The sequence below is a fragment of the Bos javanicus genome, chromosome 29 (assembly GCF_032452875.1).
Source record: "Bos javanicus breed banteng chromosome 29, ARS-OSU_banteng_1.0, whole genome shotgun sequence".
NCBI classification, from domain to species: Eukaryota; Metazoa; Chordata; class Mammalia; order Artiodactyla; family Bovidae; genus Bos; species Bos javanicus.
The window spans coordinates 28,200,034-28,272,122 of NC_083896.1; the positions used below are offsets into that span (position 1 = coordinate 28,200,034).

Below are 72,089 nucleotides of genomic sequence, written 5' to 3' on the forward strand. Positions count from 1 at the left end.
TAAAAGTTCTGTTACCATAAACATCAGTAAGAATAGCCATTGAATGGCTAAATCACAGGCTGAGCAAAAATAACAGTAATCTATATGTCTGAACAAGAACCCATATCTGGAATATGCTTTCTTGAAGTTCAAATTAGTAAGGAAATGACTAACAAACTATTTTTATGTGGGCAAAAGACTTGAACAGGCACTTAACAAAGATGATATCTAAATTCTAAAGAATGTATTAAGAAGTGCTCAACACAATTACCTATTGGAGAAATGACAAAAGAAGGCTCAAGTAAAGTGGTTAAGATGAAAAGAATGAAAATAGCAAATGCTCAGAAGAAAGAGGAACATCCTTACCTGGAAACCACTGGGGGTGCAAATCAGTTTAAATATTTTGGAAGACAGTTTATTAGTACTTAAGAAGCATAAAGTATGCCCATCCTGTGACCCAGTAACCTGAACCAAGCTATAGAACCAAGATAAATTAGAGTAAATTTCAAAGAAACTACGTGCTCAAGGATGTTCATAGCAGTTGTATTAATAATATGCAGAGACTGAAAATATGCTAAATGTCCATTAAGAGTATAACTGAAAAAGAAATTGCTCTATATAAGTACAATGGAATACTAAACAGCAGTAACCAAGAACAAAAAATACCTACACGTACATTATAGATGAATTTCACACTATACTTTGTATTGTGAGAAAACCAGAATTTTTTAAAAAAAGTAAATGCAGTATTGACATTTATATGATGTTCAAGAACAAGTAAATGTAATGATAAAGGTAAGAATAGTAGATATTTCCAGAAAGAGAATGGATAGTAATATTCACTAGGAAGGGGCAGGCCAGAATATTCTTAAGTGATAAAAATCTCTATTCTATCTTGGTATAGGTAGGCTGGATGGCATCACTGACTCGATGGACGTTAGTCTGAGTGAACTCTGGGAGTTGGTGATGGACAGGGAGGCCTGGCGTGCTGCGATTCATGGGGTCGCAAAGAGTCGGACACGACTGAGTGACTGAGCTGAGCTGAACTGAACTGATAGGTAGTGGTTACATAGCCTTATATATGTGAAAAAATTGAGCATGTAAAATTTGTGCACTTTGCAGTATATAACTTACACTTTAAAAGGAGGTGGGTTATTTTCTTACTTAACAATATTGTACTAATTCTCCATCACCCCCACTGCACCATCAATGCATAAATATCCTGAATTCAGCTGTCAAAGGGCAAAACTAAAGGTGCGTTTATCCAAATTTTCACTTTTTTCTAATGGAAGAGAATTTTTATAAGAAAAGTTAAAATGCCAGAATATCTTGCAAACAGGTCACATACCTAGTAATGTGCTCAGAACAAAGCAAATATTCTTCTGCATCTTTATTTAAAGCTGGAACTCCATTTGCCCAATGCTATGAATATATTAATATGACCTGTCTTAAGACCACCATCTGTTTCCCTTTTGCCCTACTATTAATAGATCATAGCTATATGCAATGCCTCAAAATACAATGGCCTCTACCTTCTTAATAACTGGTTGTTTAGTTTGTTGCATGAGTGCACGCGTGCTCAGTCGTGTCTGACTCTTTGTGACCCCATCTACTGCAGCCAACCAGGCTCTTCTGCCTATCAGATTTTCCAGGCAAGAATACTGGAGTGGGTTGCCATTTCCTCCTCCAGGTTTGTTCGTTGTTACTGCTCTAATGACTCACTTCCACCCAAAGCTATTACTCATTTGCATCACTCAGACCCTTGAAGTGAGGCTCCAAGTTCTGTCATATTAGTCGGGAAATAATGAGTGAAGCTTATAGCCAACATTTTTAACTCTCTTAAATCTGTATATCCCTCCATTAGAAGGTCTAATAAGTTGATATGTTATAGAACTCTGTATACCACTTGATTCTATATGGAACTTTCTTTCCTATCCCAAAATATTAAAACATTTTTTATTATTTTGTCAAGACAAAATCGCCACATTTTTCACTTCCAACATTCTTACAAAAATGATTTTCCAAAAATTAACCATTGAAAAGTTGCATGACATCACTGTAAATAAAATTGCTGCTGCTACTAAGTTGCTTCAGTTGTGTCCGACTCTGTGCGACCCCATAGACGGCAGCCCACCAGGCTCCCCCATCCCTGGGATTCTCAAGGCAAGAACACTGGAGTGGGTTGCCATTTCTTCTCCAACACATTTCTTCTCCAACACATGAAAGTGAAAAGTGAAAGGGAAGTCGCTCAGTCGTGTCCAACTCCTAGCGACCGCATGGACTGCAGCCCACCAGGGCCCTCCGTCCATGGGATTTTCCAGGCAAGAGTACTGGAGTGGGCATTGTCTTCTCCAGTAAATAGAATTAGGTTTCTTTAAATGCAAAAATAAAAATCTTTGAAACACAAATCTGCCAGAGAAAAGATGGATCAACAAAGCACGACTAAAGGAAAGCAGAGCAAAGTACATTCAAACTGAAGGGCCTAGATTCCAATCCCAGCTCTAGCACTAGGTACATGAATGTCCATGGGCCACCTCAAAATATTTACATGAGTCTCAGGTGTGTAATGTATTATTTGAGGGGCTGGATTAAATCATTCTTTAGACCTGTTAAAGAGTAACCCTCTATGACTGTGGAAACTGTTTTCATAAAACAAAGACTGATTGAAATAGATAGGCTAGAATAAGGAGTAGAGAAATACAATGCTTATAGGAAAGTTAAAATTTTTCTCTAAATATAGAAGAGAAAGCACCAGCTGACATTTGTTTTCTTCACTGAAAAACAATTTTTTTTTAACTGATAAGCAAAGCTTTAGAGTTCCTTTGTCATTTTCAAGAGAAGATTTTTATGCTCAAGGTTTTCTTCAGGGCAACTTTAACATCCTTATTCCTCAGGCTATAGATTAATGGGTTGAGCATGGGCACCACAGCAGTATAGAATACAGAGGATACTTTCCCCTGATCAAGGGGTAAAATAGAAGGTGGTTTGAGGTACATAAAAGCTCCTGACCCAAAGAAAAGAGAAACCACAATTATATGGGAGCTGCATGTACTAAAGGCTTTTGATCGGCCCTCAGTGGAGCTGATATGGAGAATGCTAGAAAGAATAAAACCATAAGAGATAAAAATGGTCACAATGGGCACCCCAATGCCAATGGTCACAACAATAAAGACTACCAGCAAATTTACATAAGAGCTGTTACAGGAGAGCTCAAGGAGGGGAATGATGTCACACATATAGTGATTGACAAGGTTGTCACCACAGAAGGTCATAAACATTATGTTTCCCATATGAGCCACAGCTCCAAACACTCCCATCCCATAGACTCCCAACAAAAAGAGTAAACACACCTGAGGAGACATGGTGACTGTGTAAACCAGTGGCTTACAGATGGCGACATAGCGGTCGTATGCCATCGCTGACAGGATGTAGGATTCAGAAAAGACAAAGAAACAGAAGAAAAAAAACTGAGTTATACACCCTGCATAGGAAATGATGTTCTTCTCTGAGACAAAACCCATCAGCATTTTAGGGGTGAGGGTAGTGGAGTAACTAAAATCTATGAAGGACAAGTTGAAGAGGAAAAAGTACATGGGAATATGAAGGTGAGAATTCAGTCCAATCAGAGTTATCAAACCCAGGTTCCCCACTACAGTGACCACATAGAAACTTAGAAACAGGAAGAAGAGGGGGATCTTGAGTTGTGCCTGGTCTGTTAAGCCTGTGAGGATGAACTCTATCACAGAGGAGGTGTTATCTGCAGCCATTCTCCTCTAGGAGAATCTGTGAGGGAAAAAGAAAGAGTCACTAAACAAAACACAGGCAACATATTTTGAAAGTTACTGGAAGTTATGGAGGTGAGATGGAGAAGAAAAGAAAAGGAACACTTACTGAGCTCTGACTGGGAGCTTTCAAACTGTGGTGCTGAAGAAGACTCTTGAGAGTCCCTTGGACAGTAAGGAGATCAAGCCAGTCAATCCTAAAGAAAATCAACCTTGCACAGTCATTGGAAGGACTGATGTTGAAGCTGAAGCTCTAATAGTTTGGCCACCTGGTGCGAAGAGCCGACTCATTGGAAAAACACCATGATGCTGGTAAAGATTGAAGGCAGGAAGAGAAAAGGATGACAGAAGATGAGATGGTTGGATGGCATCACTGATTCAATGGAAATGAGTTTGAGCAAACTCCAGGAGATAGTGAAGTACAGGGAAGCCTGGCATGCTGCAGTTCATGGGGTCGCAAAGAGTTGGACATGACAATGACTCAAAAACAACATCTGTGAGATAGGCATGGTTCTACATGCTGTGTGGCATTATCAGTTCAGTTCAGTTGCTCCGTCATGTCCAACTCTTTGCAACCCCATGGACTGCAGCCTGCCAGGCTTCCCTGTCCATCACCAACTCCCGGAGCTTGATCAAACTCATGTCCATCAAGTCAGTGATTCCATTCAACCATCTCATCCTCTGTCATGTGTGGCATTATGGTTATCCCCATACGACAGATGAAGACACTGGGCTTAAGTGATTTGCACAAGTCCCAGTATTCCTAAGTTGTGACAAAAGGTGAACTCAGGTGGTTTGGCTCAGAGTGTGAGCTTGAAACCTCTCTGCGACAGGACAGACCAGGTCAGGCAGGCACTTACCCTCCTTCTGCTTGGAGTCACAGTGCTGTGTTCTGCTGGCTCTCATCCACCTCTTTCTTGGAAACTCAAATGCCCTGTGAAAAGAAGGTGAAAACTCTGGGCTCAGATGCTTCTGCTTCTCCACTTTAATGATCAAAACCTCTAGTTTATCTTGCTTCTCTTGCTGAATAGAAGGACATGGTCTCTGACTGTGGCTTTGCCCCAAGCCTCCTGTCCAGCCTCCAAGGATGAAGCAGCATCCTTTCCTTATACCCATGGATAACAGCAGACTGAATACTTTTATTCTGGATCAGATATCTCTGTTGACTTCATTACAAGAGACTCCCTCGGGATCACAGCTCCAGAGACCACCTTCCCAGGGGAAGAATAAATGTTTACTTACATCTCTGGCAGTGCTTGACAAGGCTTTTAATGACCTTTTATTCAAGTTACATCCTTTTAAACACAATTAAGAGCAAAGCCAGGTGGCACTGGTGATCAAGAACCCACCTGCCAATGTTGGAAACATAAGAAATGCAGGTTCAATCCCTGGGTCGAGAAGATCCCCTGGAGGAGGAAATAGCAACCCACTCCAGTATTCTTGCCTGGAGAATTCCATGAACAGAGGAGCCTGGCAGGCTACAGTCCATGAGCTTGCACAGAGTCAGAAACAACTGAAGCGACCTAGCATGCAAGAACAAAGCAGTGTGGAAAAATAATTCTTGCTACCTGGTATTGAACACTTACCATGTACCAGACACTATCTGACCCAGAACCCTGCAACAGATACCAAGCATCTAAAGCAATGCTCAAATAATTTTAACTTGTTTATTCCTCACAACAACTTTATATATGAGACCTATTAATATCTACTTTAAACGTGAGGAGATCACACTGCTAGAAGGCTCCAGAATCTTGAGTCAAAACCAAGCCTGTCCAATTCCAGATTTCTTATTATTAACCACTGGGATACACTACCTCCCTGTAAGTGACAACAAAACCTCTGAAGCAGCATTTTTACTTTCTAGGATCTCATAAGATTCTTTACAGATAAAAACAAGTACTTACATAATTTCAGTGGGGAATGTAAAAAGTGTTAGAGCCAAGAAGGGTAAAATTAGGTGTTTTGGACTTCAGAGAAGGATATTCTTATTTCAGTCACCTCTAAAATATAGGAAGAATTATTTGCCTGTCTCCACACTTAAACCTAAAGACACTTTCTCTGATTTCTCTCCACTACTTAATCATGCAGTTTAAGCTTGATTATTAAAAGCAAATATTTGTGAAATAACTAATAGCAACTTTTGTCAAGACCTGAAAGCAGAGAACAGCCTTTGCAGCCAATCTGTCAGATAAAGGGGAGTTGAAAGACATTGAACAAAACCAGCATTCATTCAGCAAGTACTTACTCTGTGTGTGTATATATATGTGTGTATGTATATATATATATATATATATATATGTGTGTGTGTGTGTGTGTGTGTATACTGTCTCTGAAGCCCTCTAAGACCTGGCGATTCTTCAGTGAAAAAGCAAAAACAAAAAAGGATTCCTGCCCTCTTGGAGCTTTCATTCAAATTGCAGAAGATAAAAAAGACACGAAAGAAAGAGGTAAAAAGTAACATGAGAATTGTGATGAAGAAAAGGAAAGTAAGGGAATGGAATAGAAAAGAAAAAAGCTACAGATTTCAACATTATATGGATAAATCTGATATTTGAGTGATAACTTGAAAGACACCTAAAAAACTTCTCTTGATAAGAACAGTTACTCTAACAAAACATGACATGTTCATGGTTTAATGTAGCACCTTTTCAACCAAGGCATCATGCTTATGACCTGAACTTTAAATGCAGTATTTTAACCCAGATTGCTGGCTGTGAGGGAGAAAATCCTGATCATAGTAACAGGAGAGAGGGGCTAGAGACCTTGCTGCAGTTTCAGACAATGACAATCACACAATGTAGGTTTTTAACTAAAACTAATATAAAGCCTAATAACATTTTGTGTACCAATTTGCATTCCATATGCTTTGCCAGGGACTTTTAAATATTAAAAATGGTAGATTTTCTATCCAAAAAAATAAATTTCTACTGGGGAAGTTTGCAGATAAGTTATATTTGGGGTCCAAGTTAAAGGCTAGAATCCTCTTAGGGAAGTTATGAAATCAAAACATAAAAGCAGAAGTCTACTTTTCTCCAAGCAAGTCCAACTAAAACCACTGTGAGTATTGATATATGTGCACATATATCAGTGAAGACTTGTTGAGACAGCAGTGATGGGGTCTTGTCCATCTTATTTATACTGAGAATTGTCCACAGCCCAGAGTGACTCAAAAGAACTCCACTCCCTATTCTCAATCCCAATTCACTTGTTTAAGAAATAGAGAAAATAATCCATTATCAAGAAGTAAAAATAAGCACCATAAATAAATTCTTCTTAACACTCAAGGGCAAAGATGACTTTAAGGGTTCATTAAATGTTCACTTTCCTCTAGGAATTTTAGAGAGTTCTTTCAGGCCTGATGCAATACTGGGAAAAATTCTTCTGAGGTTTTTGTAACTTCAGAGACAGTTTCCATGGGAATTTTATTTTAAATGCATCAAAGTTTTATTTCAAGTGAATCAGGACTTCTCTAAAGTCATTTTCACCATTCACTTGCGCCAGTACAAGCAGAGAGAAATATAGAAATAAATATTCTTGATTAAGTTACTTTTGTCACAGAACTCCTTTCCACAACTTGAATCTTTGTATAATACATTACTTGTAAATCTGCTGCTAACACTAAAATATTATATAAGACATGGATTAGAACATATTCACTCAGAGAATGTCTGTACAATACATACATTCATTAATCCTCAAATGTAAAGAAATATTGTGAAAGTTGTTCACTTAGAGAAACTGGAATATTATTTAAAAGATACAAATTAGTAAAACTTAGAAAAGAAGAAACAGAAATCTGAATAGTATTAAATCTATTAAAGAATTTAATTTGTTATGAAAATCCTTCCTACAAAGGAAATTCCAGACTTTGATACTGGATTCTTCCAAACATTTAAGGACAATGTATAGATTAACAGTTATACAGAAAAAGTAAATTGGAATGCAAGAGCTCAATTTATTTAAATTCATTTTCATTTCTCCTTCCTCCCCTTGGATGCACAGAAACAGTCATTAATTCTCACATTAATTCTCACACATTCACTTCAGTTCAGTTTAGTTGCTCAGTTGTGTCCAGCTCTTTGTGGCCCCATGAACCACAGTGTGCCAGGCCTCCCTGTCCATCACCAACTCCTGGAGTCCACCCAAACCCACGTCCATCAAGTCGGTGACGCCATCCAACCATCTCATCCTCTGTCATCCCCTTCTCCTCCTACCCTCAATCTTTCCCAGCATCAGGGTCTTTTCCAATGAGTCAGCTCTTCACATCAGGTGGCCAAAGTATTGGAGTTTCAGCTTCAACATCAGTCCTTCCAATGAACACCCAGGACTGATCTCCTTTAGGAGGGACTGGTTGAATCTCCTTGCAGTCCAAGGGACTCTCAAGAGTCTTCTCCAACACCACACTTCAAAAGCATCAGTTCTGTGCTCAGCTTTCTTCACAGTCCAACTCTCACATCCATACATGACCACTGGAAAAACCAGAGCCTTGACTAGATGGGCCTTTGCTGGCAAAGTAATGTCTCTGCTTTTTAATGTGCTATCTAGGTTGGTCATAGCTTTCCTTCTAAGGAGTAAGCATCTTTTAATTTCATGGCTGCAGTCACCATCTGTAGTGATTTTGGAGTCCAGAAAAATAAAGTCAGCCAATGTTTCCACTGTTTCCCCATCTATTCTCAAAAAAGAGACAGAGAGTTTCTCTCTCTTTTTTTCTTTTATTTTTTTGGCTTCTGTGAATTCATGAATTGAAGAAATATTTACTCAGCCTTTGACTATTCTGTCCTTAAATATTTCTGCTTGGAACAATTCACCATTCCTCTGTGATCAGAGTATCCTAATTTGTATTTTGACCCCTTTCTCGCAAACTCTGTTTCTCCATTGCCATTTTTTTTCTTATTTACCATTTCTTTTTGAAGATTTTTGCCAACATTTTATCATCTAGTCTAAAATCTAGCTCCTTATCCTCTCCACTACTTATTTCTCCATTTCTACTCTCCTGCTCATGGTTCCCAGGTTCAAATTTTTAGTCAATTTTAATTTGTGCTTCTTTCTTCTCTTTCCTTCTCTTCCAAACCATAGAGATACTAAATCCCATTCTTCCATGATCTTATCTCTTAACACAATTTTTGCAGTGATCTGTTCTTAGTTTCTAAAATTTAATTACACAGTAGTCAGAGAATAGACTCTGTATACTTTCAGTTCTTCCAAACTTGTAAGCTAGTTTAATGCCCCAGCATATGGTTGATCTAAGTGAGTGGTCCATTGACACTTGAAAAAAATTCTGTATTCTGTTGTTGCGTAGAATGTTGCATAAATGTCATTTTGTTCCTGTCATTTGATAGTTATTCATGTCTTCTTGTCTATAATGATTTTCTCTCTATTTGCTTTATCAATTACTGAAATGGGAGTGTTGAACCTCCCACTTTAACTGTGACTTTTTCTGTATCTCCTTTCCATTCTGTCAGCATTTGCTTTATGTATTTGAAGGTCTGTTATTGCTGCTGCTGCTGCTGCTGCTAAGTTGCATCAGCCGTGTCCGACTCTGTGCGACCCCAGAGACAGCAGCCCACCAGGCTCCCCCGTCCCTGGGATTCTCCAGGCAAGAACACTGGAGTGGGTTGCCATTTCCTTCTCCAATGCATGAAAGTGAAAAGTGAAAGAGAAGTCTCTCAGTCGTGTCTGACTCTTAGCAACCCCATGGACTGCAGCCCACCAGGCTCCTCCGCCCGTGGGATTTTCCAGGCAAGAGTACTGGAGTGGGGTGCCATTGGTCTGTTATTAGGTGGTGTTAAACGTGTTCTGTATAATACACTTAGAATTATGTGTTTTTATTGCTTTATACTTGAAATACTGTGAAATATACTCATGATATTTGTTGATATCTCAAGTTCTAAAGTATACTATGTCAGAAATGTATAGCTATTTCAGATTTCTTATCATTAATTCTTACACAGCATATCTTTGTCCATCCTCTGCTTTAAGAAAATATCTCATTTTCATTTGAAATGTGATTTAAACTGCATATAATGGAATTTTAAATTTTTCTTTATCCAGTGTAACTTTTCCTATCTTCTAATTGGCAGGTTTAGACTATTTATATTCAGTGTATTTATTGAATTAAACCCACAGTCTTGCTGTTTGTTTTCTTCTCATCCCATCTGATCTTTGTTCCTTTTCTCCCATCTTTTCCTGCCTTATTCAAATTATTTGAGTGTGCAAAAATTATTTGTATTTGGTACTCACTCAGTCATGTCCAACTCTGCAGCACCTATGGGCTGTAGCCTGCCAGGCTCCTCTAGCCATAGGACTCTCCAGGCAAGAATACCAAAGGATGTTGTCATTTCCTCCTCCAGGGGATCTTCCTGACCCATGGATTGAACCTGAGTCTCCTGCATTGGCAAGTGGGTCCTATACCACTGTGCTGCCTGGAAAGCCCTGAGAACTTTCTAGTATTCTCCTGTATCTCCTCCGTTGGCTTATTAACTGTATCACATTTTAATAGTGGTTTCCAATAATGATGACAATATGTAACTTTACTTTATTAAAATCTATCTTGAAATAAAAGCTTCAGTTCAGTCGCTCAGTCCTGTCCGACTCTTTGCGACCCCATGAATCGCAGCACACCAGGTCTCCCTGTCCATCACCAACTCCCAGGAATTTACTCAGACTCACGTCCATCGAGTCAGTGATGCCATCCAGCCATCTCATCCTCTGTCGTCCCCTTCTCCTCCTGCCCCCAATCCCTCCCAGCATCAGAGTCTTTTCCAATGAGTCAACTCTTCTCATGATGTGGCCAAAGTACTGGAGACTCTGTAAATATTAAAAACCTTTAAAAAGTATACTTTCATTTTCCTTTCCATCCTTTTGTGATCACTGTCATATTTTTTATTTCATCATATGTAATGAAGACCATAGCACATTGTTCTCATTTTTTGCTTTAAACAGTGAATTATTTTTTAAAATAATTTTTAATGAAGTAAACATTAAAAAAAATTATGTATTTATTTGGCTTTTCCAGGTCTTAATTGCAGCACATGGGATCTATTTGCAGCATGATAGACCTAGTTCCTTGTCCAGGGATCAAACCCAGGCCCCCTGCTTTGGGAGCTTAGAGTCTTAGCTATTGGGGCACCAGGGAAGTCCCAAAGCATCATATTTTATATTTGAGTTCCTTGTGGTGATATGAACATGCACATCTCAGATCTACTACTTCAGGAAGTGTGAATGGCTGATCAGCCTCGTCTCTGCACTCTGAAATCGATCATCACTACACTAGTACTAAGGCCATGTTCCCACAGGCTGCTCCCAGCTAAAATGACTGAAAAGAACAGGGATTTTTTTTTTTTTTAAGCAGGCATGTTCTTGCTAGATATGGGATTCCTCCCATGGGATTTGGCTCAAGAATTCTCTGTGCCTTACCATCAGCCTCACCAGTCTAATATCTCCCCCAGCTTCCTCTAGCTCCTGCCTTATTTGCCCTGACAGATGTTACACATTTAACCTTGTCTTGGCATCTTGCTTCACAAAGGACCTGGACTAATGCAGGAGGTAACAAGTTTGTTCCAATCAAAAATACAGTGAGATAAGGGCTAGATACAGACAACTCACTGTCAGGTGGGTGAAGAGATCACTATCCTGGTTCATGGACAATGCCTAGCAGACAGTGACTGCTCAGTGACTAAAGATTTCACTGTGGCTGCTAAGGAATATGCCCCTGTAGAGGGACATACTGTTATAGGAGAAAATGTATAAAATAATGCAGGCTATCAATTCATCTTCAAGTTCTTTTTAATGTGTATTAAGAATGATGACTTTACTCTTACTTGAATTCTTATTTAGCATATACCAAGCATAGGACTTATATTTTAAGTGGTCAGTATTAAGAACTGCATTTTCTTTTTTTTAATGAGAAGGAATTTTCTATTTTATTATCCATTAATCTCTTTCTAAAACTTTTATTGAACTGTAGTTGATTTACAATGTTGTATTTCATTTCTGCTACACAGGAAAGTGACTTAGTTAAATATTTCAGTTCAGTTCAGTAGCTCAGTTGTGTCTGACTCTTTGGGACCCTATGGATTACAACACACCAGGCCTGCCTGTCCATCACCAACTCCCGGAGTTTACTCAAACTCATGTTCATTGAGTCGGTGATGGCATCTAACCATCTCATCCTCTGTTGTTCCCTTCGGCCTTCAATCTTTCCCAGCATCAGGGTCTTTTCAAATGAGTCAGCTCTTTGCATCAGGAGGCCAAAGTGTTGGAGTTTCAGCTTCAACATCAATCGTTCCAATGAATATTCAGGACTGATCTCCTTTAGGATGGACAGGTTGGACCTCCTTGCAGTCCAAGGGACTCTCAAGAGTCTTCTCCAACACCACAGTTTATTTTTTTTATAAACTTATTTATTTTAATTGGAGGCTAATTGCTTTACAATATTGTATTGGTTTTGTCATACATTGACATGAATCTGCCACAGGTGTACATGTGTTCCCCATCCTGAACCCCCTTCCCACCTCCCTCCCCATCCCATCCCTCTGGGTCATCCCAGTGCACCAGCCCCAAGCATCCTGTATCATGCATCAAACCTGGACTGGTGATACATTTCACATATGGTAATATACAGGTTTCAATGCCATTCTCCCAAATCATCCTACCCTCACCCTCTCCCACAGAGTCCAAAAGACTGTTCTATACATCTGTGTCTCTTTTGCTGTCTCACATACAGGGTTATCATTACCATCTTTCTAAATTCCATATGTATGCATTAGTATACTGTATTGGTGTTTTTCTTTCTGGCTTTCTTCACTCTGTATAATAGGCTCCAGTTTCATCCACCTCATTAGAACTGATTCAAATGTATTCTTTTTAATGGCTGAGTAATACTCCATTCAGAGAAGGCAATGGCACCCCACTCCAGTACTCTTGCCTGGAAAATCCCACGGGCAGAGGAGCCTGGTAGGCTGCAGTCCATGTGGTCGCGAAGAGTCGTACATGACTGAGCGACTTCACTTTCACTTTTCACTTTCCTGCATTGGAGAAGGAAATGGCAACCCACTCCAGTGTTCTTGCCTGGAGAATTCCAGGGATTGGGGAGCCTGGTGGCTGCCGTCTATGGGGTCACACAGAGTCGGACACGACTGAAGTGACTTAGCAGCTTAGCAGCAATACTCCATTGTGTTTATGTACCACAGCTTTCTCATCCCTTCAGCTGCTGATGGATATCTATGTTGCTTCCACATGGCTATTATAAACAGTGCTGCGATGAATATTTGGGGTACACATGTCTCTGTCAATTCTGGTTTCCTCAGTGTGTATGCCCAGCAGTGGGATTGCTGGGTCGTATGGCATCTGATCCCATCACTTCATGAGAAATAGATGGGGAAACAGTGGAAATAGTGTCATACATTTTTTTTGGGGGGGGGGGGCTCCAAGTCACTGCAGATTGTGATTGCAGCCATGAAATTAAAAGACGCTTACTCCTTGGAAGGAAAGTTATGACCAACCTAGATAGCATATTCAAAAGCAGAGACATTACTTTGCCAACAAAGGTCCATCTAGTCAAGGCTATGGTTTTTCCAGTGGTCATGTATGGATGTGAGAGTTGGACTGTGAAGAAGGCTGAGCGCCGAAGAATGGATGCTTTTGAACTGTGGTGTTGGAGAAGACCCTTGCGAGTCCCTTGGACTGCAAGAAGATCCAACCAGTCCATTCTGAAGGAGATCAGCCCTGGGATTTCTTTGGAAGGAATGATGCTAAAGCTGAAACTCCAGTACTTTGGCCACCTCATGGGAAGAGTTGACTCATTGGAAAAGACTCTGATGCTGGGAGGGACTGGGGGCAGGAGGAGAAGGGGACAACAGAGGATGAGATGGCTGGATGGCATCACTGACTCCATGGACGTGAGTCTGAGTGAACTCCGGGAGTTGGTGATGGACAGGGAGGCCTGGCGTGCTGCGATTCATGGGGTCTCAGAGTCGGACACGACTGAGCAACTGAACTGAACTGATAGCAGTTCTATTTCGTTTTTTAAGGAATCTCCACACTGTTCTCCATAGTGGCTGTACTAGTTTGCATTCCCACCAACAGTGTAAGAGGATTCCCTTTTCGCCACACCCTCTCCAGCATTTATTGCTTGTAGATTTTTGAATAGCAGCCATTCTGACTGAACACCACAGTTTAAAAGCATTAGTTCTTTGGGACTCACCTTTCTTTATAGTCCAGCTCTCACATCCATACATGACTACTGGAAAAACCACAGCTTTGAGTAGATGGACCTTTGTTGGCAAAGTAATGTCTCTGCTTTTTAATATGCTGTCCAGGTTGGTCATAACTTTCCTTTCAAGGAGTAAGCGTCTTTTAATTTCATGGCTGCAATCACCATCGGCAGTGATTTTGGAGCCCAGAAAAACAAAGTCAGCCTCTGTTTCCACTGTTTCCCCATCTATTTGCCACGAAGTGATGGGACCTGATGTCATGATCTTAGTTTTCTGAATATTGAGTTTTAAGCCAACTTTTTCACTCTCTTCTTTCGTTTTCATCAAGAGGCTCTTTAGTTCCTCTTCACTTTCTGCCATAAGGGTGGTGTCATCTGCATATCTGAGGTAATTGATATTTCTCCTAGCAATCTTGATTCCAGCTTGTCCTTCATTCAGCCCAGGGTTTCTCATGATGTACTCTGCATATAAATTAAATAAGCAGGGTGACAATATACAGCCTTGACATACTCCTTTTCCTATTTTTTACCAGTCTGGTGTTCCATGTCCAGTTCTAACTGTTGCTTCCTGACCTACATACAGATTTCTCAAGAGGCAGGTCGGGTGGTCCGGTATTCCCATCTCTTTTAGAATTTTCCACAGCTTATTGTGTGATCCACACAGTCAAAGGCTTTGGCATAGTCAATAAAGCAGAAATAGATGTTTTTCAGCAACTCTCGCTTCTTCAATGATCCAGCAGATGTTGGCAATTTGATCTCTGGTTCCTCTGCCTTTACTAAATTCAGCAGTTAAATATTTAAATATATATATACATGTCGTGAAGTCACTCAGTCGTGTCTGACTCTTTGTGACTCCATGAACTGTAGCCCACTAGGCTCCTCCATCCATGAAATTTTCTAGGCAAGAGTACTGGAGTGGGTTGCCATTTCCTTCTCCATATATATGCATGTATATTTATATATTCTTTTTCATATTCTTTTCCATTATGGTTTATCACGGGATGTAGAATACAGCTCTCTTGCTATGCAGTAAAACTTGGTTGTTTAGCCATCCTATCTATAATAGTTTGCCTCTCCTAACCCCAGACTCCCAGTTCTTCCCTCTACCACCACTCTATTATGGCAGTCACAAGTCTATGAACACCAGTTTGAATATCTAGTCATAGAGGTCTATTTTTCATAGGCCACCTAATCGCACTTTATAACCTGTTGAGTCCCCTTAGGTAATGAATCCATTGCATAAAGTTAAGGTTTGGTTTTTGTTGGAAAAGAATTATATGCCTTAGTACATAGTATACTTTTGCCTTTATAACAAATTAATGGCCACATTTTTTTATTTTACTTTAAATCATCACCCAGAAACCATGTCTTATTATATATAACTATTATATTTTTGCTAAGAAAATGTGTTATCAATCTTACGATATACTAGAAATTTATTGCTATGAGTCCTGAATAATAAGTGGGTTCACAGCAGAGGTTGGAGGAGGGCATGACAGGCAGACTAACTGAAGAAAACCAAAAACTGGAAGCCCAATAAAGCCTTGCATATGAAAATATGCATACATCTGGACAAAGGCAAGTGATAGAATGGGCTGAATCACTGAGTGTATGACAGGGAGATTGTTGGAGCTGTAAAGAATGATAATCACTCTTCCCACTGTCTGCACGTTCAGTAGGGAACTGAGAAATGAGACACAAGAGCCTCACAAAATGGAAATCAAAAGATCAGCTTCATACTAGTAAAGTTAACTGGAGGATACAGCTTAGTTCTGCAGTCAAGGAGAGTTTCTCTAAATCCCTCGTTGCCTTCCCCAGATAAGCCTGATGAACCCAGGCACAGGAAAAATGGACAGCATCAGGCCTTCCCTATGAAGGGATACATTATGCCTGCTGTGTCTGTAAGTTGTGTCCGATTCTTTGCGGATACAGAGTCCAGCCTATGGACTGTAGTCATAGACTCATACTGCCTATGGAATGTAGCCCACCAGGCTCCTCTGTCCATGGGATTCTCCAGGCAAGAATACTGGAGTGGGTTGTCATGCACTCCTCCAGGGGATCTTCCTGACCCAGGGATCAAACCCTTGTCTCTTACATCTGCCTGCACTGGTAGGCAGATTCTTTACCACTAGCAACATCTGGAAAGGGACACATGAAGGAGGAGACAAGTCTTGGTCCAGGGGACAGGCCAGTCTTGTAAAGAGGCCCAAAGGGGACTGGGCCATTCATTCCCAGTTCAGTTTCACAGCTTCACCAGTCACTCCTCTCCCTTACGGAAGAGAAATACAGGATATGGATAAAGAGAAAAGTTTCTTCCCATTCTTTACTCTCCTAGGGCATGGAGGGACAGGTACCCATTTTAGAGGAATCATCATCTGCTTTGGGCCAGAGAGAATTTGGCCATTTGCAGAGAAGAGGAATAATTGCTCAAATCTTGTGAATAAACATATAATTACTTATTTCACATATGCGCACAGTTGTATGTTAAATTCTTGCTTCCAAAGTTCCATAAATATAGCTCAGAACCACTTCACTGTTGAAACATGTACTTTTCAAATCGTCTTGAAAAAGTAACTTGAAATGTAAAGACTACAGTTTCTCAGAGACTGTTCTCCTTCAGCCCAGCTGTTTGCATGTATTTGTCAGTGACCAGCCCTGTTTATAGGAACCTAGGTCATTAGGCAAATACATAAAACCAGATCTATTTGAGGAGCCTGCTCTCCCAAACCATATGTCACTTCAAGACGAGAAAAGGTGGACACTGCTCTAGAACAATTCACCAGCACTTCCTACTTGCAATAACTTTCCTGAATTCCAAGAAAGGACAGGGCACTCTACTCTGCCATTTTTCGTGTAAGGAAAGAGAGGCACAGAGATGTGCAGTTGTTGACCATAGTCTTTGGCTTACACCTGTCACTCTGTCTTGTGGGTTGTTGGAGTAGGCAAGAACACTAGAGACATCTGGATGAGGTTTTAAAAGCATTTCCTTGATTCAGAGAAAACAAAAACAGCTTTGTCTCTGCCTCAGGATAGAGAAAATGGAGGCTGGTGGAAACCACAAGTACATGAGAGATGAGATGATCAGTCTAATGCTTATGACTACAGAGTCCACCAGCTTGTGAAAGAAGTGCCGATAAAAGAGACGTTGATGAGAAGCAGCTTAACAGCACATGCAGTGGTCGATGGTGTTTGGTCCCACTGTCACTGAGTGGGTTATTACCCCACTAGGACCTAACCCAATACAAACCAAGTATCAGCCGAGAGCAGACCCGAGGGACACATATTCCACGGTGACCTCAGGCCGCAAGTAATGAGACAGTGATCATTAATGACAGAGGAGCAGAAGAAAAGAATAGGATTTTGCACTTCAAGTTAGTGAAAATGAACTCTCTGATGCAGAATTCATTATCATTTTAAGGGAAATGACAAAAAAGATAGGAGAGATAAGAAGACGAGCTCATGAGAATGTTGAGGAGAATATCCAGCCCAGTAAAAGTGACCAAGCTCCAGGAATGAGAAGTGTGGGATGGAGTTGTTGTCCATTTGTGAAGCATATAAAAATAGTCACTGTAGATACATTTCCCAGAGCCTATCTCTTCAGGGAAGTCATTTCTGCAGGTAGGAGGAAAAAACCTCTTTACGGGCCAATATTCCATGACTCAGAGATGAGAATTTCTATTGCCATAACAGGAGAATGACTAGTCTTAACATAGGAGGATGCCTTCCTGTGTCTTTCTACATTTGTGAATACAACCCCCTGTTTGAAAAATGTCCCAACAGTCAGTAGCTCAGGGAGGCCAGTGACTCAGGGTGAGCTACAACTGGAGTGTGCACTGGAAACCCCATCCTCACAGCAAAGACAGAGGTGCAGCATCTCAGAGATGTTCAATAATTTCCCAGGTTGCTTAGGAAACACATCTTGAAGAAGGGATGAGAACTGGAAAGAGACCTAGAGATATCATGATCTCTGACTCCATTGTTTAGGTCACCCCCTCACCCCAGAACAAAATTAGAGCAAGAAGTAGTCCCCAAACCCTCAGATTTCAGGGCTTCATGTTAGAAACAAGGACAAAGAGAGACATGGGATGCTGCCATGCAACCATTCCCCCTTGTTCAGCTTAGCATTAGCAATACAGAGTCTTAACAGTCTGCTCTCCCTGAAAGGAAAAGGCTTGCATGGTGTAGGAAGAGGAGTGCCCTAAGCTTGTATCCTTCTTTTTCCTGTGATGTCTGGAAAATTAATGCCTACATTATCCTGGAATCAATTCTGAGCCAAAGACCATGGTTTTACATCAAGGTCTTCCCCAGATAGTTCCCTCCAGTTGTAGAAAAGACAAATCATCTGTCCATGACACTGAAGTCAGAGCATGATGTTTAAAGGGGGGCTTCTTTTACATGTATATACATATCAAGATCTGGCTGGAACCCAAAGGCGTTTCCCTCAGGTGCTCTCCTGGGAGAAGTATCTGCAAAAGAAACCAAAAAAAAATGTAGTTTTCACAAACAGAGCTCATTTAGACTTCTGTCCACAATTTCTATACCTGCTATCCAAGAAGAGAAGCAGGAGCCCCTCTTCCAGAGCCGTAGATGGGATGCAAAGTCGACTCTAATTGGGAATCCCTTTGCTGGTCCTCAGCAATAATGGCAAATTTCAGTAACACAATATGTGGGTTGGTTAGGGTCCTAACACACATAACCTACAAAGCCCCTCACCACGTTACCTTTCTCAGTAAAATTGTTTAGACACTTCAAAGCTACCAAAGACTTTGCCTTATCAAATAACAATGAAATCTGCCTCAAAATGGTTTAAAATCTGTGAGGGAAGTAAATGCTGTATTACCATTGACTCTATGGAAGCAGTAATGTGCCATGTAGAGACAGCAGGGAAGAATCACACATAGCCATAGTGACATTTTTCTAAAGATACCTCATTTTTGGAGGCCAAGAATCCAAATACATATCCTCTATTATTTTGGCTAAGGTAGAAGTTCACTGCATGAATGATTCATGCTTTTATTCAATAATTATTCTGTAATCCATCATTTCTGCATTTGAAAAAGTATTGAAAAATTATACCCAGTTGCTGTAAAAAGTTTCCTTTAAAACATGGTGTTAACTGAATGATGGTGCATTTTTTTTCTAGAATTTACTTTCTTAAATAATGTTATGTATTTGTTCATAAAATGACATGGAATGTAGTAAGGTTTTTTGTGTTATGTTTCTTGTTTTTGTATCTTACTTGTTTTGTTTTGATTGTGGTATGATCACTTAACATGAGGTCTGCCCTCTTAGATTTTTAAGTGTGTGATACAGCATTGTTAATTATAGGTACAATATTGTACAACAGGTCTCTAGAATTTATTCATCATGCCAAACTGAAACTTCATACCTGTTGAAAAATTGGAGTGTGCATAACACCTTCAAATTCAAGTGGAATACTGAACCCTTACACCTGGTGGTCTCTTGCCTAAATTTCAGGACAGTAATCAAGGCACATAGATAGGAGCTAAACCTTAGGGTCTAAGAACGCCCTGAAAACCAGATGTGAAGTTTTCACTGGCATGGAAAAATTAGATTTTAAAATACAAGTGCATCTGAACAGAAGTGTTACATTCTGGCACTGGGATACAAAGGGAGACATTGGAGGACTATATAACATTTTTTTTTTATATAACATTTTTTAAAGTATATATTGTTGAGACTGAATGTAGACAGAAAAGGCAGAGGAGAGAATGAGTATCAAAGGAAGTTTTTATTTTTTTAATTAAGGGAGTTTTTTAACATAAATTTATTTCTTTTAATTGGAGGTTAATTACTTTACAATATTTAAAGATAATGTAGGATTGCATATATCCAGCAATAGAAGTCTATAGAGATGGAGATATTGAAGATATAAAAAAAGATGAGGAAAATTTGAGAGAATAAAATCCCAAAGAAGATGAAAAGCAATTGACAAAATAAAACATCCACTCATGCTTTTAAAGTATTTTTAGAGAATGATACTTCTTTAAAGATGATAAAATATGTAAAACTCAGTAAAAAGCCAGCAACTTAATTTGAAAACCCTTGAGACATCTCTAATTAGAACTAGCAGAACCAAGATGCCTACAGTCTCCACTATTACTTAACATTGTATTAAAAGTATTAGAAATGCAATTATAAATGGGAAAGGAATTAGAGGCTAAGACTCAAAAGGAAATAGACAAAATTATCTCTATTTATAGAAATTTAATCAGCATAATGGGAAAACCTGAGAGGAATTCCTGGAAAAACTTCTACAAAAAACGATTATATTAAAGTATAAAGTTAACATATAATTCAGTAGAATTCACATATATAAACACTAATCAGAATATAATATGAAAGCTAGAATCCTTGCTATAATAACAAAATAAAATAGAATTCTTAAGCATAAATCTAATTAGAAATGTTCAAACATAAATGAGGAAAATTACAAAACATTCCTAAATGTTACCGAAGTAGGCCTGAAGAAAATGGTAAGGCATACCACATGTCATGGTGAAAAGTCTGAATATCCAAAAATGTCAACCCTTCCTAAGCTTACTTATAAATTTAAGATGCAATAAATAAATATGCCATCAGTTTTTTCTAGAATTAGACAGATTAATTATAAAAGTTATGGCTTAAAATGAATATCCAGGAAAACCCTAAAAAAACTAAGAACAATACGTGGAAGGTACCTTCAAGATAGGAAAATTTTGTGAAGCTTCTATAATTAAAGCAGTGTGGTATTGACTTATGAATAGACTTACAGACCAATAAAGCAGAATGGAAAATACAGAAATAACTCAAGAGCCTATAAAACTTAGTATGTAATGAAGACAACAGCTCAAGCCAGCAGGGAAATGAAGGACTTTTTTTTTTATAAATGGTGATAGAACAACTGGATAGCCATATGGAAAAAGATAAAGTTAGATCCATTCCTCACACCATACACTGGTACAATTTCTAAAAAGATCAGACATTCAGGTTTTTTTTAAATCATGCAAACATTATGAAAAGATTAGTGAATTTCTTTATAACCTAAGAGGAAAGAAAGCATTTATAACTATGATTGAAATATGAGAAATAATAAAAAATTAAAACCTTAAAAAAATTTATATCATAAGGAAAGTCAAAAGCCAAATCACAAAATAGGGAGGAAATATATGCAATTTATATCTCAGACAAAAAACTAATATAGTTTATATACAGTCCTCCTAAAAATTGGGAAAATCAAAATCCAGCAGAAAAGTGGGAGAAAGTTGTGAAAAGATCATCCATATAAGAAATAATACCAACAGCCATTAAATATCTGAAAACATCTCCAATGTTTCCATTTATTAGAGAAATCCAAATTATAGCAATGCTTAAAAACTATTTTTCACATATCAGGTTGGAAAAGTTGAAAAATGTTGAGCATATTCTATGTTCCAGGGACTGTAGGAAAGTGAGTATTCCATTTATTGGTGAGGGGAAAGTAAATGTCAGTTCTCCCCCAAAAGATTCACAGATTGAATACAATCCCAATCAAAATTAATCTTCTGTAAGAATGAAAAGACAAACCATGGACCATTTAGTAATCTTATGTTTAGCAAAGAACTAGAATTCAAAATATATAAAGAACCTTGACATCTCAATGAGAAAAAATAAATAAGCTATTTTTTTTAATGGGACAAAATTTAGATAGACATTTCACCAAAGAAGACATATGTTTGACACATGTCCACATGAAAAGATGCTCATCATCATTTAGTCACTAGGGAAATGCAAACTAAAACCACACTGAGATACCATGACACAGCTATTAAAAATCTTTTCAATTAAAAAGTGGGCCATACCAAGTATGGTGAGGAAGTACAGGAATTGAAAATCTTAAACACTACTCCTGAGAGTGTAAAATGGCACAACCACTTTGGAAAACTGTGTGGCAGGTTTTTGAAAAATTAAACATATACCTATCATATGATCTCACTGTTCCACTCCTGTGTATTACTCAAGAAAGATGAAAGACTATGTCCATACAAAGACATATACATGGATGTTCACAGGAGTTTTGTTTGTAGTAGCCCCCAAACTGGAAACAACCCAAATGGCTATCAACAGGGGAAAGATAAACAAATGGTAGTAGTGTATCCACATACACTAGTAGTTGTAGCAGTGGTGGTTATTAGTATAATCATTCACTCAGTGACTCACTGCCGGGAGCCAACGTGAGGAGCTCCACCCGTGGCAAAGGTCATGAGGAAGGAGGCTCGGCAGACGCAAAGGTGGGATCAAGCCTCAGGAGTCCCCCTGGAAATTCTCAAGCACCTGCCCCTAAAACCAGAGTCTGCCTACTTTACTGCTTGTGCCCTCACCTACACCCCTGACTTTACGGGGGGCTGTCCCCCACCACCGCTCTCTGAAAAAGAGTTAACTTACAGCTCCAGTTAATAAAGTTCCTGGGTGTGACAAGAGTGTTTCAACCTACAAACTCCTTTGGAAGTCCTCTAGCCTGCCTGAATAGGTTCTTCCAGCCACATGTGATTGTTCAGAGCCTCCCAACCGTGAGTGGCATGAGATGTTCTAAACTGTCTAAATACAGATTCCTTTGAGCAGTTCAAAGATGGATTAGAAATTGTATTGGTGAAGGATTTTTCACTTGTTGGGCCAATGTTTGCTGCTAAGTTTCCATATCCCTTACCTACTGTGTCCCTGGCAGTGTATTGATTAATATAATTGGTATATAGGAATGTAAGTAGTAGCTTTAATGTTTGTAACCTTGGACCCTTGAGTTAATTCTTTTCTTGTTATAGCCCACCACACCTTTGCCCTATAGAAATGCAACTTTATCTAATGCTTTCAGAGGGTGGCGCCTGACTTTAGAATAATCACCTATAGAGAAAAGTAAGTTTTCTGAAGAAAGGGTCATAAAATGTTAACAGGCCTCCTGGCCAGAAGATGATGTAAATCACCTAAACTTTTGCATATGATAAGTTTGAAAGCCTGGCTTACTGCATGACTCTACCCCTTCCCCCATTATCTTCTATGCATAACTTAAGGTATAAAAACTACTTTGGAAAATAAAGTGCGGGCCTTGTTCACCAAAACTTGGTCTCCCCATGTCATTCTTTCTCTCACCTTCTGGCTGAATTCCCATCTGGAGCATGGAGGCTCGTCAAGCCTACCAATTATGCCTGGGCTTCTAAGATCTGACCAGGGAGGCCTTAGAGTCTCCTCTCCTTCAGGAGAATGGGAGGACACCTGCGGCCTATGTAGGTGATGTAAATTCCTTGTATTGGAATTTCATTAGCTTTCCACGTAAACCAAGTTATTCAGCCTCTTTTCTTCACTAAATTTCTTCGCTGAGCTATCCTTATTTAACCATTCTTTATATCTTTAACTCTATCATATCCTGATCGCCGAAGCCATCTCCCCTTCGAATTCCCTGGATCCACTGGGGCTGGACCCCGGTAACTCACTACTCAACAACAAAAAATAATGAATTACTAATAGATGTAACAACATGTAAGAATCTCAAAATACTTAAACCAAGTGGCATAAACCAGACAAAAATGAACACATACTGTACAATTACACTTTTAGAAAATCTTGAGAATGAAGATGAAAGAAAGAAAACAGATCAGTGGTTACCCAGAAAGAATGGGGGGAATGGAAGAGTTCCTAAAGGGACAAGACTGTGGTGATGGTTTCATGAGTGTAGACATATGTCAAAATGTATAAGAATTACAGTTTTAAATATTTGTTTAAAGTGTGTGCTGATTTAATTTGTTTAAATTGTATGCTAATTATAGCTTCTTAAAACCCCTTTTAAAACATAAAAAATAAATACATGTTTACTAAACTGAAAATACTTATAAGACTGCACTTTCATGCCCCAAGTGCTCCACCCCTGCAAAGTATCAATCAAATAGAAGTAGAGATAGTATAAGCATAGCGTAGAGCCAGAAGATCAAGGGACCCAAAATGGTGACAGAGACAAAGCCACCAGGGGTTTGTTGTGTCTTCTTTCTCACTCGTATCCCTTTGCATTCCTCTTCCTCTGGCCTCAGGAAAAACAGTAAAGTCACTCTTCAGTAAGACACAGCCCTAACCGTTAGATGCAAAGCTGATAAATCAAACGATGAAAAATAAGACCATCTGCAATCAAAAGATACTGTTAAGAATAAGTGAGACATGGTCTAAGAGAAAATAGATAATAGAGAGAGATGGAGGTAGAGGTAGACATAAAGATATGTGTATGTGTACATATACATGTATATTACCTGTATATACACATGTGTTTTACATGCATGTACATATATAAGCATACATGCAAATATATGGACTTGTATGTAGAATTTTTTTAATTCTTTTTTTTTTCTCTTTTTTTAAAAAATTTATTTATTTTAATTGGAGGTTAATTACTTTACAATATTGTATTGGTTTTGCCATACATCATCATGAATCCGCCACAGGTGTAATAAGAAAACAACTAAAAATTCTGATTTTCAAGTGGGAAAAATACTTGAATAATTACTTTGCAGAAGATATCCAAATAGCCAATAAAAATATTAAAAAGTGCTCAACTTCATTACCCATCAGGAAAATGAAAACTGAAATAAAAAGGCATTCTGCTACAAGACCTGAAAGGATAAATAAAAATGTTGAGTATTAATGAGGATGTAGAGAAACTGAAACTTTTGGACATTGTTGATAGCAGCATAAACAGTTTTACTGGAAAGGAGAAAGAGGAAACTTTCTAATGTAGATGGAAAGGTTTTAGATCTTGAATTAGGTTGTGATTACATATACCTATGCAAAAGTTCAATGAGTTATACACATGATTTGTGCACTTTACTATATGAAATTTAATTACAAAAATTTTTGCAAAGGTTTCTGTTTTCTTTCATTAACTGCTTTGTACTGCATACCCTAATATACCAACCCCATTCATAAATCCTAGGTCTCCTGAATTCAAAGAACTATACAATCTCATCTAAAGTACAGTCCTCTTCTGTATGTTTATTCTTCTCATTGCAGCAACATTGGCCAGAATCAAAGGGCAAAACTAAGTTTTATCCAAACTTCCCTTATTTCCTAATACAATAACTTTCCTAAGGGAAAATTTATAAGTAAAAATATTTCCCTAGCACTTCACTTGTCATTATTCTCAAAGAAATTTTACCACTAATGAGTTTAGTGAGTTTAAACCAAAATTTTTTTCTTTTTTGAATTTTTTATATAAAGCTATATTTTCCATTAATAATACTGGGTATGTATAAATTTATCTTGAGATTAATATCTCTTTCCCATATGCCATGCTTCCAAGAAGGCACTAGTGGTAAAGACGTTGCCTGCCAGTGCACGAAACTTAAGACATTTGGGTTCGATCCCTGGATCCAGAAGATTCCCTGGAGGAGGAAATGGCAACCCACTTAAGTGTTCTTGCCTGGAGAATCCCATGGACACAGGAGCCTGGAAGGCTACAGTCTATGTGGTTGCAAAGAGTCAGACATGACTGAAGTGACACAGAGTACACGCACACACACACACATACACACACACATTTTCCATTCAATAATACTGTGTTTTTGTAAATTTATCCTGAAATCAACATTTCTTTTCCATTTGCCTCATCATTAGAATGTGATGGCAATCAGCAGTGCCTGAAAATTCAATAGCAATTGCCTCTCCTAAAAAGCAGTAGCTTGGTGCTGCCCTGATAACTAAATGTGTACCCACAGCCATCTACTTCTCTGTCCCATCCTCCAGACAATAGAAATTTTACAAGAAATACAGAAATAAAATGCAAGCCACCTGTATAATTCTAAACTTTCTGGTAGATAGATATGTTAAAAAACTAAACAGATAAATTCATTTTAATTGCATTTTTATTCAACATAGTAGATCAAAAGTGTCAATTCAGCATGTAATCAATATAAAAGACAATCGATGAGGTATTTTACATTAGTTTTCATATTAATTATTCAAAGATCCAGTGTGTATTTTACACTTACACCATGTCTCAATTTGGATGATCACATTTCAAGTACTGGATACTGTATATGGCTAGTGGCTATTGGATTGGATTGGACTGGATTTTTAACAGCTCCCAGTTAACTCAAAATACAACCAAGGTACCCCTTGAAATGAAACTCCAAATTCTCGCCCATTAGTGTTGAAAGAGGATGAGATGGCTGGATGGCATCACTGACTCGATGGACGTGAGTCTGAGTGAACTCCGGGAGTTGGTGATGGACAGGGAGCGTGCTGTCGGACACGACTGAGCGACTGAACTGAACTGAACTGAAGTGTTGAAATACCTCCACCCTACATCTTTATACCCCATCAAATTACATTTCTCTCATCTGGAAGTTCTAATTCACTAAACTTCGTCCCTAGAGCTCCACCTACCAAGTCAGAGGTGCCCATCTTGCATTTATCTGAAATCTAACATACTTCCCACTCACACACTACAAAATTCATCAGAACCGATCTTGTCATTTTGCCAAGACCAACTCAACAAAATCTTTCACCTCCTACTCTCCTACAAAATGTGATATATTAAAATTATCCTGTGAAAAGTAGCATGAAATTACTGTGAACATATTCATAAGTGAAATGTGCTAGGTCAACAAACATGTGAAGTAGAATATTCCAAGAAAGACATGAGGCAAGAAAACATGGCATAAAGAAAACAAACTAGGTTGGGATTCAAGCTGAGATTTCAGTCCCAGCTGTAGCACCAGGTAGTTCTATATTCTAGGGTAACATACATTTCTGAGTCTCCAAAGTGTGATGTATTATACACTGGCACTGGATTAAATGATTCCAAAGTCCCATTCAACATTGAATATTCTATAATATAGCAACTATCTTTGTAAAATAAAGAAGGAAGAGGGGAAACGATGGTGAGGGAGGATAAATCCACTTGGGAAAAAGTTAAATCTCCTTTATATATTGGACAGAATGGAAGCCCTGGAACTTGAAGTCCACACCAAGTAACAACGACAATAATAACAAACATTCCAATAAAAAAATATGGGATCCTTTTTCTCAATTTCTAATATTTCTTCAAGACAACATTATTCCATCCAAGGTTTTCTTTAGGGCAAGTTTGACATCCTTATTCCTCAAGCTATAGATTAATGGATTGAACATGGGCACCACAATGGTATAAAACAAGGAGGACACTTTGCCCTGATCAAGAGGTAAAATAGAAGGTGGTTTGAGGTACATAAAAGCTCCTGACCCAAAGAAAAGAGAGACTGCAAGTATGTGGGAACTGCAAGTACTGAAAGCCTTGGACCTTCCCTCAGTGGAGCTAATGTGGAAAATGCTAGAAAGAATAAAACCGTAAGAGATAAAAATGGTCACAATGGGCACCCCAATGCCAATGGTCACAACAATAAAGACTACCAGCAAATTTATATAAGAGCTGTTACAGGAGAGCTCAAGGAGGGGAATGATGTCACACATATAGTGATTGACAAGGTTGTCACCACAGAAAGTCAGAAATACTATATTTCCTGTATGGGCCATAGCCCCAAACACTCCCATCCCATAGACCCCCAACAAAAGGAGTAAACACACCTGAGGAGACATGGTGACCGTGTACACCAGTGGCTTACAGATGGCGACATAGCGGTCGTATGCCATTGCTGACAGGATGAAGGATTCAGAAAAGACAAAGAAACAGAAGAAAAAGAGCTGAGTCATACACCCTGCATAGGAAATGAAGTTCTTCTCTGAGATGAAACTTGTCAGCATTTTAGGGACGATGGCAGTAGAGAAACTAAAATCTATGAAGGACAAGTTGAAGAGGAAAAAGTACATGGGAATATGAAGGTGAGAATTCAGTCCAATCAAGGTTATCAAGCCCAGGTTCCCCACTACAGTGACCATGTAGAAACACAGAAACAGGAAGAAGAGGGGGATCTGGAGTTCTGGCTGATCTGTTAAGCCTGTGAGGATGAACTCTGTCACAGAGGAGGTGTTCTCTTCAGCCATTCTCCTCTCGGAGAATCTGTGAGGGGAAATGAAGAGTTGTTCAGAGAAAGAGAGGAAAACAATCCTTCTTCAGAATGGCATTTGAACTGAGGGATTTTTGAACTTCAGGAAGATGGCATTTCTTCATACCTACTCTCTTCTCATGGTACCCAAGTGCCATGAACCACCCTAGTAACTGTCTGTGGGTGAAATTTGCTTTCAGAGTAAAGGCTGGTACAATCAAGCAGAGTCCATGAACTCATCCGGCCACTTTTTCCTGTACCCTTTCTGTGCACTTCCTCCCCTCCACAGCCCTTGGTCAAGTATGTAAGTCCTCGGGCCCTTCTCTAGGGTTACTCTTGAGACATGGAAGCCATTCGACCCTGACTAGACCTTCCACCTTAGGTCTCAAACTGAGCAGAGCAAGACGGTGAGGTCATGTGCCCAGGGTCTTTGGCTGGAATGGTTGTGAAATTATTATGTGATGATAATAATAATGATGGTTTCCCAGGTGGTAAAGAATCCACCTGTCAATGCTGGAGACCCAGAAGACATGGATTCCATCTCTGGAGCAGGAACATCCCCTGGAGGGGGAAATGGCAATACACTCCAGTATTCTTGCTTGGAAAATTCCATGGACAGAGGAGCCTGGCAGACTGCAGTCCAGGGGTTGCAAAGAGTCAGAAACGACTGAGCATGCACACATGCACTAATAATAATGGAGTCATAATGCAAAGTTATCTATAAACTTTAAGAAAAAGAAAAGAAACACTTACAGAGCTCTAACTGTGGGGTAGTTATTGTTCTATGTGCTGTGTAGCATTATAGTTATCTCCATGTAACAGATGAGGACACTGGACTTAAGTGAATTGCACAAATCCCAGTTGTAACAGAAGGTGAACTCAAGTGGTCTGCCTCAGAACATGATCTTGTAACCTCCCTGCCACAGGACAGACCAGGTCAGGCAGATGCTGAAGGGTGAGTGAGTGTCTGCCTGACCTGGGATGAAGTAGCATCCTTTCCTGATAGCCATAGACAACAGGAAACTGAAGAATTTTATTCTGGATCATAGATCTCAGTTGACCTCATTATAAGAGACTCCCTTGGGATTACGGCTCCAAGAGACCACCTTCCCCAGGGAAGAAGAAATGTTTATTTACATCTCTGATAATGCTTGACAAGGCTTTTAATGGCCTATTCTTTTATTCAGGATACATCTTTTTAAGAACAAAGAAGAGCAAAGCAGTATGGGAAAAGTAATTCTTAAGACTTTGTATTGGGCACTTACTGTGTTCCAGAAACCAAAGTAACACAAAAATAATTTTATCTCATTAATTCCTCATAACAATGTATTAATAAGTTAGACCTATTAATCTTCACTTTAAAAGAAAATGGGCACACAGCTTGTAGGCTCTAGAATCTTAACTCACACTCTGGTCTCTCCAACTCCAAACTTCAAAGGGGCCAAGGACATCGTGCTTATTGTATGTTACTGACAGCAACCAGTTTGTCTCTAGACATCAGGCCTGGCTACTGTAAATTGTATACATTCTCATACAGTTTTCAGGAAGGAATTTCATTCAAATACAGACTAAAGAGGCAAGTTGTACTCTGCATCTCTTACCAGGAGTTTTATATACTAAGGATGACAGGTTCATAGCCAAGAAATCAATCTTGATATGGGGAAACTTGAGGTTTGGTTTGCCAGTGGCTTAGAGAAGTTTTGGTTCTGGGATAATGACAGAAGTCCTCGTACAAAAGTTATGAAATCAAAGCACAAAGGCAGAAGTCTGTCTTCCTCCAGGCAAGTCTAACTAAAAGCACTGCACCCAGGCCAGTATGTGGTTACGAGTTTGTGCACATACATCAGTGAGGACCTGCTCACCCTCAGCTAAGACTTAGCAATGATGGTGCTTTATCTTTCTGATATGCATTTAGAATTTTCCATGTCCCAGAGTAACCCTAACAAATCTCAATCCCACTGCACAAAAATTGAAAATGAAGAAAGATAATTCATTAAAATGGAATTAAAATAGGCTCTCCTTGAGATCCAAGTGTAAAGAAGATATGGGGTGAGGGGAGTTTCTCAGAACACTCTAAGGGGATTTGTTATTTCAGAGACAGTTGCCATGGCAACCTGATTCCCAAATGTATCTTAAGCAGCACTCCTCTGAAGCTATGTTACCTGATGCTTAAGTACAAGCAGAAAGTAAAATCAGAAAGAAAAAAGAAAAGGTCATTTTGTTTTTCTATCTGTATGCACAACTGCACTCATCTCACATGCTAGTAAAGTAATGCTTAAAATTCTCCAAGCCAGGCTTCAGCAATACATGAACCATGAACTTCCAGATGTTCAAGCTGGTTTTAGAAAAGGCAGAGGAACCAGAGATCAAATTGCCAACATCTGCTGGATCATTGAAAAAGCGAGAGAGTTACAGAAAAACATCTATTTCTGCTTTATTGACTATGCGAAAGCCTTTGACTGTGTGGATCACAATCAACTGTGGAAAATTCTGAAAGAGATGGGAATACCAGACCACCTGACCTGCCTCTTGAGAAATCTGTATGCAGGTCAGGAAGCAACAGTTAGAACTGGACATGAAACAACAGACTGGTTCCAAATAGGGAAAGGAGTACATCAGGGCTGTATATTGTCACCCTGCTAATTTAACTTATATGCAGAGTATATCATGAGAAACGCTGGACTGGAAGAAGCACAAGCTGGAATTAAAATTGCCGGGAGAAATATCAATAACCTCAGATATGCAGATGACACCACCCTTATGGCAGAAAGTGAAGAGGAACTAAAGAGCCTCTTGATGAAAGTGAAAGAGGAGAGTGAAAAGTTGGCTTAAAGTTCAGAAAACTAAGATCATGGTACCCGGTCCCATCACTTCCTGGCAAATAGATGGGGAAACAGTGGAAACATTGCGACTTTATTTTTCTGGGCTCCAAAATCACTGCAGATGATGATTGCAGCCATAAAATTAAAAGACGCTTACTCCTTGGAAGGAAAGCTATGACCAACCTAGACAGCATATTAAAAAGCAGAGACATTACCTTGCCAACAAAGGTCCGTCTAGTCAAGGCTATGGTTTTTCCTGTGGTCATGTATGGATGTGAGAGTTGGACAATAAAGAAAGCTGAGTGCCAAAGAATTGATGCTTTTGAAGTGTGGTGTTGGAGCAGACTCTTGAGAGTCCCTTGGACTGCAAGGAGTTCCAACCAGTCCATCCTAAAGGAGATCAGTCCCTGGTGTTCATTGGAAGGCCTGATGTTGAAGCTGAAACTCCAATACTTTGGCCACCTGACACGAAGAGCTGACTCATTTGAAAACACCATGACGCTGGGAAAGATTGAGGGCAGGAGGAGAAGGGGATGACAGAGGATGAGATGGTTGGATGACGTCACCAACACAATGGACATGGGTTTGGGTGGACTCTGGGAGTTGGTGATGGACAGGGAGGCCTGATGTGCTGCGGTTCATGGGGTCGCAAAGAGTCAGACACAACTGAGCGACTGAACTGAACTGAACTGAACTGAATAGTACTGTCACCTGTCCAAAACCTGAATCCTTGAAAAATGACTTCCTTCTTCTGTTTATTTCTAACTTACAAATTATATATTATACATGAAGATTTACACATGATAACATGTCTGCAAATGTGTCTCATTCGTGTGCATTAGCTCTCAGACTTCTGGTTGTTCATCAGAGTTGTACAAGCATGGGCCCAAACCAATCCCCACCTGTCATAGAATTGTTTCCTGCCAGAGTCCAACTCCAACAACCAGGGATTCAACCTTAAGAGGTGAACGGTGTCGGTGATGAGGCAGCCTCTCATTTTTCTTTTGGACTGCCTCTTTATTTCAAGCTTAAGATTCTCTTTTATACTTTTACAAAAACATTAGGCCAGAGGTTTGACATTTTCAGTTCCCCCTCTCCCAGATTTATTATCTCCATAAATCATTGTTGCTCTTCAAACAGAGTTCCTGCTTCAGTGATTCTCTTGAAATCAGCCTTATCATCTATTATCTACCTCCTCTAATGTGTCCTATAGGTAACTTGTGATTACACTGTAGCTCATGCTACATTCCTCAGTTTACTACTTATCTTCTTAAATCCTGTTTGCCCCTAATATCCTGAGCTCACTATCTCTAAAAAGGCTTCTAGCTATAGTGTCTCTAAAAATTCCTAACTTCTATAAGCTATAGTAAAATATGCTAACTTTACAACATTCCTTAAATCTTTAACTTCTAACTATTTTAATTATTTCTAAACCTTAAATTCAGTAAACTCCTTTGCCATAAACATTCTCCTCACAAATAGGCTTCAGATATCAATCCCTCCCATGGCCTCAAGCTACGGCCTATGTGCTCATCCTGGAACACTCTTTTGTAAAAGTCCTTAAACAAATGTCAATGATTAACTTTATGAATTATTTTCTGAGCACAACTGCAGAAGGCTTTGTGCCTTCTCATGCTCCTCTCAAGAACAATAAGCACCTTAATATTCCTTTTCAGTCAACTCAGCCAAGGAGAGGAAAAGACAAGTCAGAATGACAAGGCCTAACTCCTTCATCCCAGGATCCGTGCCTGCGGAATCAGGAGAGGGGCTGGGGACCGTGCCTCCATTTTGTCAGTAATGCCTAACGCAGCTCCCGACAGTTTCCTTTGTTATGCAGAAGCTTTTACGTCTGATGTAGTCCCATTTCCCATTTTATTATTTTTGATTTTGTTGTTTACACGTTTAGTGTCATAGCCCAAAAAAAATCATTGCAAGAGCAATGTCAAGGAGATTCTTCCCTATATTTTCTTCTAGAAGTTTTATGTTATCAGGTCTTATCTTTAAGTTTTTAAAGTTAAAATTAATCTTTGTGAAAGGTGTAAGAGAGTGGTCCAATGTCATTGTTTTGCAGTATTTATTCAGTTTTCCCAGTAACACTACTTAAAGAGACCATCCTGTCCCCATTGGCTCCCTTACTCACTTGCCAATGTTAGCTGACTCTGTATGCAAGAGGTTAATCCTGGGCTCCCTTGCATTGGTTAATATGTCTATTTTTATGCCAAAACCATACTGTACACACTATTGTTTTGTAGTATATTTTAAAATCAGGAAACTATCAGGAAATTCTTCTTTCTCAAGATTGCTTTAGCTACTTGAGGTCTTTTGGTGTTTCCATACAAATTTTAGAATTTTTTTCTATCTATGTGAAGAATGCCATTATAATTTTGACAGGACTTCTATTGAATCTGTAGATGACTATAGGTGGTATGGACGTCTTAACACTATTAATTCTTCCAACCCATGAACGCAATAGTATACCTTTTCTTTTGTGTCTTTGATTCCTTTCAACAGATTCTTGTAGTTTTCATTATACAGATCTTTCACTTCCTAGGTTAAGCTTATTCCTATATATTTTATTGTTTTGATGCTATTGTAAATGGGATAGTTTTATTCTTTTTTCAAGTATGTATCAAAATTCACTTGTTTCTGTATATTAATTTAATATCCTAATATCCTGCAACTTTACTGAAATTGTTGATTAGTTTCAAAAACTTGTTGGTTGACTCTTGGAATTTTCTATACACAAAATCATATTATCTGCAAATAGCAACACTTTTACTTCTTTTCTGATTTTTAATGTCTTTGATTTCTTTGTCTTATCCAATTGCTCTAGCTAGGATTTCAGTTCTGTATTGAATAAGAGTGGTGAGAGTAGGCATCCTTTTCTTGTTCCTGAAATTAGAAATCTTTCAGTTATTCTTCTCTGAGTGTGTTAACTGTGATTTTGTTATATACTGTCTTTACTATGTCATTCTATACATAATTTATTGTGTTATCATGAAAGGATGTTCTATTTTGTCAAATGCTTTTTCTGCATCTACACCGATGTGCATGTGATTTTTATCTTTCATTCTATTAATGTGATATATTTCATTTCCTGATTTGCATATGCTATTGTGTTGTGTGTTTCTAGGATTTTGTCCACGTTGTCTGTGTCACCTCGTTTATTAGCATAAGTGTGCTCAGTTTCTCAGTCATATCTGACTTTCTGTTACCCCATGGACTGTAGCCTGCCAGGCGCCCCTGTCCATGGGATTTTCTAGGCAAGAATACTGGAGTGGGTTACCATTTCCTCCTTCAGGGGACCTTCCCAACCAAGAGACTGAACCCTTGTCTCCTGTGTCTCCTGCACTGGCAGGTGGATTCTTTAGCACTTAGCCACCTGGGGGCAGACACTAATAATATGCTCTTGGGGTCCTATGTATTTCCATAGTATCATCTGTAATGTCTTTGCTTTCATTTGAGCTTCCCTGGTGGCTTAGATGGTAAAGCATCTGCCTACAATGCAGGAGACCCGGGTTCAATCCCTGGGTTGGGAAGATTGCCTGGAGAAGGAAATGGCAACCCACTCCAGTACTCTTGCCTGGAGAATCCCATGGATGGAGGAGCCTGGTAGGCTACAGTCCATGGGATCGCAAAGTTTATTTGTTTGATCTCTTTTTTCTAAATTAACCTAGCTAAAGGTTTGTCAGTTTTGCTTATTTTTCCAAAGAACCAGCTCTTAGTTTCACTGAACCTTTCAATTATTTTCACTGGTCTCTATTTCATTAATTTCCACATGGATCTTTATCATTACAGTCCCTCTGCTAATTTGGGGTTTAATTTGTTCTTCTAGTCCTTTGAGTGTACAATTAGGCTGTTTATTTGAGATCTTTTTCATTCCTTTTTTATTGAAATATGGTTTATTTACATTATTATATTAGTTTCAGATATGGAACATAGTGATTCAATATTTTATAGATTATATTTCATTCAAAGTTATCACAAAACAATGGCCATATTTTCCTGTGCTGTAAAATATATCTATATGACTTATTTATTTTATATGTGGCAGTTTGTGTCTCAATCTCCTGCTCCTATATTGCCCCTCCCCCTTTCCTCTCCCCATGGGTAACCACTAGTTTGTTCTCTGAATGTGAGTCCGTTTCAGTTTCAGACACCTGTTTTAAATCTATTTCTGTGTTGTTATATATATTCGTTTTGTTTTCTTAGATTACACATATAAGGGATAACATAGAGTACTTGTCTTTGTCTGACTTATTTCAATAAACATAATACACTCCAGGTCCATCCATGTTGTTGCAAATGGTAGCATTTCATTCTTTTTATGGCTGAGTAATATTCCACTGTGTGTATATAAACAAGCAAATATATATATGTATTATATATATATATATATCACATCTATTTTATCCATTCATCTTCTTATGGATCTAATTTCTTAATATATGTATTTATTCCTATAAACTTTCCTCTCACAATTGTTTTTGCAGGGTCTCACAGGCTTCTCCCATGGCTCAGTTGGTAAGGAATCTGCCTGCAATGCAGGCGACCCAGATTTGATCCCTGAGTGGGGAAGATCCCCTGAAGAAGGAAATGGCAACCCACTCCAGTATTCTTGTCTGGAGAATCCCATGGACAGAGTAGCCTGGCGGGCTACAGTCCAGGGGGTCACAAGGAGTCAGACACAACTGAACAACTAAACAGCAGCATGGGATTTGATATGTTGCTTTCCATTTTCATTTGTTTCAAGATAATTTTTCTCTTTTGATTTTTTTCTTTGACCTGTAGTTGCTCAGAAGTATGTTGTTTAGTATATTTTAGATTTTCTAACTTTCCTCTTGTTATTAATTTCTAGTTTTATACCATTGTATTCATAAAAGGTAGTTTGTATAATTTCAGTGTTAATTTTGCTAAGATTTGTTTGGTGTCATATCATATGATATATTCTGGAGAATGTTCCAGGTGTACTTGAGAAGAATGTGTATTATGCTGCTGTTGGATTGAATGTTCTGTATACATCAAGATCATTTGGTCCAAAGTACAGTTCCATTCCAATGTTTTCATGTTGATTTTATGTCTGGAAAACCTATTCATTGCTCCCAAGGAAGTATTGAAACCCCTTACTATTATTGTACCGTCCATTCAGATCTGTTCAGTTCAGTTCAGTTCAGTCCCTCAGTCGTCTCCAACTCTTTGCGACCCCACGTATTGCAGCACTCCAGGCCTCCCTATCCATCACCAACTCCCAGAGTTCACTCAAACTCATGTCCATCGAGTCGGTGATGCCATCCAGCCATCTCATCCTCTGTCGTCCCCTTTCCTTCCTGCCCCCAATCCCTCCCAGCATCTGAGTCTTTTCCAATGAGTCAACTCTTCACATGAGGTGGCCACAGTATTGGAGTTTCAGCTTTAGCATCAGTCCTTCCAAAGAACACCCAGGACTGATCTCCTTTAGAATTAGTATTTGTTTAAAACTTGTAGGTGCTCTGATGTTGAGTGAATATATATTAATGGTTATTATATCTTCTTGATGTAATAACCCCTCTATCATTATGTAATGACCTTTTTGTCTCTTGTTATCATTTTTGGTTGAACTCCATTTTGTCTGATATATGTATGACTACCTCTGCTTTCTTTTGGCTTCCACTTGCTTGAACATCTACTTCCATCCTTTCACTTTGAGCCTATGTGTGTCTTTAGAGCAGAAATGGGTATTCTGTAAGCAGCATATAGTAAGGTTTTAGTTTTTATCCGTGGTTACCAAAAAAAAAACTACATAAAATGCCTCATAGGTAAAACAATCTATTTTATGCTGATACAAGCTTATCTTCATTCCCCAAAGACATCACCCTTTTACTTCTCCTCTGCTGACAAGGATGCTGGTATTGCTACTGCCAAAAGTTCAGTCCCTCTCAGAGTTGCTCTAGGGAATATGCCCGCCTTGATGAGTTCCTTCCTTGCCTCTGCATCAAAAATCATCTTTGTCTCATATCAGTGGCTTTCAGCATCTTCTGTCCGGCAGGCTATAGTGCCATCAGGCATTTTCACAATATGCTTTACAGAAGAAGAAAATGGAGTAATACATTTTAGATACTAAAAAAAATAAACATGAATGAAGGATGATTAATTTTGATACAGCCAATCTGATTTAAATATAAAACTGCAGACAAACTACTATTAACTGATAAAAACTCAGGGGATCTTGTTACGATGGACAAATTTTACTAAACAGACATGCATAGCATTAAGTACTGTTTTTTACCTTTAAATCTAAGAAGGGTCATTGCCAGGGGTTGGGCTTGGGAAAAATGAGGGTACAAATTTTCAATTATAAGATGAATAAGTTCTGGGGATCATATGTACACCTTTGTGCCTATAGTTAATAATATTGAATTGCACACTTAAAATTTGCTAATAAAATAGATTTTAAGTACCCTCAGCACAAGAAAAGGTAACTATGTGAGATAATGGACATGTTTATTGACTTGATTGTGGTAATCATTTCACAATATACATATATGCAAAATCATCACATTGTACACCTAAAAACTCACATGTACTTAAATGTATATAATCTTTGTCATTCATATCTCAATAAAACTGGAAAAAATAAAAAACAGAAAAACTAAGCAAGGTTAATTACCAAAACATAAAAAAGTTTATTCTAGTTCAATGAAAAAAGCAGTTAACTAAAATTTTTAAAGTTTCATTTACCACTACAATATTGTAAAATAATTAGCCTCCAATTAAAATAAATAAATTTATATTTTAAAAATTTTTAATAAAGTTTCATTTTTAACTTTTGAATCAGTTCTAATGAGGTGGATGAAACTGGAGCCTATTATACAGAGTGAAGTAAGCCAGAAGGAAAAACATAAATACAGTATTCTAACGCATATATATGGAATTTAGAAAGATGGTAACAATAACCCGGTGTACGAGACAACAAAAGAGACACTGATGTATAGAACAGTCTTATGGACTCTGTGGGAGAGGGAGAGGGTGGGAAGATTTGGGAGAATGGCAATGAAACATGTAAAATATCATGTAGGAAACGAGTTGCCAGTCCAGGTTCGATGCATGATGCTGGATGCTTGGGGCTGGTGCACTGGGACGGCCCAGAGGGATGGTGTGGGAAGGGAGGAGGGAGGAGGGTTCGGGATGGGGAACACATGTATACCTGTGGCGGATTCATTTTGATATGTGGCAAAACTAATACAATTATGTAAAGTTTAAAAATAAAATAAAATTGGAAGATTTAAAAAAAAAATAAATAAAGTTTCATTTTTACTAAATTCAGTGAATTTATGGAGAAATGTCCCAAAAAAGATACAAAATAAAACCTTTGCATAATAAAGACTATAAATATAGTTCATCATATGTAAAGATGAAAACTAATGATGAATATTAACCAGGATGGTAGGGACTGATGGCAGAGGCAATGATGTTGGTGAAGGTGCTGAAGATGGTAATGGCTGAAGTGGTGATGGTAATGATGATGAAGCTAAAAGTGTCTTAGTGTTGACATTAAGCACCAAACTTACCAGGCTACAGGTAACTCTCCCACTAGAAGAAAAATTAACACACCTGGGAGGTAAAACATCTTTCATAGTGCAAATGGAAACCCAGACTAATTGCTCATTCAACAAGGACCCAGTCTCTGGAGCAACTGCATTCCAGGAGAGTCTACCTGTATAAACATACTCAGTGCTCCCAATTTCAGTGACCCATCTCTGTGACTTTGTTGATCCCTTTGACTGGAAATGGATGTAAAAATTTTAGTTTTCTATTTTCTGATTTTTATTTCTTGATTGCTGAAAACAAAGTACCTCCTAAGAATTTCAGGTAACAGTGTTCCAGTTTTCCTCAACACATGTATTCAATTATAGTTTTAAGGCAATTTTGTATAAGATAAGGACAAGATATCATCCATGAATTCCCATTTCTACTATCAACCTTTTTATATACTATTTCTCAATCATATATCCCCCTTGTCTCAGTGCTTTTTCCCCACTTGAAAAGGAAATATATTTGTCTTCATAATTCTATTTGTTGTCATTAGCAGCAATTTTGAGCTTCTCCTGAGCTGATAAAACTAGTGGTAAGATTTTTAGCAACTAACTAGAAATTCTGCAATCATTTATAAATTAGTTAGAAGATTACAGGAATAAAATTTAAATTCTTATTTTCTATTCATTAGAAAAGATGTCCACGTCAAGAGGCTGGAAACAAAATCTCTGCTTTGTAACAATATTCTGTTTTATAAGGAACTCTGACTGCTGGTAATGATACATTTTTGTGGATTTTCTGTTATTTATCATTTAGGAGACTTCCTTTTTGAGGGGATATGTAAGATATCTTTTAAATCTACTGTCACTCTCTAGATAAAATTTGTTTATCTCTTTTCTTTTAAAAATTGAAATACAATTCAAAATTCTAACTCTTACTAGTTACTAAGAAGTTTACTACCTCACTGTCAGTAATTTAAGTTATAAAGTTTAAGATAATGCCGGTTATCTTATCTTCAATACCAAAATGAACACAAGTAATATTATTGCTGTTGCTGAGCAAGTGAGTCAGTGTCTTTTAATGCTGCAAAACAAACCAGGTTACAAACCAACATGTATAGTATGCTCATTTTTACTAAAAAAAAGAAACATATATATTAATGCATATATATGTTAATGCATATATGCATAGAAAAATATCTAGTGGAATATACATAGCAATTTTAGATTTTCAGTCATTAGAATAAATGAGTTGATATTGCTTATCTATATGTTTACTTTTCTACAGTACAGATATATTGCTTTTCTAATTTAAAAAAATTCTGGAAATACAGCAATAAGATCCCTCCTTGGCCTTAATGTACTAAATTAAGTTTACTTAAAATATGAAGTGCCACAAGGACATAAGTTACAGCAATACAGCTGGAAAGCAAAACAAACTGATGGTCACAGCTCCTGGGTTCTGGGTTCTTGGGTGAATTGTGCAACTGGAGTTATGTTTCCTAGAGCAGGGTTTTGCAAGTGTTTCCAGGAAGGATGAGAGAGTAAATATTTCAGGCTCTGCAGTCCTTAGGATCTCTGTGGCCACTACTCAGCTCTGTCATTCTACTACAAAAGCAGCATCAATGAAGCATAAAGGAATGAACATGGCTTCGCTCCAGTGAAACTTTATCACAAAAACAGGCAGTGAGCTGGATTTGACCAAGTTTTCTGAAGCCTATCCTGGAGAGTATTTAGTATTATGTAGCATCTCTCTCCCTGTTTTTTTTCTATGCTCTCCTTATATTAAGAAACAAAGAGTAAACCTCAATATTGTGCAGCTGCAACATTGCCCCAGACCTGTAATTGTGTGGATTTATAAGCCTACAGACCAAGGGAGAGGAAAGAGCATACAGATTTAAAAACAGCAGAATTAGGTTCAAGTTTCAAGTCACCACTGGTAAGTTTTGGGACCCTGGGGGAAGCCTTAAAACTTCTGCACGTCAACCTGGAACTAATACAGTGTGTGTTAGTCACTCAGTTGTTTCCAACTCGTTGCAACCCCGTGGACTGTAGCCCACCAGGCTCCTCTGGCCATGGAATTCTCCAGGCAAGAATACTGGAATAAGTAGCCTTTCCCTTTTAACTTAATGAGAACCTACTGTTTAGCCTAGGGAACTCTACTCAACAGTCTGTGGTGACATAAATGGGAAGGAAATCTTAAAAAGAGTGAATATATGTATCGGAGAAGGCAGTGGTACCCAACTCCAGTACTCGAGCCTGTTAGGCTGCAGTCCATGGTGTCTCTAAGAGTCGGACACGACTGAGCGACTTCACTTTCACTTTTCACTTTCATGCATTGGAGAAGGAAATGGTAACCCACTCCAGTGTTCTTGCCTGGAGAATCCCAGGGACGGGGGAACCTGGCGGGGTGCCGTCTATGGGGGTCACACAGAGTCGGACACGACTGAAGTGACTTAGCAGCAATTGATTCACTTTGTTCTACAGCAGAAACTAACAACACTGTAAAGCAGCTATACTCCACTAAAAATGTATTTCAAAAAAATGAAAGGTACCTGAGTTCCAATGAAGTCCAGCAGGACCCGATTCTAGAAGTTCATTAACTGACTAAGTTCAGTGCTCATGAAAGTTGATGCTTCCTTGTAAGATAAGTGCATTATCTCTGTCCTTCCTTGAGTTTTACTTTCAAATGCTCCAGAAAGTGTTTCTTCCTTTCCTTCTCTATTCTGCAATTGGCCCTCATAATTTGTTGTAAGAATTCAAATTGTACCTAACACAATCTGTATTGTTTTATTGTTCAGAAAGAAATAAATGACTATTTTGAGTATTCAAAAAAAGAATATTTGAAAGTAAAATATTTACATAATTTGCTTCAGATCACATAGTGAAAGTCAAAGTTGGAATTTAACCTTGCTGTGTATGACTTTTGAGTCTACAGCTACTACCACACTAAATGTCAAATATAATATTTTAACACAATTATGCTTTTTATATAAAAATACAACCCATAATATATTAATTCCACCAATAAAAAACATAAGGAAAGACAGCATTTCAATCAATTTTTTAAAATTAATGCATCACATAGTTTAAAATTCAAATGCTACTAAAAGAGTAGTCAAGAAAACTAATGGTTGCCTTCCCCAAGCAGCCCCACGTCCACTCTGCCATCCAGAGAAAACCACTTTCAAGTATGTTTCCTCTGGTATTCACTTCTGTGTTTCCCCATTATATGCTTATAATAAATACACTTTGAGGATTTTATTATTTTAGACATTATTCATGGCCTGAAATAGGGTCTAAGTCATAATGCGTGCTAAGTCACTTTAGTTGTGTCCAATTCTTTGCTACCCTATGGACTGTAGCTTGCCAGGCTCCTCTGTCCATGGGACCTCCAGGCAAGAATACTGGAGCAGGTTGCCACGTCCTCCTCCAGGGGATCTTTCCAACCCAGGGATGAAACCCACATCTCTTACTACATCTCCTGCATTGGCAAACAAGTTACTTATCACTAGCACAACCTAGATGGCATATTCAAAAGCAGAGACATTACTTTGCCAACAAAGTTTCGTCTAGTCAAGGCTATGGTTTTTCCTGTGTTTTTCCTCACATCATGTATGGATGTGAGAGTTGGACTGTGAAGAAGGCTGAGCACGAAGAACTGATGCTTTTGAACTGTGGTGTTGGAGAAGACTGTTGAGAGTCTCTTGGACTGCAAGGAGATCCAACCAGTCCATTCTGAAGGAGATCAGCCCTTCAGATTTCTTTGGAAGGAATGATGCTAAAGCTGAAACTCCAGTACTTTGGCCACCTCATGCAAAGACTTGACTCATTGGAAAAGACTCTGATGCTGGGAGGGATTGGGGGCAGGAGGAGAAGGGGATGACAGAGGATGAGATGGCTGGATGGCATCACTGACTCGATGGACGTGAGTCTGAGTGAACTCCGGGAGTTGGTGATGGACAGAGAGGCCTGGCGTGCTGCGATTCATGGGGTCGCAAAGAGTCGGACACGACTGAGCGACTGATCTGATCTGATCTGAGCACCACCTAGGAAGCCCCTAAGTCATAATGGTTATTAAAAAATATTTCTTGACTGCATTACCTCCACTTAATATAGGTGCAGAATTATCTAAAACTCCTTCACCTCAGTACCCCTCCCTATTCTCCCAAAACACTTTTAATACAGTTTTTGGTTCTCAGTATTCCATGCCTACCAGATTAGAACTATGTTTTAATGCAGACTTCCTTATCATACTTAATTCTGCAGAGAATCATCACTGTAGAGACAAATATTTACTTTGGATTGTGTTTCCTTATTTGTACTACTTGTAAGTTTTCTGGAATCGTAATAATTGCCCAATAACAAGTACCTCTCCTTTATATTTTCACATGCTCCATAGTATCTAAGTACTCATTACTATTATTTTCCAAATCTCCAAATATTTGAGACAATCCACCAACTTCATTTCTCTACTAAAGGCCTCCATGCTCTATTCTTTCTGGACTTATTCTCCTAGAGTTCCCTTTGCAGCTCTCTTGTGTTGAGTCCCCTCTATCCCAAGTCCTGAAATCCTTGTCTTCAGATGCCTCATCTCATATCTGCTTTTTGTATTTTGTTTATGACTCTCCTTTCTCTCTTCTCTCTCTCTCTCTTCCTTTGGCTAGACACTTTTCCTTTACTGATATTTTCAGACTGTTTTTCATTTCATTGATTTCTTTCTACTGTTTACCTATTTCCTTGATTTGTGTGTTTATCTGTATTTCGTCCTTAATTCTGATTATTTTGTAGCCTATTAAGGTGGAAAACTAGATTAATGATTTTAGAATTTTCTTCTGTTCTAAAGTGTCACTTAATGACAAGTTTCACTATTAGAATTGTTTTAGCAGCATTCCAAAATGTTTTATTGATTTATCTTCTTGTTCATTCAGTTCAAAATATTATTTTCTAATTTAATTTGTGATTTCTTCTTTGACCCATGTTTAATTTTCAAGTATATTATCATTTTCTAGATATCTCACCATAAATTATTTGTAGTTTGTTTTGATAAAGGTACATACCATATATGATTTCAACTTTTTAAGGGTACTGTGGTTTGTCTTAAGGTTTCCCAGGTAGCTCAGTGGTAAAGAATCTAAATGCCAGTGCAGGAGACCATGGTTTGATCCCTGGGTCAGGAACATCCCCTCAAGGAGGAAATGGCATCTCACTCCAGTATTCTTGTCTGGAGAATCCCTTAGACAGAGGAGCCTGGCAGGCTACAGTCCATGGGTTCAGACACGACCGAGCACACACATGCATGTGGTTTGATTACTCAGAATAGGCTTTATCCTGAAAAGTGCTCCATGTGTACCTGAAAGATTGTGTATTCTGGGTGCAGTGTTCCAAAAATGTCAATTTGTGAGTTTCTGTGTTGTTACTTATTTTTCTACTAGTTCTATCAATTAATTTTTTTATAAAAAAGAGTATTGCAATCTTGAACTAATGATGGACTTTTATACTCTCAGTTCTGTCATTTGGGTTCATGTGTTTTGAAACACTGTTAATAGGTAAAATTCTTTGTGAGTTTTATGTCACCTTAATGAATTGACTTCTTTATCATTATGAAATGCCCCTTGTTATTGCTAGTAATATTTCTTGCTTTGAGGTCTGCTTTTATTAATGCTGATATACTCAGTCTGGCTTTCTTTTGATTGATATTTGCATTGTATATTTCTTCCATACTTAAAGTTTTAACTATTGGTATGGCTTCCCTAGTAGTTCAGTTGGTAAAGAATCTGCCTGCAATGCAGGAGACCCAGGTTCAATCCCTGGGTCAGAAAGATCCCCTGGAGAAGGAAATGGCAACCCACTCCAGTACTCTTGCCTGGAGAATTCCATGGACAGAGGAGCCTGGTAGACTATAGTCCATGGGATCCAAAGAGTCAGACACGACTGTGCAACTATGTTCATCTATATTTAAAGTGGATTTCTTGGTAAAGAGTATAATTGGGTAATACCTTTTATCTAGTCTAACAAAAATTTGCATTTAAATTAGAACATTGAAGGTCTTTCCATTTAATTCAGTCATCAATGTGGTTGAGATTAGGTCTACCATCTTGCTACTGGTTTTCTACTTCTACCAATTGCTCTTTATGACATTTTTTTCTTTGACTCTTCTGTACTAGTTGAGTGCTTTGATGGTAATATTTTATCTCCACTATTGGATTATTAGCTGTGACTCTTCATTTTACTACTACTTAGATGTTGTTTTAGGTGTTACAATATTTATTCTTGGGGGTTTGTCCAACTGGAGGATAGCATGGAAAATTCCTACAGGCAGTTCCTACAGGTAAGCTGATGTAGTCACTGGGATCATGATGTATTTTTCCCTCCTCTAAGGAATCATTTTGGTGCTGCCTGTGTTCAAATGTCTAGAAATAGTTTTTTCATATATCTTGTCTGATCTTCTAGTCGTTTATGGTGTAAATACAGTTCCTGTATGAGTTCACCCTTTGTGGGAGGAAGTGGAAGTCCGCACATTAACTTTTTTTTTTTTTTCCCACAACAAAGCCAGCTCTAGATCCAGATTACCTGGTTCCTATTTCAACTGTCTTCTCATGATAGATACCAAATGAATGAATTTCCCTGGTCATTCATTATAATGAATAATACAATGACAATGCCTTTATTTTCACAAAGTTTATACTCCAGTGAACATCAACCCAATATGTTCCCTACCCATGTATAAATTATATTCTCTTTTGTCACACATGGACTTCCCTGGTGGCTCAGATGGTAAAAGCATCTGCCTACAATGCAGGAGACCCAGGTTCAATCCCTGGGTTGGAAAGATCCCCTGGAGAAGGAAATGGCAGCCCATTCCAGTATTCTTGCCTGGAAAATCCCATGGACAGAGGAGCCTGACAGGCTGCATTCCATGGGGTCGCAAAGAGTCAGACATGACTGAGCGACTTCACTCTCACTTTCATGTCTTGGCTATTATAAATACTGCTGCTATAAATATTGGGTTGCATGTATTTTTTTAATTATATTTTCCTCCACATATATGCCTAGGAGTGGAATTGAAGGCCATGTGGTGGCTGTTTTTAGTCTTTATGGAACCTCCATACTGTTCTCCGTACTGGCTGTACCAATCTACATTCTACCAACAGTGCAGCATGGTTCCCATTTCTCCAGTGTGTGTTATTTATAGACTTTTTGATGAAGGCCATTCTGATGGGTATGAGGTGATACCTCTTTGTAGTTTTGACTTGCATTTCTCTAATGATTAGCAGTGTTGAGCATATTTTTATGTGCTAGTGGGCCATCTGTATGTCTTCTCTACAGAACTGATTATTTAGACCTTCTGCAATTTTTTTTTGATTGGGTTGTTTGTTTTTTTCAATATTGAGGTATATAATTTTTATATATATTCATATATTTTGGAAATTAAGCCTTTGTTGGTTGCTTTATTTGCATAATTTTTTCTCTTGTTCTGTAGTTTATCTTTTCATTTTATTTATGGTTTCCTTTCCTGTACAAAAATGTTTAAATTTAATTAGGCCCCATTTATTCAGTTTCCCTTTTGTTTTAATTACTCTGGGGGACAGATCTAAAAAGATATTGCTGTGATTTAGATCAAAGAGTGTTCTGCCTTCCTCTAGGAGTTTTATAGTATCCAGTCTTACATCTAGATCTTTAATCCATTTTGAGTTTATTTTTGTGTATGGAGATAGTGTTCCAATTTCATTTTTCACATTTAGCTGTCCAGTTTTCCCAGCACCAATTGTTGGAGAATCTATCTTTTAAAACTCCATTGTATAGTTTTGCATCCTTTGACATAAGTTAACTGACCATTAGTGCACTGGTATATTTCTGAGCTTTCTATTTTGTTTATTTTGTTCCATTGATCTCTGTCTCTTTTTGTGCCAGTACCATGCTGTTTTGATTACTTTGTAGTATAGTCTGAAGTCAGAGAGTGTGATTTTTCCAGCTCTATTCTTCTTTCTCAGGATTGGTTTGGATAGTTGAGGCCTTTGGGTTTTGATAAAAATTTTTAAATTCCTTGTTCTAGTTTTGTGAAAATGCCATTGGTAGTTTGATAGAGTTTGCATTGAGTCTGTAGATAGCCTTGAGTAGTATGGTCATTCTGACAATACTGATTCTTCCAACCCAAGAATATGGTATATCTTTCCATTTTTGTCTTAAGCTTCTTTCATCAATGTCCTATAGGTCTTTTGCCTCCTTGGACAGACTTATTCCTAGGTATTTTACTCTTTTTGATGTGATGGTAAATGGGATTGTTTCCTTACTTTCTCTTTCTGATCTTTTGTTCGTGGTGCATAGAAAAGCAACAGATTTCTGTATATCAATTTGGTATCCTGAAACTTTAATGAATTCATTCAAGAGCTCCAATAGGTTTTTTTCTTCTTTTTTTGGTAGCATCTTCAGGATTTTCTAAGTATCAGATCAAATCAGATCAGATCAGTCACTCAGTCATGCCCGACTCTTTGCGACCCCATGAATCGCAGCATGCCAGGCCTCCCTGTCCATCACCAACTCCCGGAGTTCACTCAGACTCACGTCCATCGAGTCAGTGATGCCATACATCACTGTCGTCCCCTTCTCCTCCTGCCCCCAATCCCTCCCAGCATCAGAGACTTTTCCAATGAGTCAACTCTTCGCATGAGGTGGCCAAAGTACTGGAGTTTCAGCTTTAGCATCATTCCTTCCAAAGAAATCTGAAGGGCTGATCTCCTTCAGAATGGACTGGTTGGATCTCCTTGCAGTCCAAGGGACTCTCAACAGTCTTCTCCAGCACCACAGTTCAAAAGCATCAATTCTTCGGCACTCAGCCTTCTTCACAGTCCAACTCTCACATCCATACATGACCACTGGAAAAACCATAGCCTTGACTAGACGAACCTTTGTTGGCAAAGTAATGTCTCTGCTTTTGAATATGCTGTCTAGGTTGGTCATAGCTTTCCTTCCAAGGAGTAAGCGTCTTTTAATTTCATGGCTGCAGTCACCATCTGTAGTGATTTTGGAGCCCAGAAAAACAAAGTCGCCATGTTTCCACTGTTTCCCCATCTATTTCCCACGAAGTGATGGGACCGGATGCAATAATCTTCGTTTTCTGAATGTTGAGTTTTAAGCCAAATTTTTCACTCTCCACTTTCACTTTCATCAAGAGGCTTTTGAGTTCCTCTTCACTTTCTGCCATAAGGCTGGTGTCATCTGCATATCTGAGGTGATTGATATTTCTCCCAGCAATCTTGATTCCAGCTTGTGCTTCTTCCAGCCCAGCGTTTCTCATGATGTACTCTGCATATAAGTTAAATAAACAGGGTGACAGTATACAGCCTTGACGTACTCCTTTTCCTATTTGGAACCAGTCTGGTGTTGCATGTCCAGTTCTAACTGTTGCTTCCTGACCTGCATACAAATTTCTCAAGAGGCAGGTCAGGTGGTCTGGTATTCCCATCTCTTGAAGAATTTTCCATAGTTGATTGTGATCCACACAGTCAAAGGCTTTGGCATAGCCAATAAAGCAGAAATAGATGTTTTTCTGGAACTCTCTTGCTTTTTCCATGATCCAGCAGATGTTGGCAATTATCTCTGGTTCCTCTGCCTTTTCTAAAACCAGCTTGAACATCAGGAAGTTCACGGTTCACATATTGCTGAAGCCTGGCTTGGAGAATTTTGAGCATTACTTTACTAGCGTGTGAGATGAGTGCAATTGTGTGGTAGTTTGAGCATTCTTTGGCATTGCCTTTCTTTGGGATTGGAATGAAAACTGACCTTTTCCAGTCCTGTGGCCACTGCTGAGTTTTCCAAATTTCTGCAAACTGAGCATAAATAAATGAAATAGAGATTGAAAACAATATAAAAGATTAGTGAAATGAAAAACTGGTTCTTTGAAAAGGTAATCAAAATTGATAAAAACATTAGCCATATTCATCAAGAGAAAAAAGAGACTCATTCTATGAGTTCACCCTCACCCTGATACCAAAAGCAAACAAAGATACCACAAAAAAGAAAATTACAAGTCAATATCACTGATGAACATAGATACAAAACTCAACAAATACCAGCAAACTAAATCCAACAATGCATTAAAAGGATCATACAACATGATCAAGTAAGATTTACCCCAGGGAATCAAAGATGGTTCAGTACTCACAAATCAATCAATGTGATATACCATGTTAACAAATTGAAATAAAAAACTCCTTGTCACATCAACAGAAGAGAAAATAGCTGTTGATGAAGTTCATCATCCACTCTTTATGTTGATAATGTATTTCAACATAATAAAGGCCATATATGACAAACCCACAGATCACATCATACTTAATGGTGAAAAGCTGAAAGCTTTACCTCTAATATCAGGAACAAGACAAAGATGTCCACTCTTTTATTCAAAATAGTTTTTAGTCAAAACAGTGACTTTTATTCAACACAGTTTTGAAAGTCCTAACTAAAGTAGAAAAGAAAAAAATAAAAAATTCAAATTGGAAAAGAAGAAATACAACTATCACTGTTGACAAGACTTGCTTAAGACAAATTTTAAACTGCCATTTTGACTTAGATATACCAAGATTCCTTCCAGGCAGTCTTAGGCATCTACATATTATTAACATCAGCTAAAAATCTTCTCTGTACTGATTAGATTGGACTAAAGATGGACAAACAATAGGTAGTAATCTAGAAATCAACAACATAGAAACAGAAAAATGATGAAGCAACAGGAGAGACAGTGAATATTCTAAAGGATATACTTGATGTGAGAAGAAAAAGTGACCAAGATCATCTAACAAATAGGGATCCCAAGATTTAAAGATAAGCAAAGAAAGGGATAAGAGAAGATGTACACACGCCGTTCAAATAATGTTGCTCTTGATCTGTAAGTTGTACTGTATTCTGTTTCTACTTCCACCTACTTCTAAGCCTGGTCCAACATGAATTTTTCCTGAGTCCTTTCAACACAGTGGAGGGCAGTCTCAAACTCTTCCTCAGGAGCTTTGTTTAATGCAGTATAAACTGCTTTCCATGCCAAAATTTCAAGCTACAAAGGCATTCTGGTTACAATAAGCATAAAACTTAAAATAAAATCCTTTACTGACTTTAGTTGAATTTTGCCTGTCCAGAAACATCAGTTCAGTTCAGTCCCTCAGTTGTATCTGACTCTTTGCGACCCCACGGACCAAAGAACACCAGGCTTCCCTGTCCAACACCAACTCCCATGGCTTGCTCAAACTCATATCCATTGAGTTGGTGATGCCATCCAACCATCTCATCATCTGTTGTCCCCTTCTCCTCCTGCCTTCAATCTTACCAGTATCAGGATCTTTTCAAATGAGTCAGTTCTTCTCAGGTGGCCAAAGTATTGGAGTTTCAGCTTCAGCATCTGTCCTTCCAATGAATATTCAGGACTGATTTCCTTTAGGATGGACGGGTTGGATCTCCTTGCCATCCAAGGGACTCTCAAGAGTGTTCTCCAACACTACAGTTCAAAAGCATCAATTCTTTGGCACTCAGATTTCTCTATAGTCCAACTCTCACGTTCATACATGACTACTAGAAAAACTGTAGCTTTGACTAGATGGACCTTTGTTGGTAAATAATGTCTCTTTTTAGTATATTGGAGAAGGAAATGGCAACCCACTCCAGTGTTCTTGCCTGGAGAATCCCAGGGACGGGGGAGCTTGGTGGGCTGCCGTCTATGGGGTCATGCAGAGTCAGACATGACTGAAGCGACTTAGCAGCAGCAGCAGCTTTTTAGTATGCTGTCTAGATTGGTCATAGCTTTTCTTCCAAGGATTGTATTTTAATTTCATGGCTGCAGTCACCATCTACAGTGATTCTGGAGCCCAAAAAACTAAAGTCTGTCACTGTTTCCATTGTTTCTCCATCTATTTGCCATGAAGTGATGGGACTGGATGTCATGATCTTAGTTTTCTGAATGTTGAGCTTTAAGCCAGCTTTTCACTCTCTTCTTTCACTTTCATCAAGAGGCTCTTTAGTTCTTCACTTTCTGCCATTAGGGTGGTGTCATCTGCATATCTGAGGTGATTGATATTTCTCCTGACAATCTTTATTCCAGCTGGTGCTTCATCCAGCCTGGCATTTCGCATTTTGTACTCTGCATATAAGTTAAATAAGCAGGGTGACAATACCCAGCCTTGACGTACCCCTTTCCCGATTTGGAACCAGTCTGTTTTTCCACATCTGTTTCTAACTGTTGCTTCTTGACCTACATACAGATTTCTCAGGAGGCAGGTCAGGGGGTCTGGTATTCCCATCTCTTGAAGAATTTTCCACAGTTTGTTGTGATAGACACAGTCAAAGGCTTTGGTATAGTCAATAAAGCAAAAGTAAATGTTTTTCTGGAACTCTCTTGATGTTTCGATGATCCAATGGATGTTGGCAATTTGATCTCTGGTTCCTCTGCCTTTTCGAAATCTAGCTTGGACATCTGGAAGTTCATGGTTCACATACTGTTGAAGCTTGGCTTGGAGAATTTCGAGCATTACTTTGCTAGCGTGTGAGATGAGTGCAATTGTGCGGTAGTTTGAACATACTTTGCCATTGCCTTTCAGAAATATAGCACTCAATAACCACAAAATCCCAGTAAATTAGAATTAATGTAAGTAGAAACCTGACATCATTATTTTTTAAATCTCATCAGGTGATATTTATGTGTAACCAGAACTAAGAATAACTGTCCTAAGACCACAGGTTCAGTGAAAAATTACTACAAATTCCATATGCCTAATGAAAATGTACATTTGTATAGCAACAGAGTATTTGGAAAATATTGAGTTGGCAAATTGTTTGGGTTTTCCTCAACATCTTACAGAAAACCCTGAACAATAGCCAATCTAATATTTCATGTATATTATTCCATTATATTTTTAACTTTGAAAATTGATATTGTAACTCCATATAATTCTCAAGTGTGAAAACTGACTTGTCATTCAGTAATTGGAAGGGCTCTATCATCCCACACTATCTGGATTTAAGATAAGGTGACCTCATGCTTTCATTTCATGGGGAGTATTTTGGGACTGCAGAGATGATAAGGGCCTTTTTCTTTCTGGAGCAAAATTCAACTTTGGTCTCATAAATAAAACACACTTGTAGTTACCTCCAGGGTACTTGGAAAATATGAGAGTGGAAAGGCTCTATAGGGACCCCTATTTTCTCCAACTTCATATTCTTCAAACCATGCCATAATTGTAGGAATCCTAGAAAACATTAGACATGAAGAGACAAACAACTAGAAAAAATGAGTTCAAGATCACTCACTCAGGAACAGAAACTGATATCTACCCACACCAGAAAGGGTCATATATGGTTATTTATAAGTATCTTCAGGGGCTTATGTTTTCATAAGCTCTTATTTCTTTTTTCCACAGAGCTCCCAACCAGAGGAGAATGGCTGCACAAAACCACTCCACAGTGACAGAGTTCATTCTTGGAGGTTTAATAAATCAGCCAGAGCTCCAACTACCCTTCTTCTTCCTCTTCCTTGGGATCTACTCAGTCACCATGATAGGGAACCTGGGTGTGATAACACTGATTTGTCTGAATGCTCAGCTTCATACACCCATGTACTACTTTCTCAGCAGTCTATCACTATTAGATCTCTGCTACTCCTCTGTCATTACCCCTAAGATGCTGGTGAACTTTGTGTCAGAAAAGAACACCATCTCCTATGCAGGGTGCATGGCCCAGTTCTACTTCTTCATTGTGTTTGTCATTGCTGAGTGTTACATGCTGACAGTGATGGCCTATGACCGCTATGTTGCCATCTGCAGACCTCTGCTTTACAACATCATCATGTCTCATGGAGTCTGCTCCCTCCTGGTGGCTGCAGTCTATACCATGGGGCTCATTGGCTCAACCATAGAAATTGGCCTCATGTTAAAACTATCCTATTGTGAGCACCTCATCAGTTACTACTTCTGTGATGTTGTCCCACTCATGAAGCTCTCCTGCTCCAGCACTTATCATATTGAAATAACAACTTTCTTTTTGGCTGGATTTAACATCATAGTCACCAGCTTAACAATCTTTGTTTCCTATGCTTTTATTCTCTCCAGCATCCTCCGTATCCCCTCCACAGAGGGAAGGTCCAAAGCCTTCAGTACATGCAGCTCCCATCTTGCAGCTGTGGGATTGTTTTATGGATCTACCACATTCTTGTACTTAAAACCCCCCACAGGCAGTTCCCTGGCCCAGGAGAATGTCGTCTCCCTGTTCTACACCACAGGAATACCCATGCTGAACCCCCTAATCTACAGCTTGAGAAATAAGGAAGTGAAAGCTGCCATGCAGAAAACACTAAGGAGAAAACTCTTTGGATGCAAATGTCATTATTCTTTTTCAGGTTGAAAATTGGTAGACAAATATAGAGGAGAAGCCCTGTAAAAATTTACATACATATAATGGAAAAACAACCACTTATCAATATGATTTATTGAATGTATTTGCTAATTTTTTCCAATTCCCTTTCTCCCTCTCACATCTCTCATGTCTTACTCTGCTTGAATCTTTCTGGTTTCAAGTGGTCTTTTGTTTTGCTTGAGATCAGTTATTTGGTTGGTTGGTTTATTTATGCTTTGCCCTCTGGTAAACAAGGAGATCCAACCAGTCCATTCTGAAGGAGATCAGCCCTGGGATTTCTTTGGAAGGAATGATGCTAAAGATGAAGCTCCAGTACTTTGACCACCTCACGCGAAGAGTTGACTCATTGGAAAAGACTCTGATGCTGGGAGGGATTGGGGGCAGGAGGAGAAGGGGACGACAGAGGATGAGATGGCTGGATGGCATCACTGACTCAATGGACGTGAGTTTGAGTTGGTGATGGATAGGGAGGCCTGGCGTGCTGCGATTCATGGGGTTGCAAAGAGTCGGACACAACTGATGGACTGAACTGAACTGAGCTGAACTGAAAACATGTATCTTGATTATAGCATAAGTTTAGAACATCTAGCAATGAGTTCCATACTGTTCATGGGGTTCTCATGACAAGAATACTGGAGTGGTTTGGCGTTCCCTTCTCCAGTGGACCACATTTTGTCAGAGAACTATCCATTGATTTTTCCCCAACTAGCCCTTTAGAGTACACAGACAAATAGGGATGAATTAAGAAGTCATAAGAAATAGCAAATAGTCTCTTTCTCACCCAGATTTATCCCACTTTTCTCTTTTATTATACTTTTACTGTGTCCTTATACCTGCCACAACTATTGTTTTCCTAAAATGTCCTTCAGCTGAAAATTTATTTCCCCTCCTTTTCCTCTGCGGAGGCAAAACTTTAATGGCCAGTCTTTTGCTGCAAAGCTTAATGTGACAATTAATACACAAAGTAACCAAGTATCCTTGACCCATATGTCTGATCTCCATCTCTGCCATGATCATTTAAATGGTGCCTTCACCCAGTTATTACTATCACCATAGGATCATCACTGAATTATCACCATCCATCTCACATTCATGGATGCTAGGCCAACATCTAAGTGTTTGATGGAATTAGTTCATTTCTCAGATGAGGAAACTTTAAGTTAAGTAATCTCAGATAACATAGCTGCTAAACAATTAACGCTGAGATTCACACTGACAGATCGTCATCCCCTCTCTCTTGGCCAACAGTATCTCTGTGTATCCCGCTATTCTTAGCATAATTATAAATTTCCAATGTTTAACTTTTTCTTCCATTATCTTCCCACAGCTTCCAGACATCCAAGGAATATTAGACATCCTTGTAGTCTTTTCTCCATGCTAAATAACATTCTGCAATCTCCACCTATATGACTCAGTAAACCAGTTGACCTGATACAAAATGTCTTTCACCATTTCACTGAAACAATGAGTTAGAGAATTAGTTGCCTTGCACTGCAAATATTTGAGGGCATTCTTTTCATTATCATTCATAATTTTTTAATAATACTAAGCTAATTATCAGTCCTGTCATTTTAATTATTTAGATACAGTATTTCATAACTTGATGCAGAAAAATGAACAATTCTAAATTTCTTAAGCAGAAAGAATTTAATACAGGAAACTAAATGTTCAGATATTTTTCTTGCTATTTTTAACAGGTGTCGCAAAGAGTCGGACACGACTGAGCAACTGAACTGAACTGAACTGAACTTTAAATATATCCTGCCATTCCCTTCTGGCCTGCAGAATTTCTGCTGAAAGATCAGCTGTTAAGCCTATGGGGTTTCCCTTGTAAGTTACTTGTTGCTTCTCCCAGGCTGCTTTTCATAGTCTTTCTTTGTGTTTAGTCTTCATTAGTTGGATTAGTATGTATCTTGGCATGTTTCTCTTTGGGTTTATCCTGTATGGGACTCTTTGTGCCTCTTGGACTTGGTTGACTATTTCCTTTTCCATGTTGGGGAAATTTTCAACTATACTCTCTTCAAAAATTTTTCTCATATCCTCTCTTTTTCTCTTCTCTTTCTGGGACCCCTATAATTCTAAGGTTGGTGCATTTGATATTGTCTCAGAGGCCTCTGAAACTATCCTCAGTTCCTGTCATTCTTTTTACTTTATTCCACTCTTCATAAGTTACTTCTACCATTTTATCTTCCAGCTCACTGACTTGTTCTTCTGCTTCAGATATTCTGCTATTGATTCCTTCTAGGGTATTTTTAATTTCAGTAATTGTGCTGTTTGTCTCTGTATGTTTGTTCTTTAATTCTTCTAGGTCTTTGTTGATTCTTGCATTTTCTCCATTTTGTTTTCAAGGTTTTTGATCATCTTTACTATCACTATTCTAAATTCTTTTTAGGTAGTTTGCCTATTTCCTCTTCATTTATTTGGACTTCTGTGTTTCTAGTTTGTTCTTTCATTTGTGTAGTATCTCTCTGTCTTTTCATTATTTTTTTAACTTATTGTGTTTGAGGTCTCCTTTTCCCAGGCTTCAAGGCAAGTTGAATTCTTTCCTTGAAGAAAATTGAATTCTTTCTTCTTTTTGGTTTCTGCCCTCCTAAGGTTGGTCCAGTGGTTTCTGTAAGCTTCATATAGGGTGATATTTGTGCTGAGTTTCCGTTTGTTTGTTTGTTTTTCCTCTGGTGGGCAAGGCCGAGTGAGGTTGGAATCCTGTCTGCTGATGATTGGGTTTACACTTTTGTTTTGTTTGTTGTTTAGATAAGGCATCCTGCACAAGGTGCTACTGGTGGTTGGCTGATGCTGGATCTTGTATTCAAGTGGTTTCTTTTGTCTGAGTTCTCACTATTTGATACTCCTTAGGGTTAGTTCTCTGGGAATCTAGGATCTTGAAGTCAGTGCTCCATTCCAAAGGCTCAGGGCTTGATCTCTGGTCACAAGTAGTTTGTTATGGCATTAAGTGAGATTAAAACAAACACACTAAAACCAAAGATGAAACCCAGGCATATGGCAGTTACAAAATCAGGCAAATAATAATTAAAATAATGGAATATACACGTAAACATATATACCCATAAGCAAAGTCAAAACAGTCCAACTAAAATAAAGTACAGTAGATTGACCCAGCAAACAAAGGAAATCAAAAGTTATATTTACCATTTAAGAACAAAACTAACTAAAGCACAAACTGGAAAACAAAACTAAAGCAAAGTGCCAGGTGGAGAATAAAGCAATGAAAACAAAACTAACAGATATGTTAAGAGGAAAGAAAAGAAAGAAAGAATAGATGTGCAACGTTAAATAGAGGTAGATGAAGAAGAGTAATATACACTAAAGATTAACTACAAGAACAGTTAAGGAAAAGAACAGTAGGAAAGGAAAACAAAGGAATAAATGTAGAAAAAATGTAATAGGATTTTAAAAATTAAAATTATTTTTAAAAGAAGAAATAAAAAGGAGGAAAAAGGAAAACTCCAAAGAAGTGCAAAAGCCCAATGTAGAGGCAGAGTTTTATAATAGAAGAAAAGGTGTGATTGAATATACACATATACACATATGCTGCTGCTGCTAAGTCGCGTCAGTCCTGTCCGACTCTGTGCAACCCCATAGATGGCAGCCCACCCCTGGGATTCTCCAGGCAAGAACACTGGAGTGGGTTGCCATTTCCTCCTCCAGTGCATGAAAGTAAAAAGTGAAAGTGAAGTCACTCAGTCGTGTCCGACTCTTAGCGACCCCATGGACTGCAGCCCACCAGGCTCCTCCGTCCATGGGATTCTCCAGGCAAAAGTACTGGAGTGGGGTGCCATTGCCTTCTCCAATATATACCCATAAGCAAAATCAAAACAGTCCAACAAAAATATAGTACAATAGATTGACCTGGCTAATAAAGGAAACCAAATTTATATCTACCAAAATAAAGCACTAACTAAATAAGGCACAGAACTAAAGCACAAACTGAAAAAAAAAAAAAGCAAGGTGCCAATTTGGGAATAAAGCAATGAAAATAGAACATATGTTGATAGGAAAGGTGAAAATGAAAAGAAAGAAAGATTATCTAGATATGCAAAGTTAAATAGAGGTAAATAAGGATTCACATATATTAAAGATGAACTGCAAGGGGAAAAGAACAGTAGGAAAAGGGAAAAAAAAAGTAGGAATAAATGTAGAAAAAATGATGGGTTTTAAAAATTAAAATTAAAAAAAAGAGAGGAAAACTCCACAGAACTGCAAAAACTCAATGTAGAGGCAGAGATTTACAACAACAATAAAAAATAGGACTGAGAAAAAAAATTTTTAAGCTCAAAAGCGTAATTGGATTTCATACTGCCTACAAAATCAACAACTACAACAGGGGGTGGAGGAAGAAAAAAAAAAAGAAAGAAAGAAAAAAAAATCCAAAAGATTCTATAGAACAAGTCAAAAAATAAGAATAATAAATGTTTTTCTTGAGTCACTGCTGTCAGAGTCCTTTCCGTCGCTGGGAGTCACAGTCCACCTCACCTCCCTAGGATGCCCTCCAAAACCATGCTGATCTCTGGACCCGCTGTGGGGGCAGCTCAGAGTATAATCAGGTCCTATTCCTGTGTGTTCTTACCGCCAATGTCCACAGCTATCAGAACTAGTGCGTTTTCTTTCGTGGGAGCTCTCAATGACCTTTAATATATTCCATAAGCATAGTCTGTCTGTTTGACCGTGTGGATTTAATCTGCAGCTTGTACAGCTGGTGGGAAGGTTTGGGTCTTCTTCCTTAGTCACATGCCGCTAGGTTTAAATTGTGGTTTTATTTCCACCTCTACATGTGGGTCATCCACTGGGGTTTGCTCCTGAGTCTGCCCTGGAGGACTTGGGTTTGCCGCTGTGAGGGCCAGGTGTGGAGGTGATGCAGCTGCTTGGGTCGCAGGGGTTCTGGCAGCACTAGGTACTCAGGGGCACTGGTGGATAGGGCTGCAGGAAATATAGTGCTCTAGAAGGGTATGGCAACCAGTATTGGCCAATACGCTCTAGTATTCTTGTCTGGAGAAACCCCCTCCCTGACAGAGAAGCCTGGCAGGCCACAGTCTACAGGGTCGCAAAGAGTCGGACATGACCAAAGCGACCCTGCATGCATCGACACAAGACTTTTTTTGCCTGTGGCAGCTCTGCCCCAGTGAAAGCTGAGCATGAAGGTGGTGCAGCTGTTTGGCTTTGAGGGACCCTGGCGACACCAAGTGTGCAGGGACACAGAGTGCCTCCCCTGCAGGAGTTATGGCCCTATCAGGGTCTTTTCGAGCCTCTTGGAGCTGGCGATCAGAAGGCCTCTTTGGCTAGTCTTTCTCTGTAGCTCCACCTTCGTGCACTTAGAGGGCTCCCTTCCCTGGGATCCTTTTCTTTTGTTTGGCACATCAGGCACATACAGGGGCCCCCCTGACTGGGGTCCTACTCTGTAGATCGGTGCATCAGGCACTTAAAGGAGCACCCTGGTGGGGTCCTACTCTGAAGTTCAGTGCCTCAGGCATTTGATGGGCAAGCCTCTCTATTGTTCAGCTGCCAATGCTGGCATGTGGGGGAAGAGAGGCTATGGTGATGGCTCCACCCCTTACATGTGACTCAACAATATTGCCTTGCTACCATGGCTGCCTGGCTTTCCTCCACAGGCATTTCCCACCACAATTTCCTCCCTCACATCCCATCGATCCGTCTCTCTGCAGTCAACAGCACCTCTCAACCTGGGATTGCTCCACACTCCCTAAACTCCAGATCCCAGCCGCTGCACCTTCCAGAGGACCAGCGTGCCTGTCCAGGGTATGTATGGTTGTGTCAAGAACTGTCTGATTCTCATTCTATTTAGGCTGCCACAGATCAGCTGTTTCACTCTCAGCCTTAAATGTTTCTCCTCTGACTCAGACAATTGCCCCAGTGTGCAGATTGGACCCCTGCTTCAGTTCCCCCACCCACTGAGCGCAGGTCCAGTCTTACTAACACTCCTGTTTTTCCCCCTAGTTCCTTCATCCTACTGAGTTTTGCGTGGTTCTATATATTCTTTTCCACAGGTCAGGTACCCCTGTCCACTGTCAGCTGGTGTTCTGCATGCACTTATGTGTCTGAAGGTGTGTTCCTGATGTATCCATGGAGAGAGATGTACTCCACGTCCAGCTACTCCTCCGCCATCTTGTTCTCCTTCTGTATATCTTCTTTGATGATATATCTTCCAAGGTCTGAGAGATGAGTTGTTGCCAAGGTTCTGGGGAATGGCAGGATGGACAGGTAGAACACAAGAGTATTTTTAGGACAGTGAAACAACTTTGTATGTCACTATAAATGTTTATATATATATCACTATACATTTGTCAAAATCCACAAAATGCACAATACCAAGAGTGCCCGAATGTCATCTATGGACTTGGGTGGCAATGATGTATCAATGTGGATTCATAAGTCATAACAAATGTGCAACTCTGATGGGGGATGCTGATAATGGGAGAGGCTATGCTTATGAGGAGGCAAGAGATATGTGGGAAATCTCTGTACATTCACTTCAATTTTGCTTTGAGCCAAAAACTGCTCCAAAGAAAAATAATGTCTTTTTTTGAAAATGGTTTTTATATTCACAGTTACCAACAGAAGAAAGCGTGCCATACCATGAGGGCTAAACACAGAAGCACAGGTTTGGTCAGGAAGCAAAAAGGATGTAACTGGACAAGAGACTTTATTGTGTTTTCCACATGGAATAATGAGCAGGGCAGACTAAGCAGGTTTAGGATTGGCTAGTTTGAATAATTTCAGCTGGTTCTGGAACACAAGGGCTGTCCCCAGTTGTATAGAAACTGAATTTGGCTTAGTTAGGGCAGATGGATAGTGGCCCAGAGTTTGAGAGCACAGTAAACGAGGTTGTTGGGTGTATGGGTCCAGTAGTGGTTGGTTTGCATTTGAAGCTACACTCGTAAATGAAGGAATTCATCACAACTAAGCCTGCTTCATAAGAAATGCTAAAAAGCGTTCTTCAAGCTGATGTTCAGTTCAATTCAATCGCTAAGTCATGTCCAACTCTTTGCAACCCCATGAACCGCAGCTGATGAAATGGAACTAATTAATAACATGAAAATGTTTGAAAATACACAAGTTAAATGTAAGTATATAGTCAAACTCGGAATACTACTATGATATAATATGGTGGTATCCAAGCCACTAAACTCTAATATGAAGGTTAAAAGACAAAATTATTAAAATAACTATAGCTACAATATTGTGTTAATGGATTATTGTTGTTAGTCTGTAAGTAGTGTCTGACTCTTTCCAACCCAATGGACTGCAACATGCCAGGCTTCCCCCTCCTTCATTATCTCCCTGAGTTTGTTCAAATTCATGTCCATTGAGTCAATCATGCTAATAACCATCTCATCCTCTGTCACTCCTTTCTCCTGTTGTCTACAATCTTTCCCAGCATCAGGGTCTTTTCCACTGAGTCAGCTCTTCGCATCAGGTGGCCAAAGTATTGGAGTTTCAGCTTCAGCATCAGTCCTTCCAATGAATGTTCAGGGTTGATTTCCTTTAGGATTCATTGGTTTGATCTCCTTGCAGCCCGCAGGATTCTCAAGAGTCTTCTCCAGCACCACAGTTTGAAAGCATCAGTTCTTCAGCACTCTGCCTTCTTTATGGTCCAACTCTCACAACCATACAAGACTACTGGAAAAACCAAAGCTTTGATCATATGGACCTTTGTCAGCAAGCTGATGTCTCTCCTTTTAAATATGTTTTCTAGGTTTGTCATAGCTTTCCTTCCAAGAAGCAAGCATCTTGTAATTTCATGTTACTGATATACAATATGCTAATGGATATACAATATGAAAAGAACTAAGCTGTGTCAGCAGGGAGAGAGTAAAAGCGTAAAGTTTTTGTACACAATTGAATTAAGTTGCTGTCAGCATAAAATAGACTGTTATATCTATAAAATGTTTTATGTATGCCTCATGTAAACTCAAAGCAAAAAACCTAAGAGATACACAAAAGATAAAGAGAAGGTAGTCAAAGTACACTCATATGGAAAATTATTCAAAAAGGAAAAGTAGCCAGAGAAGAGAAAACATACAAAAGAGCTACAAAATAGCCAGAAAACAATAAGATATCATTAGTACGTTGTTACCTATCAACTATTACTCTTAATATAAATGAATTAAATTCACCTATCAAAGGCATAGAGTAACTGGATGAATTAAAAAAAAAAAAACTCAACTATATGATTCCTGTAAGAGACTCACTTCAGGTTTACTGACACACATGGAGTCAAAAGCCTCTTGAAGAAAGTGAAAGTGGAGAGTGAAAAAGTTGGCTTAAAGCTCAACATTCAGAAAACGAAGATCATGGCATCTGGCCCCATCACTTCATGGGAAATAGATGGGGAAACAGTGGAAACAGTGTCAGACTTTATTTTTGGGGGCTCCAAAATCACTGCAGATGGTGACTGCAGCCAGGAAATTAAAAGACGCTTACTCCTTGGAAGGAAAGTTATGACCAACCTAGATAGCATATTCAAAAGCAGAGGCATTACTTTGCCAACAAAGGTCCATCTAGTCAAGGCTATGGTTTTTCCAGTGGTCAAGTATGGATGTGAGATTTGGACTGTGAAGAAAGCTGAATGCCAAAGAATTGATGCTTTTGAACTGTGGTGTTGGAGAAGACTGTTGAGAGTCCCTTGGACTGCAAGGAGATCCAACCAGTCCATCCTAAAGGAGATCAGCCCTGGGTGTTCTTTGTAAGGAATGATGCTAAAGCTGAAACTCCAGTACTTTGGCCACCTCATGAGAAGAGTGGACTCATTGGAAAAGACTCTGATGCTGGGAGGGATTGGGGGCAGGAGGAGAAGGGGACAACAGAGGATGAGACGGCTGGATGGCATCACTGACTCCATGGACGTGAGTCTGAATGAACTCCGGGAGTTGGTGATGGACAGAGAGGCCTGGTGTGCTGTGATTCATGGGGTCGCAAAGAGTTGGACACGACTGAGCAACTGAAATGAACTGAACTGAACTGATGGAGTCAAAGTGAAAGGAAGGGAAAAGATAGTTTATACAAGTCAAAATAAAAAAGGACAATGGTAGCATAGTTATATCTGACAAAGTAGGCATCAAATTTAACATGATCACAAAGGACAAAAAATTGTCATTAGACAATGACAAGGGGATAATTCATCAAGGGAATAGAATAACCATAAATTATATGCACTAAATATCTAAGCATCCAATTAATCAGATACTAACAGATCTGAAGGGAGACATTGACAACAATACAAAAAGAACACATGGTTATGACACCCCACTGCCAATAATGGATAGATCGCCCAGACAAAAAAGTAAAAAGGAAATGTCAGACTTGAACTATGCTTTAGACTAAATTGTCCTAACAGACATCGACAGAATATACCATCCCACAGCAGTGGAATACTTGTCAAAGACACACAGAACATTTTCTAGGATATATTACATGATAGTTCATAAAGAAGCCCTAGGAAATTTTAAAAGACTGAAATCATGAAAAGCATCTCTTTTATCCACATTTGTATGAAACTAGAAATCAGTAACATGAGAAAAGCCAGAAAATTCACAAATATGTGGAAATTAAACAGCATACTCCTGAAATACCAGTCGGTCAAAGAATAATTTTTTTTTAAATCTTGAGATAAACTGAATGGAAATACAACATACCAAATCTTATGGGCTACAACAAAAGCAGTTCTAAGAGTGAAATTTTTCCTGCTAATTTTTATTGAAGTATAGTTGATTTACAATGTTGTGTTAGTTTCTCGTATACAACAAAGTAATTCAGACAGATGTATAGATAAACATAGATTGTGTGTGTGCTCAGTAGCTTTAGTCTTGTCCAACTCTTTGTGAACCTATGGACTGTAGACTGCCAAGCTCCTCTGGTCATAGGATTCTCCAAGTAAGAATACCGGTGTGAGTTGCCATTTCCTTCTCCAGGGGATCTTCCCGACCCAGGGATTAGACCCGAATCTCCTGTGCCTCCTGCATTGCAGATGGGTTCTTTACTGCTGAGTCACTGGGAAAGCCATAAATATGGCTTTCTCAGAATCATCTTGATTATGTCTTATTACGGTACTTTTTTTAATTTTTTTTAATGCAGTTCCCTGTGCTATATAGTAGGACCTTCTGATTTATCTATTTAAATATAAGAGTTTATGTGTGCTAATCCCAAACTTTGTTTTTTTAGTTTTGTTTTGTTTTTAATTTAAATTTATTTATTTTAATTGGAGGCTAATTGCTTTACAATATTTTATTGGTTCTGCCACACATCAACATGAATCCGCCATGGGTGTAGATGTGTTCCCCATACTGAACCCCCCCTCCCACCCTCCCTCCCCGTACCATCCCTCCGGGTCATCCCAGTGCACCAGCCCCAAGCATCCTGTATCAAACCTGGAATGGCGATTCGTTTCTTATATGATATTATACATGTTTCCATGCCATTCTCCCAAATCATCCCACCCTCTCCCTCACCCACAGAGTCCAAAAGACTGTTCTATACATCTGTGTCTCTTTTGTTGTCTCACATACAGGGTTATTATTACCATCTTTCTAAATTCCATATATATGCATTGGTATACTGTATTGGTGTTTTTCTTTCTGGCTTACTTCACTCTGTTTAATAGGCTCCAGTTTCATCCACCTCATTAGAACTGATTCAAATGTATTCTTTTTAATAGCTGAGTAATACTCCATTGTGTATATGTACCACAGCTTTCTTATCCATTCATCTGCTGATAGACATCTAGATTCTTCCATGTCCTGGATATTATAAACAGTGCTTCGATGAACACTAGGGTTAATTTATCCCTCCCATCTTACCCCTTGGTAACCATAAGTTTGTTTCTATGTCTTTGAGTCTCTACCTTTATGTAAGTGAATTTATTTGTATTATATTTAAGATTCCACATATAATCGATATCATATGATATTTATCTTTCAATTTTACTTGCTTCACTTGTAAGATAATCTCTAGGTCCATCAATGTTGGTGCAAATGACATTATTTCATTCTTTATAATGGCTGAGAAATATTACATTGTCTCTCCTGAGGAAATAATCAGAAATCTAGACAAAATTTTAACACAAACTAATAATTATAGCATTATTTATAATAATAAAACATTGGAGAGCCGAGCCTGACACAATTTTAATTTTTAACAATAGAAGAAAGATTTTTAATGACATATTTACATGATGAAACCTATGAAAAAGTATGATTCAAAAATATTTATTGATAAGCAAATGCTCCCATTATAATGAGAAATCCAACAGTATTTTATAACATGACATACAGAGCATGATCACACTGGAAAAAATGTTATACTCCAGATAAGATCCTCATTTCCTGATCTCTGAATGGTGGAGTGTGTGTATCAGTTAGCTGTTGCTATATAAGAGTCTCACAAAATCTCACTGGTGTATAGCAATGATTATTTGTTGCTCACATGTCTACAAGATCATTGTGGTGCATCTTGTCTAGTGCATTTGCCTATATGTATACATGTATATTATATATATAAATGTACAAAGATATATATTTGAATATAGACATATTCATAAGGAATAGCAACAGCTGTTGCTTCTAAAGAGAATTCAGGGATGGAATAACTAGAGGGGACACAGACATATTTTCACTGCATAACCTCCACTTGTGTTGTTTAATTGTTTACCATGTGCAAGAATTACTTGGTCAAAATGTTTTTACTGTATTTTAATAATATTTAAGAGGAAATAGCAACCCACTTTAGTATTCTTGCCTGGAAAACTTCATGGACAGAGGAGGCTGGCAGGCTACAGTCCAGGGATTTGCACACAGTTGGACTCAACTGAACAACTAAGCATGCACACAAAATATAATTTTAAAATGAAAATTAGAAAACACTCAATTTTTCTCATGAATAAGGAAGTTCTTGAAAGGTGAAGTGATATGCTACAGGTCATGCAAAAAGCAAAGGAAGTACTGATAAGTAGACGAAAGAGTTCCAGCAGGAAAGGAACTAAGATTTATTAAGCGCCTGGCATTTAATTCTATCAAAACCTCATGAAGTCAAGACCATTATCTCACTTTTAAAAACAGAGAAATTAATATTTAAAGACATTAAGTAATTTTCTCAAAATAACACAACTATTAACTGAGCATACGAGATTACTAGAAAACCGACTCCATTACAGGGTCACAAATTGATGATTCCTCTGGTACCTTTTCGGAGAAGGCGATGGCACCCCACTCCAGTACTCTTGCTTGGAAAATCCCATGGACGGAGGAGCCTGGTGGGCTGCAGTCCATGGGGTCGCGAAGAGTCGGGCACGACTGAGTGACTTGACTTTCACTTTTCACTTTCATGCATTGGAGAAGGAAATGGCAACCCACTCCAATGTTCTTGCCTGGAAAATCCCAGGGACGGGGGAGCCTGGTGGGCTGCCGTCTATGGGGTTGCACAGAGTCGGACATGACTGAAGTGGCTTAGCAGCTGGTACCTTTTGAAAGGGTCTTAGTCACCTTATTCACCAGGTACATAAACCACACACTCAAAAGGTCTCCTGAATTCAATTCTCATTCCCTGTTGCATACAGAGTAAAGCAAAACTATCCCCCAGCACTCTCAGTTTTATAACTTTGATCTAAAGGGCAAACTAACCACACATTCAAAGTTCCCTTTTTCCCAAAGGAAGAGAAACTTCCCAAAGAAAAGCTCATATGAAAAATGTCTCTTCAGCATTTAATATGTTAATACCTTTCCAAAGAACTTTCCTTTTCTCTAATCAATCATTGAGACCCAAGGTGTTCCAATGTATTCTATACCACTTTACCCAGTGTTCTAGGTGTATAAAACAGTCAAAATGAATTATCTCTTTCCCATACATGACTGCATGAGAAGATCCGTGCAATCTGCAGTGCCTTAAAATCCTCTAGAAATGACCTCTTCTAATAATCAGCTGCTGAGTACTTCATGATAACTAACTAAATCCCCAAATTATTTACTCCTATCTTACAACTTACAGACTCTTAAGTAGTCTATCCCAAGCCACAGACTTTACCATCAGAGCTAAATACCCAAACTAACCCTTCAGTTGAGTTCAGTTCAGTCCCTCAGTCATGTCCGACTCTTTGCGACCCCATGAATTGCAGCACGCCAGGTCCCCCTGTCCATCACCAGCCCCCGGAGTTCACCCAAACTCATGTCCATCGAGTCAGTGATGTCATCCAGCCATCTCATCCTCTGTCGTCCCCTTCTCCTCCTGTCCCAAATCCCTTCCAACATCAGGCTCTTTTCCAATGAGTCAACTCTTCACATAGGTGACCAACATATTGGAGTTTAGGCTTCAGCCTCAGTCCTTCCAGTGAACACCCAGGACTGATCTCCTTTAGGATGTACTGGTTGGATCTCCTTGCAGTCCAAGGGATCTCAAGAGTTTTCTCCAACACCACAGATCAAAAGTATCAATTCTTCAGCGCTCAGCTTTCTTCGCAGCCCAACACTCACATCTATACATGACCACTGGAAAAACCATAGCCTTGACTAGACAGACATTTGTTGGCAAAGTAATGTCTCTGCTTTTGAATATCCTGTCTAGTTGGTCATAACTTTCCTTCCAAGGAGTAAGCGTCTTTTAATTTCATGGCTGCAATCACCATCTGCAGTGATTTTGGAGCCCAGAAAAATTAAGTCAGCCACTCTTTCCACTGTTTCCCCATCTATTTGCCAGGAGGTGATGGGACCAGATGCCATGATCTTAGTTTTCTGAACTTTAAGTCAACTTTTTCACTCTCCACTTTCACTTTCATCAAGAGGCTTTTGAGTTCCTCTTCACTTTCTGCCATAAGGGTGGTGTCATCTGCATATCTGAGGTCATTGATATTTCTCCCGGCAATCTTGATTCCAGCTTGTGCTTCTTCCAGCCCAGGGTTTCTCATGATGTACTCTAGATATAAGTTAAATAAGTAGGGTGACAATATACAGCCTTGACGTACTCCTTTTCTTATTTGGAACCAGTCTGTTGTTCCATGTCCAGTTCTAACTGTTGCTTCCTGACCTGCATACAAATTTCTCAAGAGGCAGATCAGCCGGTCTGGTATTCCCGTCTCTTTCAGAATATTCAACAGTTTATTGTGATACACATAGTCAAAGGCTTTCGCATAGTCAATAAAGCAGAAATAGATGTTTTTCTGGAACTCTCTTGCTTTTTTGATGATCCAGCAGACGTTGGCAATTTGATCTCTGGTTCCCCTGCCTTTTCTAAAACCAGCTTCAACATCTGGAAGTTCACAATTCTTCACGTACTGCTGAAGCCTGGCTTGGAGAATTTTGAGCATTACGTTACTAGCATGTGAGATGAGTGCAATTGCGCGGTAGTTTGAGCATTCTTTGGCATTGCTTTTCTTTGTGATTGGAATGAAAACTGACCTTTTCCAGTCCTGTGGCCACTGCTGAGTTTTCCAAATTTGCTGCCATATTGAGTGCAGCACTTTCACAGCATCATCTTTCAGGATTTGAAAGAGCTCAACTGGAATTCCACCACCTCCACTAGTTTTGTTCGCAGTGATGCTTCCTAAGGCCCACTTGAATTCACATTCCAGGATGTCTGTCTCTAGGTGAGTGATGACACCATCGTGATTATCTTGATCATGAAGCTCTTTTTTGTACAGTTCTTCTGTGTATTCTTGCCACCTCTTCTTAATATCTTCTGCTTCTTTAGGTCCATATCATTTCTGTCCTTTATAGAGCCCATCTTTGCATGAAATGTTCCCTTGGTATCTCTAATTTTCTTGAAGAGATCTCTAGTCTTTCCCATTCTATTGTTTTCCTCTCTTTCTTTGCACTAATCGCTGAGAAAGGCTTTCTTATCCCTCCATGCTATTCTTTGGAACTCTGCATTTAGATGCTTATATCTTTCCTTTTCTCCTTTGCGTTTTGCTTCTCTTCTTTTCACAGCTATTTGTAAGGCCTCCCAGGCAGCCATTTTGCTTTTTTGCATTTCTTTTCCATGGGGATGGTCCTGATCCCTGTCTCCTGTACAATGTCATGAACTTCTGTCCATAGTTCATTAGGCACTCGATCTATCATATGTAGTCCCTTAAATCTATTTCTCACTTTCACTGTATAATCATAAGGGATTTGATTTAGGTCATACCTGAATAGCCTAGTGGTTTTCCCTACTTTCTTCAATTTAAGTCTGAAATTGGCAATAAGGAGTTCATGATCTGAGCCACAGTCAGCTCCCGGTCTTGTTTTTGCTGACTGTATAGAGCTTCTCCATCTTTGGCTGAAAAGAATATAATCAATCTGATTTCAGTGTTGACCATCTGATGATGTTCATGTATAGAGTCTTCTCTGCTGCTGCTGCTGTTAAGTCACTTAAGTCATGTCCGACTCTGTGGGACCCCATAGACGGCAGCCCATCAGGCTCCCCCGTCCCTGGGATTCTCCAAGCAAGAACACTGGAGTGGGTTGCCATTTCCTTCTCCAATGCATGAAAGTAAAAAGTGAAAGTGAAGTCGCTCAGTCGTGTCCAACCCTCAGCGACCCCATGGACTGCAGCCTACCAGGCTCCTCCATCCATGGGATTTTCCAGGCAAGAGTACTGGAGTGGGTGCCATTGTCTTCTCTGAGAGTCTTCTCTTCTAACCCTTAAATAACTCTAAATTCTGACTCTCTTAGTCTTGAAATAATGTTGGAAATATTCCAATCAAGCATCTTTATAATCCTTTAAATAACAGAAGTTCTAACTCACTAGCCTGGGTCCCTCAGCTTCTACACGTAGCCATAGGAGTTACCATGCTTCACCTGCTATCTTGGACCTACACACTTGATACCCACACACCACATTTTTAACACAATTCTGTTGTCAGTTGGCCAGGATCAAGTTTAGCAAACATTTGTCTCCTACTCTTGTGAAGAAATGTAATATTCAAAACTTATATACTGAGAACTTTTATTAAATAACTGTGACTACTGTCAGATTTTAATATACTGATATATCATACTTTCAAAATGAAATCTGCAAGGGCAACAAGGAAACGATGCAAGAACACAGGGCACAGAGGAAAATGAAGCAGATTCTAATTCAAGGCCTGGATTCCAGTCCCAGCTGTGGCACCAGTTCTGTGGCCCTGGAAAACATATGTAATATTTCCAAGTCTCCAAGTCTGTTAAATGAGGAGACTAGATTAAATGGTTTATAAGACCCATTCAAGATTAAATGATCTATGATTGTAGAGCATATACATAAAATAATATTAGAATATTCAAGGTGGATCAAGGGGCAGGGGAAATACATGTGAACCAAACACTCAGTGCTCACTCACTTCTATCATGTCCAATTCTTTGCAACCCCATTGTCTGTAACCCAGCAGGCTCCTCTGTCCATGGGATTCTCTAGGCAAGAATACTGGAGTGGGCATTATCAGAGAAATGCAAATCAAAACTACAATGAGGTACCATCTAATACCAGTCAGAATGGATGCTATCAAAAAGTCTACAAACAATAAATGCTGGAGTAGGTGTGGAGAAAAGGGAACCCTCTTACACTGTTGGTTGGAATGCAAACTAGTACATCCACTACGGAGAACTGTGTGGCGATTCCTTAAAAAACTCAAAATAGAACTGCCTTATGACCCAGCAATCCTACTGCTGGGCATACACACCAAGGAAATCAGAATTGAAAGAGACACATGTACCCCAATGTTCATTGCAAAACTGTTTACAATAGCTAGGACATGGAAGCAACCTAGATATCCATCAGCAGATGAATGGATAAGAAAGCTGTGGTACATATACACAATGGAGTGTTACTCAGCCTTTAAAAAAAAGCACATTTGAGTCAGTTCTAATGAGGTGGATGAAATTGAAGCTTATTATACAGAGTGAAGTAAGTCAGAAAGAAAAACACCAGTACAATATATTAATGCATATATGTGGAATTTAGAAACATGGTAACAACAACCCTGCATGTGAGACAGCAAAAAGGACACAGATATAAAGAACAGATGTTTGGGCTCTGGGAGAAGGTGAGGGTGGGAAGATTTGAGAAAATAGAATTGATGCATATATATTACCATATTTGAAATAGATGATGAGTCCAAGTTCAATGCCTGAAACATGGCACTCAAAGTTGGTGTACTGGGACAACCCAGAGGGATGGGATGGGGAGGGAGGAGGGAGGGGGGATCAAGATGGGGGGACACATGTACACCTGTGGCTGATTCATGTCAATGTATGGCAAAAACCCACCATAATATTGTAAAGTAATTAGCCTCCAATTAAAATAAATAAATTCATTTTTTAAAAAGGAATACTGAAGTGGGTTGCCATGCCCTCTTCCGGGGGATCTAACGCATCTCTTATGTCTCCTGCATTGGCAGTTGTGTTCTTTACCACTAGTGCCACCTGGGAAGCCCGAAGTGAAAGTGTTAGTTGCACATCCAGACACAAAGACTTAAAGCTTTCCATACAAGAGAGAGGAAAGAATGGAACTTACACCCTTCGTTGAAAACACACACAAGCTAATAAATAAAATATTTTATCTACTTCTTCAAATACTACTCCTTTCTCAAGAAATTAATTTTCCCCAAGGTTTTCCTCAGGGCAGCTTTGACATCCTTGTTCCTCAAACTATATATCAGTGGATTTAACATGGGCACCCAATGGTATAGAACAGGGACGACACTTTCCCTTGGTCAAGGGGCAAAACGGAAGGTGGTTTGAGATACACAAAAGCCGCAGAACCAAAGAAAAGGAAAACCACAATTATGTGGGAGCTGCAAGTACTGAAAGCTTTGGACCTGCCCTCAGTGGAGTGAATGCGGAGAATGCTGGAAAGGATTAGAGCATAAGAGATGGAGATGGTGACAATGACCATTCCAATAACAGTGGTCACATCTATGAAGACCACCAGTTCGTGCACAGAAGAGCTGTTGCAAGCCAGCTCAAGGAGAGGAGGGATATCACAAAAGAAATGATTGATGAGGTTGTCAGCACAGAAGATCAGACTTGCTATGCTTCCTGTGTGGGCCATGGCCCCTGAAAACCCCATCACATACACACCCAACAAAAGCAGTAAACAGACCTTAGGAGACATGGTGACTGTGTACACCAGTGGCTTACAGATAGCCACATAGCGGTCATATGCCATCGCTGACAGGACCAAGGACTCAGAGATGACAAAGAAGCAGAAGAAAAACAGTTGAGTCAAACACCCTGCATGCAAGATGCTGTTCTTCTTTGAGACAAAACTCATCAGCATTTTGGGAGTGATGGTAGTGGAGTAACAGAAGTCTATTAAGGAGAGGTTGAAGAGGAAGAAGTACATGGGGGTGTGCAGGCGTGAGTTCAACCCAATCAGCATTATCAAGCCCAGGTTCCCCACTACAGTGACCACATAGAAACCTAGAAACAGGAGGAAGAGGGGGATCTGGAGTCCTGGCTGGTCTATTAAGCCTGCAAGGATGAATTCTGTCACCGAAGAGTTCTCAGCTGCCATTCTCCCCTGGAGAAAACCCGGTCCATGGGGGAACGAAAAGAGAACCATTTTGAGAGAAACACCACTACCACCCTCCCAGTACCCACCTCCCATTCTTGAGAATGAAATCCACCAAGACATTTGAGATTTCGTGTGGAAGGAAGGTTTTTACCATTTGCTATGGATCTACCTTAATAGCTAAGTGACTTGACCTTCCAGAGAACAATAAAGAGGCTAGACTTTGCCTCCAGAGTGACCGCTGGCACTTCTACAAGAAGTAGACATATATTCATATTCCAGTTCATTCAAAAATAAGAGATGTCTTTTAGGTCTTTATGTCAGTCCATTTTCTGTGCCCTGTCTCTCCTACTTCTGTTTGACAAAGGGGACTTTCCCTTGACTGGCAGAAGACACTGTGACTTCTCAGAGCTCCCACCTCTGAGTCAGTGTTGACAAACAAAGAAGGAGATCCCATATTTTTCCAGGATCTCCTGTCTCTAGTGGCTTTAGAGTTAATGATAATTGTTTCAAGCTAGCACTTATTTAAGTGGCTACTATGTGAGGCTGTGTACTAAGAGCTATGTGACAATACTATTATCCACATTTTGCAGATGAGAAAGCTGAGTTAAGTAACTTACCCAAAACTCAGCCCTAAAACTACTGAGCAGCCGCCAGAAGGTGAACTTGGGCAGTCTGACTCTCACAGTTTGCACTGGTAACCACCATGTTGCATGACTGACCAGGGCCAATCACGTACTCACCTTCCTTTAGTTTAGAGCTGTAACGCCATACTCCACTGTCTCTTGTCCACAATTGTCCTGGGAAAGAAAATGACCATAGTGAATTGAAGATGGCTGCTTTGAGCTCAGAACTCTCTCCTCACAATCTGGTCTTAAGAATCAGAATCTCTGATTTATCAT

General features: G+C 39.1%; 4 protein-coding genes and 2 non-coding genes across 6 annotated transcripts; 3 read left to right on the plus strand and 3 right to left on the minus strand.

Annotated features, from left to right (window-relative positions):
- Positions 1-2,810: 2,810 nt before the first annotated feature.
- Positions 2,811-3,781, minus strand: LOC133241830 (olfactory receptor 8B12-like). Its single transcript, XM_061407749.1, has one exon. It carries the CDS (start codon positions 3,744-3,746, stop codon positions 2,811-2,813), a length of 936 nt encoding a protein of 311 aa, XP_061263733.1. The 5' UTR covers positions 3,747-3,781.
- Positions 3,782-27,036: 23,255 nt separating this feature from the next.
- Positions 27,037-28,223, minus strand: LOC133241831 (olfactory receptor 8B12-like). Its single transcript, XM_061407750.1, has one exon. It carries the CDS (start codon positions 27,970-27,972, stop codon positions 27,037-27,039), a length of 936 nt encoding a protein of 311 aa, XP_061263734.1. The 5' UTR covers positions 27,973-28,223.
- Positions 28,224-34,263: 6,040 nt separating this feature from the next.
- Positions 34,264-34,335, plus strand: TRNAC-ACA (transfer RNA cysteine (anticodon ACA)). Its single transcript has one exon. It is a non-coding gene; the product is annotated as a tRNA-Cys (tRNA).
- Positions 34,336-45,066: 10,731 nt separating this feature from the next.
- TRNAC-ACA (transfer RNA cysteine (anticodon ACA)) lies at positions 45,067-45,139 on the plus strand. The gene has a single exon. It is a non-coding gene; the product is annotated as a tRNA-Cys (tRNA).
- Positions 45,140-51,613: 6,474 nt separating this feature from the next.
- Positions 51,614-52,689, plus strand: LOC133240976 (olfactory receptor 8A1-like). Its single transcript, XM_061405943.1, has one exon. It carries the CDS (start codon positions 51,730-51,732, stop codon positions 52,687-52,689), a length of 960 nt encoding a protein of 319 aa, XP_061261927.1. The 5' UTR covers positions 51,614-51,729.
- A 17,649-nt stretch (positions 52,690-70,338) lies between these two features.
- On the minus strand, positions 70,339-71,190 carry LOC133241832 (olfactory receptor 8B12-like). Its single transcript, XM_061407751.1, has one exon. It carries the CDS (start codon positions 71,188-71,190, stop codon positions 70,339-70,341), a length of 852 nt encoding a protein of 283 aa, XP_061263735.1.
- Between the last annotated feature and the right edge of the window lie 899 nt (positions 71,191-72,089).

Coding starts and splice junctions, on each gene's coding strand:
- LOC133241830 (XM_061407749.1), bottom strand. CDS start 3,746: ATGGCTGCAGATAACACCTCCTCTGTGATAGAGTTCATCCTCACAGGC.
- LOC133241832 (XM_061407751.1), bottom strand. CDS start 71,190: ATGGCAGCTGAGAACTCTTCGGTGACAGAATTCATCCTTGCAGGCTTA.
- LOC133240976 (XM_061405943.1), top strand. CDS start 51,730: ATGGCTGCACAAAACCACTCCACAGTGACAGAGTTCATTCTTGGAGGT.
- LOC133241831 (XM_061407750.1), bottom strand. CDS start 27,972: ATGGCTGAAGAGAACACCTCCTCTGTGACAGAGTTCATCCTCACAGGC.